The sequence below is a fragment of the Pelobates fuscus genome, chromosome 4 (genome assembly GCF_036172605.1).
Source record: "Pelobates fuscus isolate aPelFus1 chromosome 4, aPelFus1.pri, whole genome shotgun sequence".
NCBI lineage: Eukaryota > Metazoa > Chordata > Amphibia > Anura > Pelobatidae > Pelobates > Pelobates fuscus.
The window spans coordinates 112,546,078-112,618,166 of NC_086320.1; the positions used below are offsets into that span (position 1 = coordinate 112,546,078).

The 72,089-nt window shown below is 39.5% G+C and overlaps 1 protein-coding gene across 3 annotated transcripts; it reads right to left on the reverse strand.

Moving 5' to 3' along the window:
* Positions 1–11,333: 11,333 nt before the first annotated feature.
* On the reverse strand, positions 11,334–36,597 carry GATA6 (GATA binding protein 6). 3 transcript variants are annotated; one of them, XM_063451484.1, is made up of 7 exons: positions 36,576–36,597; positions 33,916–34,885; positions 24,928–25,094; positions 20,479–20,604; positions 19,074–19,167; positions 18,565–18,677; positions 11,334–13,938 (listed from the first exon to the last, which is right to left on the reverse strand). In XM_063451484.1, the coding sequence occupies exons 2-7, from the start codon at positions 34,790–34,792 to the stop codon at positions 13,771–13,773; spliced, it is 1,545 nt and encodes a 514-aa protein (XP_063307554.1). In that variant the 5' UTR covers positions 34,793–34,885; positions 36,576–36,597; the 3' UTR covers positions 11,334–13,770. The 3 variants fall into 3 exon arrangements, with proteins under 3 accessions (XP_063307554.1, XP_063307552.1, XP_063307553.1); XM_063451482.1 differs by lacking the exon at positions 36,576–36,597 and adding an exon at positions 35,843–36,151; XM_063451483.1 differs by lacking the exon at positions 36,576–36,597 and adding an exon at positions 35,438–35,657.
* Between the last annotated feature and the right edge of the window lie 35,492 nt (positions 36,598–72,089).

Below are 72,089 nucleotides of genomic sequence, written 5' to 3' on the forward strand. Positions count from 1 at the left end.
GTCTGCATCAGGTCCCGGTACGTCTCCAAAAGGCGTGATCTTTTATGCTGGGTTTCCAGTTCCGTGATTCGTCTGTAGAGGTCAGCCAACTCCCCCATCGCTGTCCTCTTCTTATACGTAGCCTAAAGGCGCTTTTATGGGCTTCCCAGAGCGATATCGGAGAGATGTCCGGAGTCGTGTTATCTTGGAAATAGTGGATCAGGGCTTGGGAAACCTGTTCCCGCATGCCTGGGTCCAAGAGCAGAGTCTCGTTGAGTCTCCATGTCCACGTGGAGGGTCGAAAGAGTGGAGACTCAAGTTCCACCACAAAGGGGCCGTGGTCTGACCATGTGGCGGGTTCTATCTTGGCTGAGATCAGTCGCGATAACCCCGCTTGTCTGATTAAAAGGTAGTCGATGCGAGAGTACCTATCGTGGATTGCGGAGTATTATGTGAAGTCCTTCACGGAGGGGTTGAGCGTTCTCCAGCAGTCAGCTAGGTCCATATCGCCCAGGGCTCTCCGGATTGCCCGTAAATGTAGTTGTGTGATACTGCTGTGTCCTGTGGAGGAATCCAAAATGGGGTCTAGTGGGACATTGAAGTCGCCCCCGAGGATCAGGATGCCCTCCGAGAAGTCATTTAGGTTTGCTAGGGTGTTTTTCAGGAACATGGCTTGTCGTTTGTTGGTAACATAAATGTTGGCAAAGGTGTAAATCTTGCCTGCCATTGCCCCTTTTAAAAAGAGGTATCTGCCTTGTGTGTCGGTGACGGTGTCCATTACCTGGAATTCCAGTTCCGCAGAGATCAATATCGCTACCCCGGCCTTCCTCGCCGTGGAGTGGTTGCAGAAGTGGTTTGTTGGGTACGATTTATTCTGAAGCTTAGGTGTGGCGCCGGATCGAAAGTGTGTTTCCTGTAGCATCGCCACCGACGTGCGTCTTTTCCTAAGCTCGCGCAAGAGGTGAGTCCTCCGTTCCGGAATGTTCAATCCCCTGCAATTAAGAGTGAGGACAGATATGGGTGCCGGCTGATAGGCCATGGTTTTTCAGTGTATGAGGGATATGTGTGGTGAGCGATGAGTACCCAGATCTCCTCCCACCTTGATACGGTTTTTGTCTCTCCGCGTGGGCGCGGGCTCCCGTGGCAGGCCAATTGGGGCGGGAAGGAAAGGGGTCTGCTTTATCTGGTAGTGAGGGCAGCGATGGGGTCGGGTGGGGCAAGGAAGGTGGCAGGGAAGAGAGAGTGACCGGGAGGAGGCGGAAGTGGGCAAAGATAGGGGCGGGTTAGAGAATAGAAGGAGAAGAAGGAAAGAAAAGTAGAGTGAAGTAAACTATCCGTTTAGTGGGTGTTTACGCCGGGGTAAGAGGTACCCCTCGTGTGCCACCCCAGGAGGTGGGGTGTCTCGTGCTGCGGCGGGTAGCACAGGGGTCACGTCCTGGTAACCAGACCTTCAGACGATGTTCCACTGTGATCCGTCGTTTGTCGTGAGCACGAGTGTGGGTGGAGGTACGTGGGTCAGTACCCGACCAGGTGATATCAGGTGGTAGTAGAGACAGAGTAGCCATCCACTGGATACCCCGTTTTTGCTGAGTACATGTATTCCATGAGGCGAGTCAGTGCATAAATGAACAAGTAAAATAAACAGATCAACAACATGAGCAGCAACGAAGCAGCATGATAATAACAACATAGCAACAATCTATCGGTTTGTTTTCCCCACCCGTCCCGTGGCCCCCGGCCAACATCCCCCCCCTGTGCAGTCGGAGTCCCTACCCCCCATATAGAGATGTCGTTTACAATATCTGTCCCGCGGTTAGGAGATTAGCCTTTGTCTTGTAAAGACGCCTGTCGTCAGCCTCTCGTCCAGCCCCCCCCCCCCCCCCCGGACGTGTGTGTATAGTGGGTCCAGTGGAGGTCGTGTGTTGATCTGGGGTCGGGTTGAGGTTGTCCCCCCTGTCCCCCATAGATGCGGCTCGCCCACCTCTAATGTGTGCAGAATGGGGCGGAGAGAGGTAGTATGTACCGTCGTGTGAAAGTGTTTCCCCCCCATGTGTGTCCCCCTCGGGCCCCATGTGGTGCACCCACCCCAAACAACAGTCGGGGAGATCACATGCATCTAGCGTGGCAAATGTCCTGTATACAGTCCAAGTAGACCCTGTAACCCCGCATCCCAGTACTAAATACACATCTATCTTAGCTATAGGGGTGTCATAATGGTGTGAATGATTGAGGTGTGAAAAAATTTAGATAGCCTCGCTAAATGTGTCGAGTAAAGCTACTGGAAACAGAGAGCGCCACGTGCATATAGATCAGCAGCCAACTTGCAGTCTAAGCTTACCAGGGACACAGGTAACTAACATCCAAAATGTTAAAGGGTCTAGAACATTGTAGTAAATCTATAGATGAAGGAAGTAGGATTGAGTCCCAAGAGATAAGAGAAAAAAAAACAAAACAAAAAAACACCTCTGTATAAAAGTCAAATTCGTTCCAGGTGTTCAGTGAGAATGCTGCAGGCAGGCAAAGAAGCGTCAGGATACCGTCCAGCCAGCACTGTTCCAGCAAGGAGGCCATGTCTGATAGGAATAGCTGTATGGCAGCACACTTTGGACAGGTGAAAAATAATAGCTGGTGTGGTAGCCATCACCATGAAGGGGGCTGGTTAGTAGGAGCATGTGAGACTGGGAGCCACTGGGGCAGATTGCATAGATAAAGTTTGTACTGCCAAGGAGGTAATAAGGGCAATTGCATGTCCACGGCCATGTCCTTTGAAACCCGTCGTGCACTCATTCACGACATGGTGAGGGGTCAAAAGGCAATCACATCGGTTGTTGTCAACTCCCAGAAAGCGGTCTTGTGGGCAACACCTTAGTGTTCACAGCTGCTCCCTTAGGTCTGGGGAGTCCATGGGGTAACGTGGGTACATATATCACCATATCGTTTTCGCTGTTGTTCCAGGCTTTGGCTGGATCCCTGCCCCAATAATTTGCAGTATGTGAGCAGCCCACCACCTCTGATTTCCTCCGGGGTGCGTGGTGCAATGACCTTGTTGCGCAGGTAGGTCATAGCCTCCCCAAAGTCTCTATCCATGTATTCACCAATCGTAGTGGGGTGAAAGCTCTGAGGTATTATGTTACCAGAGTACTGGGTGAACATTAGAGGGGAATCCGAAAGGGTTTGAGGGGGTCAGCGCTGAACTCAAACTGGTGCCTGAATGCATCCACCAATTGTGGCTCCATATTTTTGCAGTTACTATTAGATGAGCAGAAAATAGTTCACTTGTCACTCACAGCAAATACCTTAACCAGGTTTTGTACATACGCTTCCAACAGAGTCATAGGTGTGTTCCCTTGTTGGATGAGATGGTTAGGAGGCAACCGCAGGTGAGAGTGTGCGGTCTATGGTAGCCTGTATGGTGGGGGGGGGGGAGAGCCTTTCCAGGGGGAATCAGGCTTAGGTGTCAGGGTAAGCCTTTGGGTGTATGTCAGTGGGGTAGCTGGGGCCAGGGGTACGGGTATGGGATCCCCATCACTGGGGACGGTACTCACTCAGCCTGGCCTCCCGGGTCCATGCGTCGCCTGGGGAGTTGCCTTTGGGGGGATCCGTCCCTGCGCCCTTGTGGAGCTTTTTGAGGTCGCGGACCTTGAGGTTTGCGACTGGGTCTCCCAGGGTCTCCAGAAAGCGCGGTATCTCCGCTGGCCAACTCGCAGATATCCAAGTGTCGTGATGGCGGGCCAGCAGCGCAAAAGGGAAGCCCCATTTGTAGGCGATGTGGCGGTCACGCAGGGCAGCCGTAACCGGCCTTAGAGCTTTAGAGGCGTCAAGCATTAGGGGGGAAAGATCATTATAGAGAGAGACCTGAGAGTTACGGTATGTCCATTCCGGGCGTTTTCGGGCTTTCCTCATGATCGATTCCTTGACGGGAAAGGAGTGGAGACAGCAAATGAGGTCCCTAGGTCCGTCCTCAATGGAGCGCGGGCGTGCAGCTCTGTGTGCCCGTTCGAATTCAAAATGTTGGGGTGTCTCAGTCTGCAGCAGCATATTAAAAAGGCCTGTCAGAACATCCGCCGCATTTTCCTCCCCTCCTGACTCTGGGACCCCTCTAACCCGGATGTTGCACCTGCGGTCTCTATTGTCAAGGTCCTCCAGGTGTCTTCTCATATCCAGGAGCATGTCACCTTGCCGTGAGATCGCCAGGTCAGTTGCTGAGATCCTGGTGGATTGGGCCTCCACCGAGTGTTCGAGGGCCTCAATGCGGCTCCCATGCGCGGTTACTTCCTTCCTGATGCCCGCTATCTCCGCGCGCAGGGCGTCCTGTATCATGGTGGTAAGTGTGAGCAGGTCGGTTTTAGTGGCCATAGATGCCGCAATGGAGCGGAGTTCCTCGCCTATCCGGTCGAGTGTGGAGTGCTCTGTGCCCGACGATGAGGCAGGAGATGGTGGCGCCGGCCCCGGGCCCACCGGCTCCCCTCCAGAACTGGGGGTCAGCTGTAAGAAGGAGTCCATGGGACCCTGAGAGTGGCTTTGTTGGGAGCCCCTCGGTGTCTGTGAGGGCTTCGTGCGCCTGTTGCGACCCATCTGTCGTCTGCAGCAGTATTTAATCGCCGTTTAGGGGTATAGTGGAGCGGAGCACATGGATTAAGCAGCCATCTTGGTCAAGGTCATGGCCACGCGCCCTGTCATCTGAACAACTTTAGCTTAATGAAGCAGTTTTGGTGTATAAAACATGCTCCTGCAGCCTCACTGCTCAATCCTCTGCCATTTAGGAGGTAAATCCCTTTATTTATGAACCCTAGTCACACCTCTCTGCATGTGACTTGCACAGCCTTCCATAAACACTTCCTGTAAAGAGAGCCCTATTTAGGCTTTCTTTATTGCAAGTTCTGTTTAATTAAGATTTTCTTATCCCCTGCTATGTTAATAGCTTGCTAGACCCTGCAAGAGCCTCCTGTATGTGATTAAAGTTCAATTTAGAGATTGAGATACAATTATTTAAGGTAAATCACATCTGTTTGAAAGTGAAACCAGTTGTTTTTTTCATGCAGGCTCTGTCAATCATAGCCAGGGGAGGTGTGACTAGGGCTGCATAAACAGAAACAAAGTGATTTAACTCCTAAATGAAAGTGAATTGAGCAGTGAAATTGCAGGGGAATGATCTATACACTAAAATAGGAAAGCTATATATTGAATCCCGTCGTCCCTGATCCACAGACTGTTGGATTAGAGACTAGGGGAAAGAGGTCAGGATGGTGGTACCAGTTCCACCTAGAGATGGGCTTGAACCCTAATATTTATACAAGAATTGCAAAAAGATATATAGATTGGATAGCTCCCCTTTAGAAGAAAGAAAAGGGGGAAGCTCCCAATCAACCTGGTAATTGAAAAAGAACGCCAAATGATACAAGCATATACCTATAGATATGTCCAAATTGGAAAAGGTAGCTACAGGGAAAGCCTATAAAGGTATAGTGGACACTCGATAGACATGTATCCTAACATAAACAGTGATACACTGTGACTTTATTAAACATACTGTAGAGAGGATACAATGTATCAGTGTCCAAGAAATGCTTTAAACCCTGAACTCCTATGTGGATGTATCTCAATATCCAAATAACAGTTAAGGCATATTAAATGCTAAAATGTTGAGATGTATTTGTATTAAATAATCCACAGAGGAGAAAAAAGTAAATGTAATACCTTAAGATCTTATGGTAGTTAAGCAGGTGGAGCAGTGGAGACAGTATAGCATAGTATGAGAAAAGGACACCAACTGTCAGTTATTCAATTGCTTTAAAGTTGCTTATTAAATTCATAGGAGTAATAGGATAGAATATGTTCACATTAAAATAGAGAAAAAATCTAATAATCACCACTATTCTGAACTCCTATAATCTCCCCTTAACACCTTCGTGGGTGTTCTATCGTTGGTAATTGCTAGACTCTGTCCCCTTAAACTGCAGTCACTACACTAGTATAGCTCCTAAAGAAATAAACATTTAAACTAACGAAAAAAGCAAAAAATGAATATGTGTCAATAAGAGATTCCCTCGTGCATCGTGAAGTGCTCAGTGAGTGAGGGAGATCCAAAAAGAAAAACCCGAAGCGCGTTTCAGAGTGCAAGACTCCTTCGTCAGGGGCTAAATAAAACTACTTTATTTAGCTAAAGTAATTTAGGTGACTATAGTGTTACTTTAATAAAGCAGTTTTGGTGTATAGGTCATGGCCCTGCTGTCTCTCTGCTCAATGATCTGCCATTTAAACAATAAAGTTGTGATATGTTGTAGCAAATACTGGGACTGCCATTCAGATGACTTTGGTGAGTTCCTCAACATTCTGTCTGAGAAAAGTCTCAAAACTTCAACGTCTGGCACTTCTGCATTACAGTAGCAAGGAGATATCACGCTCTCCACCAATCGCATCTGTATTGCTCGTACTCAGACATTGACGTGCTGCCTACTGTCACTTTAGTGACTCTCAGCCATAATTTGCCTGAATTATGACACAGAATTATGGGAATTACAGTTTACTGCAACATAAAGGCAAGTAACCCTAACTTTAAATACATCCAACCATGAATCTCAGCACTTCTTAATTTAGGGATCTGTAACTCAGGTTACACTACGTAACTTTGACTCTGAACACTAAACCCTGACACAATGCACTCCTTAAAAAACCTTTATCTTATTTGTGCCCTAACTGTAGACCTAAAATATTAATTTAACCCCTTAAGGACCAAACTTCTGGAATAAAAGGGAATCATGACATGTCACACATGCCGTGTCCTTAAGGGGTTAATTAAAGCCAACTGCCCCGAAACACTCACTAAAGCAGCAAAGGGGTTTGTTATTTGTCAAAGTAAAGCATGGGGTGATTTACCTTGCTTTACAGACAACCTATATTCAGTGGGTTTCTAACAAACTGAAATAAATGTTCTCAGATAGATTGTTGGGGAATCCAGTGGAGCAGCTGAAGGGGGTAAAATTAACAAATACCTATTACTATGCACTACTAATGATGGTAAAGGTTTTTTGCTGCTATTTTATTATTTTCCACTAGGCTAAATACATCATTTTGCCTGTCTTACTAAATGAAACACTGACAGAGGGATAAATAGAGATGATATGTTTTATCCAGTCGTATCACCAAGAGAAAATAGAGGAAGGGATCAAAAATATTTGGGGGGTCTTTTGAAGAGCCTAACCATGACATATCTGTAAGACTTTAAAGGGACACTGTAGACACTTTAACAACTTAATTTTATTGGAAGTTGCTATAGTCCCTACAGTCCTGCCCCCCTGCCCCCTACCCTCCACCCCCCAAAAAAACCTTTAGTTAACTAACTAGAAAGTTTGGAAGAGCTGTTCCAAGCCACGCCTGGCTAAGAGAGTTGGGAATCTTACTTCCTGACTCTCATACCGCAACATAACGTGGCACAACGAACATATGCGCAATGCCGTCAAGGTTGGCCATAGAGAATCATTGCATGGCAGAATCTTAGGAGCATCGCAGTGAGCATGGCGCATGCTCCTAAGGTCCTCCTCTATGATGATGCAACCTAAGGAGTAGGTCATGGGAATGCAGAGGGAGACTCGGCACTGGAGAAAAGGTGAATAATTTCTTCTAATTTTAATTATTTGGCTTTTTAAAAAAATATATATTTTACATGGGGAGACGTAATTGATTAGGGGCATCTGGGCTGTAGTGTTAGGAATACAGATATATATTCCTAATGCTACAGTGTTCCTTTAAGCTCTCATTGCAGCTTGTGGCTGGAACTGTTCTCAGACAGAATGTTGAGGAACCCACCCAAGTCATCTGAATGGCAGCTCTAGGAGTACCTCTCATTATATGCTACAACATATCAAAACTGCTGTCTGTAATATAGAATCCATATACAGGTGGAATATTTGATTTATTACTCTGTACTTTGTAGGTATTTTGTTGTGCATCGATTTAGCAGATAAGGACACAAGATACAATAATGAGGCAGTTACTACTAAAAAGAAACTCTATAAAAGGGAAATGAAAAGGTGAAAAATGAATTTTCTTTTGCTTAATTAGAGCAAAATTCAGAAAATATTGATTCAGATAATCTAATTTAATCTGAAAATGTTGTAAATTCCCCAAATTTAGTTCCTTATAAGATATGAAAAAAGGCGGCAGTCATAAAGTTACAAAATACATGTTTATAGAGTCATCTAGTAAAGTGTTGAAAGATCAAATTAAGGAAAGTCCTTTTCTTTATTGTGATCTTTCAGTTGTTTGTTAGATTTCCTAACTTTACCAGGAGTTTCAATAATTGCTGATTACTAAATAAGAGAGCTATCTGTTAAACAGTGCCATAATTTGTTATCCTTAATTATGGCAATCCCACATAAGGATACCAAATTAGAGTGCTATGTACTAAACAGATGAAAGATCAAAACAGAGAAAAACCCTTTTCTGAATTTTGAGTTTGCAGTTGTTTAGTAGATAACTCCCTAGTTAGCTATCCTGATAAGTGAATGGTTCCGAAATAATTTGTCTGGCATCAATTCTAATTGAATCATTTTCCTTTCAGTTTCCATCCAATCGGAAATTAATTTAATCTGGGTGGAAATTACTTCTTGCAGAGCAAGAGCCTGTATCCACTGATTAAAGACCTTCCGTTTTATCATGGAAAATAAATCTCCCCCAACATCAGCTCCCCAATCAGCTGGGCAAACAGACTGGGGATTTCGTTAGCCTGCTGTTTTTGACATGCTCCTGACATGAAATCCAACAAAAATATTTTTGAGTACCCTGGCAGACTGGAGAATGTTTATTGGAAGTCTGTCTGTCATTGTCAAAATCCCCGCTGCTCTGCCTAAGGGTACTAGCAGAGCAGGAGGCACGGACGGTGGCAGTTGGTTGCCCGGAATCAGATACATCACAATTGGACGTGCTGCCCGCCCTAGTACCTTCTGTTTCTGTCTGATCCTTCCCTCTGTAGTACAGACGTGATTTCTTTGCAAAATTAATATTAGCACTAGTGGGAAGACCCTTAACTCTCCCCCTACTAACGTACTTGACATACAAATTACACTTTGCATTGGACACTTCAGGAAGCTGCGAAAGTAATGCCCACATTTTTCTTCTGCGCATTATATTAGCCTCAAGCCTGGCTCTTGTAACTGATGAAAATGTGGGTAGATTTGCATCTTTGATAGTTGTCGCAACATTATCCTCTTCACTAGCCCTTAGTTGACTAATAGGAAGGGAGGTGGTGCTGTTACTAATCTCACTGGACGAGCTACTTCTGCCATGGGTAGGAGATAATGCTCCAACTGTTTTCAGTAACTGAAGCAGTTCTACTGCAGGTAGAGATAACCTTAGGTAAACGGGAGAGTGCATAGTGGGATAGTGTATAGTAAGTGCAGAATATAATAGACTACTGCCTCTACTCTCCCGGACTCACATCTTGTAATTTTTCTGTTTCGTTGTGTATTTCCTCCTGGAACCGAGTGAAACAAATGTTTGGAGTGCAGAGGGAAAGAGCAATATCATCATCACTACTCATACTCACCACCAAGACCAGATCTTGGGAACACTACCTGGGTACTCTGCTCTACCTCTTCAGCAAAGAGTGGCACTGATGGCCCTGACAAAGCCTCTGCTAAGCTCTCCATTAGTTGATTCTTGGGGGTCTTTAAGAAATAGGGGGTAACACAGGTAATGGCAACAAGTCCAATGATTTCACCATTCCCTTGCACCATAAAAGATAAAAGTTGTAGCAATTAAGCTAGCTGTGGTGGAGAGAGCTTCAGTGCCTATGGAAGCAACAGCAGAAATTATTGTAGCATGAAAAGTCGGACATGCTGCTAATCCCACTATCGTAAGGCTGAATAAAACTAATAGTGAGGTGGAGGCAGCGGTGGAGGCAGTTTCTGCAATCCTCATGCCGAAGGAAGAGGTATTCAGACTTTCAGTGGCCAAGACATTACTATTGATGGTTGATTGAGGAATATGACTTCTTCCCCTACCATTTCTCGATTTCTTCTTGGTAATAGGAAGGAATCTTGAAGACGATGGATTTGTTTTTCTTATTACAATAAATTTGGAATTATTTGTGTATTGTGTAAACTAACACAACTTTATTCAGCAATTCAAAGTAGGTGCTTTTTTTGTAAAATGGGTTGGTGCTTGGTGGATTTACTACTGAGAGGTTATTGTGTATGACATTAAAGGGACACTGTAGGCACCTAGACCACTTCAGCTCATTGAAGTAGTCTGGGTGCCAACTCCCATCACCCTTAACCCTGCAAGTGTAATTATTGCAGATTTTATAAACTGCTATAATTACCCTGTAGGGTTAAGTCCTCCTCTAGTGGCTGGCTACCAACTTTTTTTATGTCTTTTGGACGTCGGCGGGGGAGCAGTGTGGGCGGAGCCTGACTCAGCGCTGAGGGACATCAGCACTAGATTCGGTTAAGTATCTGAAGGGGTTTTAACATGTTCAGCAACGTGAGATAGGGGGCAGGGAAGGGGGGGTCACTCCAGGATTCTACAGTGCCAGGAAAACGGGTTTGTTTTTCTGGCACTACAGAATCCCTTTAAGAAACACGGTACACTGCTCACACAGTTGCACAGCACACACTGGACTGAACAAATTCAGAAAAAATAAATAAAAGAGGATTTTCTTTCTCCAAACAGTTAACAAAAAAAACAACTTTGTATTGGTAACTTAGTTTCACACTTGGAACAATAACAAAATATCACTCTCCTTTCTTCCACTCAATGTTGTTTCAAGTGTCTCTGGTAGTAGTTATCTAGCTAGATACAGCAGTAAGCAAAACCTGGTCTCACACTAGAATCAATAATCCAGGATATCTCTAAGACAGGCACAGTAAGAGTAAATCACTATCACTGCTGGTCTGGCTCTATAAGTAACCACAGTCAAAGTATCTGAAATAATCCTGCTTGGAAGTATAGACTGTTTTGCAGTTTCTCCTTTTCCCCTTGATCTGTGCATTATAGCAATATTTAGTGTCTGTCCCCAAACCATCAATCAACAGTTTTTTGCTACCTTTTGATTGGAGCGGACATCCAACCCACATGATTGGGCAGAAGTCATGCCAACATGGGAAGATAAGCTGCTTATTTGCACCACCAAAAAAACAGCCTCTCCTCCATCCCACCCCCTTTTTCCTGGTGCCAGGAATGACATTCAGAATCAAGAACTGAGTAAGCATGAGTTGGTTCACCTGAGAATCGAGCGTGTGGTGGTTCGGAATCACCAAATCAGCCCGAAAAAAGCGACCGTGCTATTGGGATAAGTCATTCACAGCTGCTGTGATCTAATCAAGACCAAGTAGTAGAGGGAAAAAAAACATCCATTAAAAACAATAACATTTTTTTTTATTTTTTAAAGCTCTGTTAAGGCAACCTTCAAAACAACATCCCATGGAAAATGAGGAAAACAAAAATTAAAACAAAAATATAAAATAAAACTTAAACAATGTGTCAGTCACAGAACTGTGGTGCTTATCTTCATGAATATCTACAAATTTATCTTAAACATTTTTCAGATCTATTACAGTTTCTTGCCTGCTGAATTTCAACAGCAAAATAGGTAGTGGGGTCTGCTAGCTGTTTCTATAAAACACAATAAGAAAGACCATTTTCCTGAGAAGATTTGTTCTTAGAAAAAAAAAAATATACAAATTTAAATCATGTATGGGATGCCTTTGTCGCAATCTGGATAATTTGCAAGAATACCAGCTCAACATTATTATTTAAATTATTAAAAGTACCATTAAGTTAAAAAGTTTACATTCGTTACAAAAAGTTGTTAAATCGTATGTAAATGATTTAACACTGATTAATGCAATAAAAATTGCATTTTTTTTCTCTTTACAAAAATATTGTATATATGGAAGAAAAAGAATCGTTTGCTACCCTGTATGCAAATTGAGACTGAAAAAAAAACAGTCCAATAGTATAAACTCAAAAACGAAAAAAGTTGGACATGGTGATTGATGCATATTCTGAACTTAAATCAGAAATCCTAGACTCATGAGCGTGTACCACATAAAGACTTCTGTTCCTCATTCCCTGCTTTGGTAGACCATATTTGAAAGCTAAGTTCCTACTATGTTGTTCACTGATTAACAGGGGCAGGCTGGCCTCAGAGCAGTTGTCCCCTTGGGCTTGTCTCATTTGTATGATTTAGGTGAGCAGTAGCCTTTCTTCCATTCCTGAACTTCTGTACTGGGCAAAAGAAAAAGGTGTCTGTGCAATCAGAAAAATGATATAGCTTAAACACGTGATCTACTGCTATAAACTGCCAAATCAATTCTGGAAAATGTCCCTGAAAGGGTCAGTGTGTGTGTGTGCATCAGTGTGTGTTAGTGATTGCATGTGATTCTTTCGCAATTAAAAGATACAGTCAGAGGTGAACTATTATTTCGTAGGCGTGCTTGTGCTTTGTGTGCTCTAAGTAGACATGGAGGCTATGTTCGTAAATGAACAGCGAGCAGCCCAATGGCTAATGATTGATGGTTGTTCAGTGTCTGTTACGCAAATTGTGCAAATGAATGGAGCGTGTAGATGAGCAGATTTTTTTTCACGGCGAAAACATGTATAAATATTAAATTACAATTATTTTCATTTTAGGATTAAGCAGGGACTTATTTTACACTTATTATTATATTACTATAACCCAGGAGTACTTCAGAAAATCCAGGGAGAAGGGCAGTTGTCCCAAAACCAAAGCATCTCTAACGGGGTCATTCACTGAACTTAGAATTGTCAAGGTTCATATTGAATTCAATAGGAATTAAAAAAAATTAAGGGTAAAATAGCCGAACTGGAAAAAAATCTACCAGTCAGCAATACATCCAGTTTGGCTTCTCTGAACTTAAATATTAAATTCACTTTGAATTCCCGACAATTTTCACGTTAGTGTATAACCCTGTATGTGTTATTTTAGCTGGACTTGTAGAAAGAATCTTGCCCAGGACTCCGTTACATATACCTAACAAATCACCCAGATGTTTCCTTTCACTGGTATATAAACAATAGATAGGGCTTTTTATCTCATGTTTTAATGCCCTAAATAGAAATCTACCAGCCAGCCCCTGTTTTTGAAAGATGGAAGTCAGGTCTCTGTACGTTGATGAAAATGAAAACACAATGTTATAATGCATGATAAGTTCAATCTGCAACATTCTCTCTGTGTCGTTCTTTATGCATCTATCCAACAGGTGGTGGTGTATTGTTATTTAAGTAGGTAAATATCTGCACTGCCCAAAAGTCCACCCAATAGTAAAAACAGTGGAAGTTCATGGTAATTCAATGGCTTCCTTTAAGGCAGGAGTGACAATGTGCCATTGTGACCATGTGCCAGTGTTGATTTCATCTGCTATGCTGGTGGGAGCTGTAGAATGTTTATATCTTGGGCAGTCGCGAGAAATCTTGACACCTGGCGTGAAATGTCCTTCTAGAAGGCAGCATATCTCAATGCGTGCTGGAGTACGAAGGCATTGTTTAAACAATAGTTATTGCTTCCATCTGAGCAAGGAAGGCCATTCGTCTTAAAGGATAAAATTATGGAAGATTTGCTTCTCTTGGGTCTCCTTCCTCTTGCATAGATGAAGAGCTATACAACATTATTCACAAAACTCTTCCAAAAATCAAGGCACAAAACATTTTAGAAAGTCCATGGAAATGTCCAACGAGCATTTCTTTTTGAGAAGCAAAAGACAAACAAGGACGTGTGAAAATGTAAAAAAAAACAGACTTGTGCCAAGACCATTTTTACTGTGAAGATTGTCAAGCCAAAGCCAAAGCACACCAGGGATCCTGTCTGACGGAGGCGGAAACTTCAGACGCTGAGCTGAGACTGACTGCAGAATACATCCCATCTTGACCTGTGTATTTTAGTGCATTATTATCAGGGCTGTTGTTCCCACTTTGAGAAGACATCATCGATGAACCAACCTAAACCAAAACAAAGTAAATACTTGTCAGTTTTTTTTTTAGCCAACGGACTGTATCTAAAATACATACAGAGATAGTGATGCAATAACAAGTACAAATGTTAACACATTCCATACCAGTGAGTGTGGAATTCACCGAGATGTTATGTGTTACACAACATCTGATGCAAGGTATGAAAGGGGGGATGGTTAAATTCCCCCCAGTTTTACAGTTAAAGGTAACCTTACAATTTACCCAAATAGTTTGCTTTTGCAAAGCACATTATTAGCACTACAGGGACCACCACAAATATCTCTGATACTAAAGAGGTTAATTTTATACTCTGAAAACTCCATATAGAAAAAGTGCTAGTTGTGTTTTAATTTTGAATTTAGCAACTAGGTCAGGGGTAGGCAATCTTTTAGCAGCACTGCGCCGAAATAGGATTGTGATGACCCTGTAGCGTGACAGTCCTATTTTTTTTAAATTGAGGTTTGTATGTTGCCGTATCCTGCTTGTGTTATTTATACTGCAGTTGCTTTGTATCGTTGTATTTATGCATATATGAGCTTTTATATTGTATATGTTTATAAGTAGTTTGTGGTATTGTGTATGATACCTGTGTAGTGGGGCTGCTTGTGGAATTGTGTTTGTGGATGGATATGTCACATTGTGTGTTTGGTAGTGTGTGTATGTGGGATATGTCACATTTTGTGTTTGGTAGTGTGTGTATGTGTGAGGCTGTTTGGGGTATTGCATGTGAGAGACTGAATGTGGGTTTGTGTGCATGTATGTGGATTGTTAGTGTTACGTTTGTGCGGATTGTGCGTTTGTGTGTTTATGTGTGGGCTGTTCGTATTATTTGTATGACGCCTATTCTGCATTTCTGTGTATATCTAGCAGTGTGGGTGTCTTCCCTGGGGTCCAGTGGGGTCCGGGCTGGATAGGTACATGTCAAGGACAGGAGCTGCTGCAGCAGCTTCAGGCTGCTCTACTCCAGTGTTGATTCCCATTCACAAGTGCTAGAATGAAGTGATCACTTCCTCTATGCATAAATTGTCATTCACCACCTTTTCGTATAGGCAGATATCTAAAGTTTCACTGGGACTCCTGATAGGCCAGAGCCTATTTGGCTCTAGCAGGCTTAAGTGCCGTGCAAAGACACCTCCAGTGCCACTGCCATGCATGGCACACGTGCCATAGATTGTCTACCCCTGAAGTAGGTGAAGGGGAGGCAACAGAAAAAAAAATATTTTCTGCTTGTAAAATGTGATCCATGTTAAGTCTCCCTTTATGCTACTTTGGATAATAAATAATTTGCATAAAGAATACACAAATTTGGCCATGTGATAACTAATGTGTTCTAAATTTCCAAACAACTTAATACGGTATATTTTATTTTATTTTTTCGTCTTCTCTTTAATACACTTTTCCCTCGGGCTGTTAAACTTTCACTGCAGCAGTTTTATAAAATTATAATTATTTCTTACTTGGATAGAATGAAATTACTATCTAAGGAACTGTAACATTGCGGATGTTAATCTTATCTACTGTTTTTTATTTACATACAGAAAAAAAAAGTAATTTCTCTACAATATCCATAAGTTGTGAACAGGCATTGCAAACTGCACTAGAGATATGTATGTCTCCCAAAGGAATTCACTCAGCCAGACATCATGAGCAGGCCAGCAAGAATTCCACGCAGTTGTACTTAAGTTGTCAATGTAAATTATGGCATAAAGATTTGTAGGAAGGCTATAACAACTATGGAATTGCAGTAATGGGCCAATATTATAAAGTTCCAAGAGACTATTTAGCTGTCTTTGATTAATTGCAATCACAATACTTTCTCTTTTGCATCTCTTAATTTAAAAAAAGAAAAATTAAGAAAAAAAAATACTTAATGAAATAAATTTGAAATAATGAAAGAAAAAAGAAAAGAAAAAAAAATCAACTGAATAAGCATAAATTGTAAAAATTGTATTGAGAATAATATCCAAAAACAGAGGGGCAACTCTTTAATTTGCTATAGATACCCTTTACTCATTCGTAGCGTAGGCATGTATGCATATTGGCTAATAGCATATGCTCCTCTTCTGTCTGTCTGCTGACTGTGTATGGTTTCTGGGTGTCTGTACTAAATGCAATTCTTGCTGTTCCAGTGTGTATGGACTAAGTGCAATGAGAGGCAGAGTTCAATTCTTCCCTTTCTAGCCTCACAGCACATCAATGTAAGGAGAGCATTCAGAGTTTGAACAATGTTGCAGTGCTTAGCAAAGTCCACTAAGTATGGCTTCTTCCACACAATCTCCAGTGGAAGGAAAAATTAAGATGTGGCTGGAAATATGGAGAAACAGTGGATAGAGAAATGAGGAGTAACAGGTGGGGAATGATAGGTGGGATAAAGAAAAGGCGAGACAAGTTAGGGCAGAGAAAAGGAAAGAGACAGATGGGGAGAGATTGCAATGGGCAGAGACTGGTGGGGGTGATAACTAGTTGGGGGGAGGAATGGTGAGAAGCAGGATGTGTGATGGGGAATAAAGGATGGAATAAAGATGTGGAGCAGTTGAAAGATCTTAATTATGGACACCAACATACATGGGGGGCACCTGAGCACGTTGTGCTTTCGTTCCACGTGAAGGTTGCACAACAAAGTTTTTATACAATGAGGTTTGCTTCAACTAACATCCAATATGATGCAAATCACATGAACAACTCGTGGGTATGGGAGAAGAGGGTGGGTTCTAAGAATAGAGAAGGTATTTCATGACAGTATGATGAGTAACACATTACTCAACATTTCCAGGTAATTCCAAAAACCCTTTGACCTGTCACTGCTGTTTGGAGAAAACAAACAGACCCGAGGTTTAAGTGGATGGTACCTGTCAGTTATATATTAAAAGTTACAGCTCTGGGAGTGCAGAAATATGCAGCATGGATATGGGATGAGTGGAGAAGAAGGTTTGGGTGTGTCGATAGGAAACATCTGAAGTATGAGGATGAAATTGCTGACACCACTTTCTGTTTAATAAATTCACACCAGAATCTCAGATTGCTTGGAAATATTTCGCAATAAATCCATTTAGTGCCCTAAACACTGCGTGCTTTCCCACATTCTTTGCTTATGCCAAATATCCAATCCTCTAATGCTGGAACGTTCGACTCAGAATTCATTCTGATACTTGAGGTGAATCTGTGCTTTTCTAATATAGACTAAATCTAACTGCCGTACATTTCCATTCGTAAAAAGTCAAAAATCCCCGTTCTTAACAAAACAATAACATTTATAAAAACAAATAAAAAAAATAGCAACATTTACACGGTTTTCTTATCTATAATCATAAAGATGCACGTATAACCAGCAGCTAAATTAACTACGTGTTTCATTTGACTAATATTCCATTCTTTTTCAGAGTTATGTAGAGATCTACTTACATACAGCTTTTACGGGGTTTGAGTAGAATCTTACAATTAAAGGTTTATTGCACAAATAAAATGTGCAACACTCCTTACACTAACAGAGGGCAACGTTTTTTAATTTTCACTATCAGAGTACAAGGTTTCATTAAGCCTCTTTGAGCCACAAATGGTAACAGACACGGCCAATCTGTGGGCATGTTAAATGTTAACCGAATTTAACCCCTTAAGGACACACATGTCATGATTCCCTTTTATTCCAGAAGTTTGGTCCTTAAGGGGTTAAAGGATCACTAAGGTCACCCAGCCCACTTAATTTTAGTGAAGTGGTTTAGGGTGCAGTGGTCCTGTCTGGGATTTTAACCAAGCAATGTAAAACATTGCAGTTTTGGAGAAAATGGCAGCCAGAAGAGGTGCTTCCTTCTCCAGAACCAAGTAAAATCAGTCTTGGAATCAAATGCTGCTAACAGCAGCACTTGATTGGAGGTGCTCAGTAATTGGTCGCGCAGGTCTAGTTCCAATTCATTGCTTCTTTATGATAAGCATCAAATTAGAGCTGATCATGGAAGAATTTAGCAGGCATGCTGGGGTCTTCCAAGATGGAGCGGGCGGCTGCAGCGGGAAAGAGTCCGTGTGCTGGAAATTAAGCCAGTAATCTTTCCTTATATTAATTTTTGTAATCCAATGGGGAGGACAGAAGTGAGTCTAGAGTCCCGAAAATACAATTATTATTTTTGGGACTATAAATTCCCTTTAAGGAAAATACATGCAGATAATAATATTAATGATGAAGTGTTTTATATATGATGACAAATCCTGATACTTCTTGTCAGGATACACTCTGAATGGCACCAGAGCAGTGGATTATGGGACAACAAAAGAACAAAGCTATTTCACCTTCCACTTCACCACAAGGATTGAAATCGGAAGAAGCAGATAAGTGGGCGGACAGGTACATAATGATTTTTTACAAACGATAGTAAATTTGTATACACTAATTTACTATCTCTGACTTCCTAGTTAAAACTCAAAAATTCTTGCCACTCGTAGCAACGTAAAAACACACGTGCAAAATGAACTCATGTTATATTTGATCAATCTGTTATGACAGACAGTGGGACCTTTAAAGATATGTAGAGATAACATTATAGATAACCTAGATAAGATGATAATGATAAAAGATAACAAACACTTGGCATTCTGTTTACCAGCTATCAAGCAGACACATACCTCAGAAGCCGTGCTTTGATTGTTAATGGGAGAACCATTCTTACCACAGTCATCAGAGTTTGTGGATGATGTGGTGGAAGTTGGAGTCATGGGTACTTGGTGGTTGCTGGTACCTGAAAATATATATAATATATAATATATCATAAATATTTAGTGGTTAGTATGAGTAAAAACTGTAAGACAAAAACATGCCTATCCTCCACATGAACAAGAAGAACTGACTATTTGAAAGTAGTCACCATGATAGAACATAAGACATGCCTGTCATGATCTCCACACTACTCTATCATACGCACTTTAACTGGGTTATTCAATAAAACCTGAACTGTAGTGAAAGTTATTAAATAGCAGATTCAGAAAAGTTCTTCATCTCAGCTATGAATACAATTTGGCTAGTTATGCTTCAATTTTGTGATTCAGATTTTCAAAATTTAGAATTTTCTTATAATAGGCCATAGCCTAGCATCTAGCACTGCATTTTCTTAGGTAGTGTTCATTATTTTACCTACCGTTACTAGAAGAGGACTTTGATTTGTTAAGGTTCTTTGGTTTACGCTTTCTTGTCTGAATACCTTCCTTCTTCATCGCCAATGGTCGTGGGACCTGCAAGAAAATGAATGTAAATTTTACACCTTCCCAAAGTATAAACAATCATGCATATTCATTATTGGGAAATGTAGATCACGTACATTTGAAATCCTTTTTTCTACCCATCCTTTAAAGGGAATAATTACTAATGGCCAAATCTACATTAGCAAACCAAGTTAGAACAGTTTTGGTTTGATGAATCTGACTTTATTATGTGTATTAAAGTAAAACTCATAGTACATCCAAATGTATAAAGTTATTCCAATGTATACAAATGTTAAGGACAAATATTAAGGAATTGCTGATACAGTAATTTTCAAACTATTCCTAGAATAAATAAACCACACTACTAGCTGTTGACTGCATATTTGCCTGCAGGCACAGTGTTAAAAATAACTTAAATTAAAACGTACAACTCTATGCCCTAAGACTCAAGATTCAAAACATAGGAGGTATATCACATGTATATTAAAGGACATCAGTCACCTCAAAACTATTTCATATTTTAATATATTTTTTAATATAATAATCCTTTCATCAAGTTTTGAGAAGAAATGTTTTTGTTTAAATTAAGTTTATATAAAAAAAATGACAATTGACAAATATACAATTACTCATTCCTACCTTTAGTAGAAATTCCTCAGCCGTATACATGTACCTTGGGTCAGACAATCTTTGAAAACCAACTTTTAGTCTCTATGGTCTTCCGAGCATTGAGTGGTGTAGAGAGTGAAGCAGGAAAGACCATAGAGACTAATTGTTGGTTTTCGAACACTGACTTAACCTTAACTTAATCAAGGTATATGTGAAAGATCCTGCCATATACTAAAGGTAGGCATGCATTTTTCTCATTTTTTTTCAAAAACCTTATTTAAAAAAAAATATATATATATTTTCTAAATGTGATGAAAGAATTATTATATCAAACAGTTTTGAGGTGACAGTTGTCTTTTAATTGCATGCTATATTAAGATAATTATCTGTATGTAGTTAATAACGACTTCACCACGTGAGACTGGTTATCTATATAATGACATAAAGATAGTAAGATATACTATGCGTTAATATATTTCCATAACAATTTATTTGGCCTGTTTTCCAAACAGAAATGATCGGACATGGGATCAAATAGTCTTGCTATCATCTAGTGGTTATTTGTACGATTTGCTGTGACTTTCACATTGATATTTTTTCACTGCTCTGAGAATTGTGGAAATATATGCAGGTTATTTGAAATTTTGTCTAAACGTACTTTTTTTTTATATATATATATATATTTTAGTTGTATGTTGACAGATGATGGCAAAACATGAATGGCATACATACCCCATGCAGTTTCATGTATAGCCCACAAGCATTGCACACTGGTTCCCCTTCTGTGTTTCTACGCCAAAGCGTAGTCGTTGAGGTATGACAGTTGGCACAGGCCAAGCCAATCCTCCTTGAAGAAGGCTAAAGAAAAATACAATATAAACATGTAAATAATCTGCACATTGAATTCATCTTTTTCATTTCTAGATATAAAATATTATCAGAACAGAAATACTATAAAACAAAAAGGGAATTTACAGCACGGAGCAGCAATTTAAAATAGCAAATGCCCGAACAATGCGTTCCTAAGACGAGGTAAAAAAAAAAATGCAAACTAAATGCAAATATGTATATATAGCCTTATTAATTATTAAACCATGAAGTACATTTTCCACAATTACTAAGTATTACAAGTCGCTGTTGTGTTTTTTGTTTTTTTACAATGATATTTTTTTTATCAGTTTGACTATATGTCGTATTAATTATTTTAGAGTTATTGTTGTTTCAGGTTTTTTCTCCTCTTTGCATTATCAGAATACTACTATGCTGCTAATCCTATATAAATTGATTGATAGGTGAGATCCAGACCCTTACATCTAGGAGCCTGGGTAACCAATACATTTCTGAGCCCTCAAAAGATGAGCCAGGAGGTAAAATGTGGGTAATTGTTTTAAAAAAGAACCTGGCCAATTTTATACATTAAGGCCCAGAGTGAAGCATAATGTCCATAAACCACAATTCAGTTGGTGAAAAACTCATACAAGTTGTCCAGCGTCACTAAATATGATTAGAATGTTTATGGAGGTAACTCAAAGAACATTAGGCATTCCCTGCTAATAGTTTATAGAATGGAGTAGGCAACCTTCGGCACTCCAGATGTTGTGGACTTCATCCCCCATAATGCTCTTACATCCATAATGCTGGCAAAGCATCATGGGAGGTGTAGTCCAAAACATCTGGAGTGCCGAAGGTTGCCTATGCCTAAATGCACAGATTGAGTTTGTTCTCTTCTTGTAAACATTTATTCATGAAGTTTCAGCAACTCAGGTGGAACATAATACAGTCCATATCAAGACCCTAATAAACAGTCCATAGCAACACCCTAAATTACATCAATTATCTGAATAGGTGGGTCTGCAAAGTGTTAATGTCAAGGTCATTATAACCCACAGATCAGCTGAGATAAATAGGACAAAGTCATGGGAAGTCTTAGGTCTTAAAGACTCAAGTGAAGGAGGTTAAAAAAGGAAGGTGAGTGATAAAATACATGGAGAAGATGGATTATAACATCCAGATTAATGTTTATTTCAAGCCTAGGGAGGCTAAATGAAAATTAATGAAGTCATAAAGAAAGCACTTATTTCATTCACATTTAGACAAAATTCCCAGTACCCCACAGTGACATTTGATTAAAACTGAACTACCTGTATTACATACATTATATTTGAGATTTAAACAGCAGTTTTTGTTAAAATGTTAAAACTTGACTATTATGGTTTAAAGTCTGCAATATCCTTGTTATTGTTTCACAGTTCATAGTTAGTATAGTATTCATAGTGAAAATGTAATTTATTCCATTGTCTATCTATTTCATTTTATTTATACTTTTATCAGGACCTAATGATAAAAAAGAGGATTTTGTAAGATAAACAAGCCACAGTCTCATCTTTATGGCTTATTATAAATATTATTATGCTACGTAATGTATTGTAGTATATTGCACACTACACTGGAGTTCTCATGGGTATATTAACTGTGTTTGTACCCCCTCAATTAAACTATACAGCCTGCCTTGCAGGACACAGTCATAAATGGAACATGAACGATGACAATGAACCATCCCTTCTTAATCTGTTCTCAAACTAAATGTGAATTTCTGGAATCAAGGTCCATGGTTCAAATAAGCTCTTTATGACTACATCCAGCAGTCTGTATCCAAGGTACAGCAGTCATATATAGCAAAAACAACCATATAATAAACTAAATAGAGATTTATGAGGTGTGTGTGTTCCTTTCATGATAAGAGTAAGAGATGGTGTTCTAAGACATTAACCCATTCCCTACTACAGATTTAGTTATGTTATATTGCAATTCTTTCAATTAAATAGGCAATCTAAGCACCATAACCACTACATAACCACTGACACTTATTGGGCTCTGTTAGGCTCCAGAGGACTTACTGGACGGCAAGGATATGCTACAGCAGAAGTTCATACTCCCACATTAATTGTATGCAACGTTGGACAGTCTTCCTTGGCTGAGAGAGTCTGCTGATGATATGCAGTGGTTATGGTGCTTATCAATGTAAAGGTTTCTGCAGCAATCTCTAACTGACCTCTGGGTCAATGTTCTTTGTCTTTTATTTAATATATGTGTATGTTACTGTGTATTATTGTCAGTGTTATGATATGTCAATATGTTATCTTGACTTATAACAAAGCAACTTGTTACAACAGTGGTGAGAGATGTTCCATGATTTTCCACATTGGAGAAAAAGGCCTGGCCCATATGAGACATGGTGAATTATGGCTTTTACCATTTCTCTATACCCAAGTTCCTAGGCTGTGTCTGATTGCCTTTTTGACAGCTATTTGTCACAAGTGGAGGACAAGGCCCTAGATAAATTGCGCTGCCTGCAATTGTACTCAGCAGAGCACAGTGACACAGCTTTATAGACCGAACAGCATCCTCATTACAATCATAGTGCATGGTCCATTACAACCCCAATCTAAAACAATGAAAATACCGCCAGCAAGCATATGCATTCACAATGGGAAACAAACTGTTACCCTATCTAGGGGAAAAAAGTTGAGACTATTTTTGTTTTGATGTGTTTGTGGGGACTGCTGTTTGATGGTACAGTAAGATAAAAATGCATATAAATTGTCAACCTGTGTGGCTGCATGTTACAGTAAGAGCTGGTTTTATCATGGTTATGTAAATGCTGTTATTCCACGGAGGCAATGTCTTTGTGGCTATGCTGCATTAAGTACTAGAATAAAATAATAGCAGTATCATTATGATACAAGTGGTAATATTAATATACAGTGGTAGTATTCTTGTGACTGGTATATCAAGTGGTCATATTATTATACAGTGGTAGTATTATTGTGACTGGTATATCAAGTGGTCATATTATTATACAGTGGCAGTATGACTGTGACTGGTATATCAAGTGGTAATATTAATATACAGTGGCAGTATGACTGTGACTGGTATATCAAGTGGTAATATTAATATACAGTGGTAGTATTATTGTGACTGGTATATCAAGTGGTAATATTAATATACAGTGGCAGTGTCATTGTGACTGGTATATCAAGTGGTAATATTAATATACAGTGGTAGTATTATTGTGACTGGTATATCAAGTGGTAATATTAATATACAGTGGTAGTATTATTGTGACTGGTATATCAAGTGGTAATATTAATATACAGTGGTAATATTATTGTGACTGGTATATCAAGTGGTAATATTAATATACAGTGGTAATATTATTGTGACTGGTATATCAAGTGGTAATATTAATATACAGTGGTAGTATTATTGTGACTGGTATATCAAGTGGTAATATTAATCTACAGTGGTAGTATTATTGTGACTGGTATATCAAGTGGTAATATTAATATAGAGTGGTAGTATTATTGTGACTGGTATATCAAGTGGTAATATTAATATAGAGTGGTAGTATTATTGTGACTGGTATATCAAGTGGTCATATTAATAGACAGTGGCAGTATTATTGTGACTGGTATATCAAGTGGTCATATTAATAGACAGTGGCAGTATTATTGTGACTGGTATATCAAGTGGTAATATTAATATAGAGTGGTAGTATTATTGTGACTGGTATATCAAGTGGTCATATTAATAGACAGTGGCAGTATTATTGTGACTGGTATATCAAGTGGTAATATTAATATAGAGTGGTAGTATTATTGTGACTGGTATATCAAGTGGTCATATTAATATACAGTGGTAGTATTATTGTGACTGGTATATCAAGTGGTAATATTAATATACAGTGGCAGTATGACTGTGACTGGTATATCAAGTGGTCATATTAATATACAGTGGCAGCATTCTTGTGACTGGTATATCAAGTGGTAATATTATTATACAGTGGCAGTGGCATTGTGACTGGTATATCGAGTGGTTAAATTATTATATAGTGGTACAGTAAGTTCTATATAGTAGAAGTGTGTGTGTATATATATATATATTGCAATAAGTGTCAGGGCTACTTTAGTAGTCTGTCAGTATTATTCAGTCAATAAACGTTGTTATAGAATAGAATACAGGGTATTCTCATTTCTTTGCTGGGTACAATCATTGCTCAGAATGCTGTGTCTGTACTCTGCCTGTGGGAGCATGTGGTACCTGACACAGCCCAGCTATGGGAACATGTGATTTGGGGAGTGCCTCCTTGTTATTCAGGATGGCTGGCTCTGCTTTACTCACCACTCTCTTCTGGGGTTTGATAAGGGGCCGGCTCAGCCCATTCATCTTACTGTACAGCCCACAGGCATTGCACAGATAGTGGCCGGTGCCATCCCGTCTCCAAAGGGGGGTCTGCACTGAGCCGCAGTTCACACACTCCCTGCTCTCTGGCATCTCGTCCAGTACATCTGGAAGGAAAGGGCGAGACCATTAGACTCATGCGGGGTGTTGTCTTACACAAAGTTCCTGGCCTGACCTGACTTGGTGGGATTAATATACCAAAACAGATATCTGTATACATGATATACATGGCAAAAATCCATACATATAATATATATCCATGTACTTATTACCCATACATGTAATATATATTACCCATAAATGTATTATACATGTACTTATTACCCTTACATATAATATCTATGAACTTATTACCCATACATATAATAATATCTATGTACTTATTACACATGCATATAATATATATCCATGTACTTAGTACCCATACATGTAATATCCATGTACTTATTAGTATTACCCATACATATAATAATTTATATGTACCTATTACTTATACATATAATATCTCTGTACGTATTACTCATACATATAATATCTATGTACTTATTACCCTTACATGTAATATCCTTGTACTTATTACTCATACATGTAATATCCATGTACTTATTACCCATCCATATAATATCTGTGAACTAATTACCCATACATATAATATTTCCATGTACTTATTACCCATACATGTAATATCCATGCACTTATTACCCATACATATAATAATATCTATGTACCTATTACTTATACATATAATATCTCTGTACGTATTACTCATACATATAATATCTATGTACTTATTACCCTTACATGTAATATCCTTGTACTTATTACCCATACATGTAATATCCATGCACTTATTACCCATACATATAATAATATCTATGTACTTATTACACATGCATATAATATATATCCATGTACTTAGTACCCATACATGTAATATCCATGTACTTATTAGTATTACCCATACATATAATAATATATATGTACCTATTACTTATACATATAATATCTCTGTACGTATTACTCATACATATAATATCTATGTACTTATTACTCATACATGTAATATCCATGTACTTATTACCCATCCATATAATATCTGTGAACTAATTACCCATACATATAATATTTCCATGTACTTATTACCCATACATGTAATATCCATGCACTTATTACCCATACATATAATAATATCTATGTACCTATTACTTATACATATAATATCTCTGTACGTATTACTCATACATATAATATCTATGTACTTATTACCCTTACATGTAATATCCTTGTACTTATTACCCATACATGTAATATCCATGCACTTATTACCCATACATATAATAATATCTATGTACCTATTACTTATACATATAATGTCTCTGTACGTATTAATAATATCTGTGTACTTATTACCCATACATATAATATTCCATGTACTTATTACCCATACATGTAATATCCATTTACTTATTACTCATACATGTATTATCCATGTACATATTACCCATACATATAATAGTATCTATGTACCTATTACTTATATATATATATATATATATATATATATATATATATGTATATATATATAAAATCTATGTACTTATTACTCATACCTATAATAATATTTATGCACTTATTACCCATATGTGTAATATCCATGTACTTATTACTTATAAATGTATTATCCTTGTAGTTATTACTCATACATATAATAGTATCTATGCACCTATTACTTATACACATAATATCGATGTACTTATTATCCATACATGTAATATCCATGTACTTATTACACTTACATATAATATCCATATACGTATTGCTAATACATATAATATATATCTACTTGTTACCCTTACATATAATATCAATTTACTCATAGCCACACAGGCACACAAAACTCCTTCATATAATATATCCACACACAAAGTAAATATATAATAATATTCATGCACATAGTGCAATTAATACAGAAAGCAACCGAACCATAATATCTACTGAATGCTGGCAAAACTAAATACACAAGGAAGACAGAATTTAGTTACAACATAATCATAAAGAATATATGGCAGCAAATATTAGCCAGGTTCTGGTCATTCCATATTAGAGCATATAGTATAAATAGATAATAAAGTTAAAAACCAACAGGCAACATTCTTACAATACCTGATACACCCTGGCTATATATACTGTGTACAGAATAATCAAACCACAAAACATATGGTATATGGCAGATTATATTTATATTCGTTAAGGCTATAACAATAATGTTATTTCTATATAATGGTAATTGGTCCTTTGTTAGCTTTAAAGGCCATCAATGGCAATAGCATATCTAAACTTACTAAAGCATTTGTATTTCAATAAGTATAATAATACCGATGTGTTTTAAATCATATAAATAAAAAAGAATTACACCTCACCAGCAGGTGCAATGCAGCTTTCTGCTTTAAATTTGTATTTCATATTGGGATGTATTAGGAAATGTATCGAATTTAAATCCGAATGTCAAAATCACTATAGTTCGAATTCAGCGTGAATTCGAAATCAAATGCAAATTTCAGGCCAAATTAAACGAATTGGAAATATCCTCTCCTATGTATATAATACCAGATCGGACACTTCGGCCTAAAATTTGAAACGTACTTTGAATTAGCAAAATATCCCAGGACGGCTTATCTAGAACAATTCTCCAACTCAGATATAATTATATCTCAGCTGTTTTATCCCAAATTCTAGAATTGTTATCAGATCGCTGCAATTCGGGGTTTAGTGTATATCCCCTGCCTGCTGAGCTGCGTTGAACAGATCGCCGATTTCCAATACTTTGCAAATCAAATGTCTATTTTCAACTGACCATGCAGTGGATAGACCCCCATTAACTACAGGTACATTTTTCCATCACGAACTGGCTTTATAATAGAGAGAATAACCCATTTATTAATTAATTAGACAAGCATAAAATAAATAGAGGCGATATTCTGTCAGAAAAAAAACAATAATAATAATAATAATAATAAATATTAAATATAATAAATAAATAAATAATTACTGATCTCACAATATATAAATCTAATTAGTTAAGTCCATCCTGTCCCTCCTGTATCTGATATTCCATATGGCAGCATTTATTATATCATAGTAGATCGTATATCATTCATGTTATATAGTATATAATATTTCACAGTATGTAATATAATTTGCTGATTTTTGTTCTGACATTATAATCATATCTGCCTATCTAAAGGGTGAATTGTTGTGAATTCAGATTGAATAAAAAGTGAATTTCACATTACAGAATAAAATAGCTGCAATGAGGGACAAAAATCAATAAATTAGCTCTGTTTTTAGTTTCGATATTTTGATCTAAAATGTGGCATTCACTTTGAATTCCCGACAATTCTCACTTTAGTAAACAACCGTGTCGGTCATCAGCTCAGTCGTTAAACTTTCGATGCCACTCTGGCTTAATCACGAAAATGGGAATTGTTGGAAAAATTCCCAAAGTCAGGTATCGCTTTTGTCAATTTTACCTGAAATTTGAAATGCATCTTTAATTTGCAGCAACTCATATTTTGGTGAATAACCAGCACTATGGTTCACCATTTGATTTGTATGATGTTGATGTTTTGAAGATTTTGTTCATGTAATTAAAACACTAAAAGTATATATATATTTCCATGTATACAATGTATTTATTTATTATTGTGTATGTATTTATTATTATATTTATTAATTATGTAATGTTTGTTTTTTTCAGAATACTGCCCCCTTCCTTTATGACGTTGTAATTTACCTCCATTAATAAGAATTGCATAACTTCATTAAAAAAAAATAAAAAAAATAGAGAGGATATATTAATTATGTAATTGATTAATTAAAATGAAAATGAGCATGAGATCATTGTGATGAGTTCCAACCTCGAAAGGTCTGTGGGACACATAAAATATATAAAGTATATACTTTATCAATCAGTATATATATATATATATATATATATATATATATATATATATATATATATATATATATATATATATAGTAAATATTAATCTGACATTAAAATATATTACATGCTCTGAAATTAACAGAGCAGATCCCATTTCGATCAATATTGTCTGAGATTTACGTTAAAATAATTAAAGGTCATTTTAAATTAAGCCAATATAAGTATACCTACATTTTTGCTTGGCACTACGGGATTTGTATTTAATCGACGCACAGGTAATGAAAGAATAAACAAAAATGATATTTTTAGGATTTGAATCAGACTACTCCAAAATATTTATAAAAATAATACTAGGGTGAAATTAATACTTTTATTAAAATAATTGAATCGTCATGAATATAAGGAATGTCTAATAATATGACTAATTTGTCATTTAAAACATGTGAATGCATTGGTTTTCGTATACAATAAGTGATAACAATGTAACACACATATAAATCCGAATTTAAATAGTATAGAAAAAAACTATCAATCAGCTCAGAAATCAATTTGAGTAAAATTTTTAAGTATAAACAAAGGAGTCAATGAAGACTATATACTAAACAATGATTTGTGGTTTTAAGGACCAACTTGCAATATTTAAACTAAAAATAGCCGAATTATAAAAAAAAACAAATCACATATTCATCCGAATTTGGAACATGTTGGCCTATATCTTGCTAAATTGATGTCAAACTCTGACTATTCACATGTTGTTTAACTTTGACTTATTATCATTCACAACTGACATGTGTATAAACCAACCATAATATTTTTGTTTTACAAATAAATGTTAAAATCTATCAAATTACCTGGGCAGTTTACATGTATTTATTTATTTATTTTTCTTATTATTTATTTTTTATATATATATAAATAAACTACGCTTTCATTTAAATAAAAAGGAAAAATATAGTGCACAATATAGTGCACACAGTGTTTATGTACTTTGCACACACAAGCCATATACTATGCACCTGGTAACTTTTCTTTCGTCTTTATGTTAACCAAGTGCTTTTTCAATCCATAAAGTCCCTGACACTTCAAGGACAGTATAGTTAAACAGTCATCCGTCAGGCTCTGTATGAGTCTCTATTTTATTGCACAATTTAGTGTAATGACTAATGGGTATAAATAACAATTCTAAACTTTAAAAGCTTAGCAGATTTACAAGAAGTTGACCTTTCATGTCATAAAACGAAAAAAAAAAAAAAGATTTTTCACTGTACTGGCAAACATTAACGAAATATAATGCACTATGGCTATTATTGCTAAAACAAGTATCAAAACACTGTCCTGTGCCTGACTCTGGGGTGTGGGGGACCTGGAATATACATTTTAGTGAAGTATAAAATGTATCCACTATATAGTTAATAATAGTAATAATATTCATAATTATAAACATAATGTTTAAACACCCCTTGTTATTTTTTTTGAGATTACATTTATTTACCTTCCAATATATATTTTTCATGATTAGAATTGGATAAACATGTATGGATTCGAGATAATTAAATTACATTTTAGAGGCTTATTCCCTAGTTGTTTGTGGGCTGACAATCGACTTGCAAAATCCTGATCAAAATAGCTGAGTTGGTGATCCATTGTTTGGGGGGTTTGAATTGAATTAATTTAGTTATAGTAGTCCTTACTAATTTAAGGCAGTGTGATTACATTTCTGTATATTATTGGTTCATTTTAATAGTTTTTATCTAAAGCTTAGTTATAGAGTTTTTATCTATCTGTGTCAGAATACTGTATTACTCGTTTGCTTTTAAATAGCAGAAAATAACAAATAATTCGCTTAATAATAATAATAATAATAATAATAATAATAATAAATAATGATAATGGATGGACTTAAGGAGTGGATTGGATAATAGATAGACAGACAGACAGACAGATAGATAGATAGATAGATAGATAGATAGATAGATAGATAGATAGATAGATAGATAGATAGACAGACAGACAGATTAGATAGATTATATTAAGAGAGAGAGTTTATGTATCTTTGTTTGTGTTACAAGTGTCTGCATGTCTATGGCAGTGATCAATATATTACCCATCAATCTTTACCTGCACATGTTTTTTTTACAATGATGCACCAGCAGATTTGGGGCATATGAGGTCTGACAGCAGGGGGCGCTCTGTCCCCATGGGCACCTGCTGTTAGTATTTATTCAACAGTCACTCAGTCTGAGCATCGAAATACTGTGCTGTTGAAGATATTACTCGGTTTGTGTTTGTTTGGAGCAAGCTGTCAAGTCCTAAAAGACGAGCTGAGTATTACATTATTTAGACACCCCCAAACAGAAAGTGCTTTAAATCTCTCTGTACCACTGTGTGTGTGTATTAAGGATACATTCATACACCAACAGTTAGCATTCCACAGGCTAATACAATAAGCTCACATTACTTCATTGGTGAAAAAAGGGTTTGACAGTGAAAAACAAACATGCTTTGCTTCTATTTAAGAGGGCTATGTAATCTGTGCATTTACTGTCTTCAGAGTAATGGGGAAAGGGGTATAGACAGACAGACAGACAGACAGACAGATAGATAGATAGATAGATAGATAGATAGATAGATAGATAGATAGATAGATAGATAGATAGATAGATAGATAGATAGATCGATCGATCGATCGGACAGACAGACAGACCGACCATAGTAGATGTTGGATATATGACATGTGGAATTTCTGATTTGACCATAAGAGACTTGTCTATAATAGCTTAAGTCCATAAAGAGTGTAAAAAACATTAATGATCAAATTCTTCATCTGTAGATTAATGACACTCAGTAATACAATGTAGGTACATTTTAAGATAATTAACCCATAGAGCACTCGCAGACCTATATATACCACATATTGATCAATATCAGGATGCAGCATTTAAAAAACGAATTTGAGAGAACTGCAAAGCAAACTGCAACATTTAGACCACATTTTTTCGTTTGGAAAAAAATCTCTAACAACGTTTAGACACAATTTAGCTATTTCAGCCTAAATTGTGCAACAAAGAAATTAATCGAATTTTAAATCGCTACAGTTCGACGTGCAGTGTTTTTCTGAAATCTATGGATAATCTTGGAGATACTTACTGCCCAATGAAAAAAAAAATATATTTTTACATATATAAATTTTAAATACAGCATACACCAGTGCTCTCCATGTAAAACACCACAAGATACTAAACTTCATTGTATTCTCAGCTCAATTGGTTACATGTAAATCTAATAATGTGCACCTATAGAAAGCTTGAAGTTTTGCCATATGGTCTCACTGAGAGGGCCCCATAACACTGCCCACAGCCACAAACACACATAAACACTGACTGCAGAAAAACAACCCACGTAAGGGCACAAAATGAGAATTATTTCCTATCTAGCCTCTTCAATTTCCAATTCATATATGGAGTCCATTCATTACATTTTATAAAACATCTGACCACACAATATAATCTCTAAAATAAATGTCACCAATGTATCAGTCACTTATATTGTGCAAGATTCGAATTCTATATAATAATAATAATAATAATAATAATAGTAATAATAATAGTAATAATAATAGTAATAATAATGATAATAATACAATTATTATTATTATCCAACACAATATTTATTATAGGCCTCCTCACTTAATTCAAACCTCAAGCAAATATACAATGAATAAAATCACATTCTAAAAATCCCAGTGCAGTCTGACTGTGCTTGTTTGTTCATGTACCTTGTACTAAGGTAATAGGATTTACTAAAGGATTCACACTCACACTGGTGACAAATACCCCCTCTCCCCTCCCCCCCCCCCCCCCTTTCCCACACACCCCATGTGACACTCTATGAAGCCCCTGTGTTAAAATCAATTGTCAAAAACAGTTCCTCTTACACTGGCACATAGAGTGTATAGATTAGAAAGGGAACTGGAGAGAATTATATCACTAGACTAAATATCTCATAACATTTCCCACTATCAATGGTACTTCTCTATTACAACCTATATTGCCAATTGTCTTTTCCTCAGTAAATACAGGTTATAGAATAGTAGGTATTGGTAACAAATCATTATACACCTGTGTCACACACAGTTTTTATTTACTAAACAGCGAGGTTCGGCGACCTGAGAATTGATTTGGAAAATTAAAGACAAATTTAATCTGATTCTTAAGATTTTTTTTTTTCTATTTCTGCTGTTTAGTGATTAGATCACACTGTATTGCATTTGATCTTTGTATCTGATCTAAGTAAGATGAGCCCTGTACACAGAGAAACCAATTTAAAGGAATCTGATTCTCCCTTTGAAGTGTTTGTTATGTGAACTTAATATAATTATCACTATAACTGCTAAACCCTGAATCACTGTGAACTAGTCAGGATACATTGTCTAATTAACCCATGTGCAGCTGGAATGTTTGCAAAACCTTAACTGTATCGTTTAGATGGAAATTAATTATGCATTGTGTCTCATTCATATCGCGTAATGCACCCTGCAGGCTGCTGTATCTTATCTAATATAGTTGGCCAATAGGTAGGTCTCCTGCTGGTTTAGAACGTCAGCTCCCGTGGTGCTTTGCCAGACTGAAGTGTACCCTAAAAGATGTAAAAGAATCATGGGAGTTGTAGTCCTGTAACAGCAGAGGGCAAACCTAGCCGTTTGTTCTGTTAGTCCAGGGCTGAACCAATGCAGAGCATGAAATACCTTACATACCTTAAAGTCTACACAGGGTGAAATATGTCTGTTTTAGATTTCTCGCTACGAAGTATTGAGTGAACTTACAGAAATACAATCTAACGTACATAGAGGGTCTTTTTTTGTGAATATCATGTTCTTAAATACATATCCTTGTAAATCAAAATAATTATTAGTGCACATGACATATTTAGTTAACCCCTTCTCCCCAGTTTTACTGTATATTTCCCCATCCTTGTGTCCTTACCTCCAACTGCTCCTCTCATTTGGATAGGCGATGGCCTACCTTGCAGGCTGTGGAGCATGGGGCTATCGAAATGCCCTGTTGACCATGCTGAAGTCAACGGTGGGGTCATGTAAGGCGAGTAATGACTGGGATAGGATCCATTAAAAGACCGGGTCAAAGGTGTATACTGATCTCTGCCATTCACATTGAGACCATTGCTGTAGCCACCATCCCTGGTGGAACCATTGGCAATGGGAGGGCTTGGAGAATAATGGTATCTGTTGGAGGGGTGGGGGCTGCTGCTGTTGTATGAGGGGCTCTCAGAGGTTGGTTGTGACCATACAGAGTGATTGTTCACAGAGTGTGTGCCCTGAGAGGCCCCTGTCCCCTGAAGGTAGGAGATGCTGGTGAGCATGGAGCCTACCCTGGTGGTGGGGACATAAACTGGAGAGCTGGCTGAGGAGTGCATGAAGCTTGCTGGAGAACTTTCATAGCCCACTGGCCCTTGGGCAGCTGTGATGGTCAATGTCTGATACATGTCCCCTGAGGGCTCAGGTAAACCTCCAAACCTTGAGTCTCTGTTGGGTAAAATGAGCTTGTTTATGTGGTCTAAATCCCTGAAGAGTATGAGATCTTCCGGACTGGGCAAAGAGGAAAGATGAGAAAGACCAAGGTGGTGGTGGTGGTGGTGATGGTAAGAGTTCGGTGATCTGGCCTCTTGGACTTGAGCGGTCCTTTCAGTCTCAAACTGCTGGGTCTTATTACAGCTCAGGTCTCCTTGGGAACAGGAAGAGGGGGATGACGAAGAGCTGTCAGTCCCTTTAATTTTGGAAGTGAAGAAGGAGCTTCCTGGATTCAGCCTCTTGACTTCGGCCCAGGAGTCCTCATGGAGGTCCATCCAGGTTGGGGGCTGTAATGGAGAGGGCGCTGGGTGCCTTACAGGGATGGGTGCTGCCAGCCGTGTGGGAATGGCTGCTGGGCTGCTTGTACCCTTTAAAGGACATCCCATATAAACAGGATAGAAAAAGAAACAAAGACAACAAAAAAACAATGTTAGGAAAACTCTTAAAACAATAAAGTTTAAAAATAAAAACATCTTAGTTCATCTAATTAGATTCACTCAAACAATAGGGGTTAATAAGTAATCACACTGTTGGAGTGGGTAAATAAAGCCATTAACGTCTGATAACAGATATAATGTAACAGGCTCACAGCACACACAATATTAAATAAAACACACAGTAAATGACATTAACCATAATAAGGAAGCCCACGTTTGACAATACATTGTTAGTTCCAATTAGTGATTGCCCCTCTCTAGCTCCCCAGCCAACACCCAGAGAGGTACCATGTCCTGTGGCTGTGGGGACCCAGAATCCATTACCCCTCCTGTGGCTCCCTGACTCGGTTATTTGGGTGGAAGGAACCGAGTAGAAGTCAATACACCTAGCAGGAGGAAGTCCGTGCCAGTCGGCATCGTTTACTCGGGGCCTCCCAAGGTTTGCATTCGGTTACATGTTAGAACCCAGTAACTGTAACACACCTTGTAAATGGCAACTATCCACTATCAACACCAACAGCCTAAGAGCACAGACAATTCCTGGCACACCTTCAGGGGTCCATGTCTGGCAGAGACACAGGCATGGTGTATGGGGGTCCAGGGGGGTCTGCCAAGAAAGTCACAGCCAAGTTATAAGTGTGGGAAAAACCATAAAGAACAGCACGGGATTCTCCACCGGACCACAAGGGGTTAACTAGACCACAACAGAACGCAGCAACAATGTATCAACCCAAGCTGCAATACCCCCCTCCCCAAGCCCCTAATCCCAGGCAGGACCCCCAGAAACCATCCCAGCCAGGATCCAGGCAGTCAAACCGGGTGGGAGGGAGCTCTGACAAGCAGGGAAACAGACCAGCTCTTATAACAGTAGAAGGAAATAGAGCAAACCTATTGTGTGCTGCTGGTGGAGTCCATGGGTCGCACTTCAGTCCAGAGATCCAGTGTGGCAGACACAGGGCAGGTCTGGGTGGCTAGTGGTGATGGCTCCTAAACCTGATTACAGCCCAGGGAGGGAGGAGGCGCCTCTTAGAGCTCTGCCTGAAAACTGCAGCAAGTCCTGATTGGATTCATGAAGTCCTAAATAAACAGAGCTCTCCCAGGGGTGCCAGTCCCAGCACTTTACATACAGCTCACAAGCAAACAGTATGCTGGGAGCACAGCTCAGACAGCACAGCACAGGCTGACTGATGGACTCTCTGCAGGGATCTGAACCCACAAATGGGTGTGTGACTCTACCCAGCCAGGGGCTGAAACAACATGCACCTCCCTCCACTGGAACTAACCCCTTCCATGCCCCAATAGAACGGCGAGGAAGGGGTTAAAACAATAGCCAGCAGAGTTACACAAACAATGTTACAACAACGTAACAACAAAATCACAACACACATTAGAGCAGATGTAATGATACTGCAGGGGGAATAATAGTTTTATTTCAATTTAATTTTGCAATTGCATTGCTTGTTTGTTTATTCAAGAAACCCTTAGTTTTGCATTCTTAACCCCTTGTTTAGGAACTGTATATAATAAGATAAAATAATACTGCATATAATAATATATATATGATAATATAAAATAATATTGTATATAATAATATATAATATAATACTGTATATAATAATACCAGTAGAATTGTGTGGATAGCCTTTGATGAAGAGAAGAATGCCTCATTTCCTTCCCTCTGACAGTGAAAGGGTTAAACTGTGTCCAGCGCCATCGAGTATCAAATAAAATGAATGAATGTGATCCATTTGCCCTCACCATCTTCTAGTGTTAATTATATTATCTCCCTAGCCGACTCCTCCTCTGTGATTGTTTTCAGGTAAGTCAAAGGTAGGTCACATCTCCAGCTAGCCGAGAGAGAGAGAGAGAGAGAGAGAGAGAGAGAGAGAGAGAGAGAGAGAGAGAGAGAGAGAGAGAGAGAGAGAGAGAGAGAGAGAGAGAGAGAGAGAGAGAGAGAGAGAGAGAGAGAGAGAGAGAGAGAGAGAGAATCTATCTCTGTGTCTCTGTGCAGTTATCTCTCCCTGGTTATCTCAGATGTGAACATACTGATATATTACTTAGCAGAAAAGTGTCTGGAATAAAATCCCTCTGTCCCCTGGCTGAGATTATCAGCAGGAGATCTGTCACCACTGCCAGTACAGAGACTGCTTGCTCTGTGTGATGTGGGGCACATACCTGTGTCATGCTCCCAAAAAACCTACAGAAAGTGCTCCCAGCCCCCAGGACCATCTAGACTCATATCCCTAATTTGTTTATAGGTAAAGGTGAGTGCACAATGGGTCTGCTTTACATGAAACAGCTGCACATTAGGGGAACACATGCTCAGGGCATATTCACACATTCACTCAGCACACTGCACACTTACCTGTGTTATTGTATTCACTGTCACTGTATGTCTGATTAAGGGCAATTACAATTCAACCCACATGCAACATACAGATTTAACTCAATTAAACTCAATTATCAAAACCACACAACTCTATTACAGTGATTCATCAACTCTTTGTGAATCATGCTCACCTTCCAATGACTTTCATTCTCTCTCTGTACAAACAACTATCTATCTATCTATCTATCTATCTATCTATCTATCTAGAAAGTGTTGAGTTTTTATTTTTTTTAATTTTCAGTGTAACGGGATATTTTTATCTAATCGAGATTATTTTTTTAAAGCATTAATCTGGCAGTGCTTTTTTCAGTTGAAATGTTAAAATTATAAATTTTAAAAACGTAGAAAGTGTGAAGTCTGGGACATTAATAAACCAGATATAAATAATTTGTAAAAATTGGTAGAATGTATAATTTAATTATAGTAAGTGAAACTTGGTTATTTAGATGTAGAAGTATATACATTTAAATGTATTTTTCACTTTAGAACACCATACAGAAATAAATAAGAATAATGGGGGGAGGAGGGGGGGGGGGGGGGGGGGGGGACAAAGTCGAATTTTAAAAAGTTTAAATCCTTTTTTTTTTTTATCTTCTTACTACTTTTGAACTATGGTCTATGTTACTTTAGAAATATACAAAATACATTTAAATGATGTTGGTGTGTTGGTTGGTTGGTTGGTTGGTTCGTGGAGTTTTCCATTTATTATATTTGACTGTCTTTCTGTAATATGTATACTGTTTGTCCACTTTGAGAAGATTTTATTTGTAGACCTTCGGATACAATTCTATTCATGTATATTTATTCAGCCTCAAATCTGTGATTGATATTTTGTTACCACTGTCATTTTGCACGTATTTTTCTTGAGAAATGTAAGATTTATATTTGCCTAGAGTCTACCTTCTGTTGTTGTTTTTTGTTAGTTTAATTGTGTTTTGTTTTATTGATTGATTTTTGTTTGATTGTTTTTTTCTCTCTCCCATCGTAGAGGCTCTTAACTAAGTAAATCCTTTTATGAAGATACCATTCTTTGAATTAAAATATTCTGTGCTGAATCAGACGTATTTAAAAGTGTTTACGCAGCGACTGTTAGACAATCCTTGTACAATTCCTAATGTAAAATATGCTTTGTCTAAACAAAACTAATTAAGCTTAACAGTAAATAATGAAATTGTAAACACGCTAGAGATGGCAATTTACATAGATAAACTGTTCAGGTAAAGCAATCTCTTTACTCACCAGGATTTCATGTATTGGCGATAAATATACAGTATTTAGCAAGGGGGGCTTATTTACTAAAAATTTAAATAAAGCGAATAGACAAGTGGCTTGAAAAATGTAGGCCATTTAGTTGTTAGGGACAAAATATTCCAACACTAATAAATGTGACTTTTCCTACACTTGTCTATTTTATATTTAATTTGAAAAGTGTACCCTCCCCTCACAACCTCATGCTGTTTAGTGAATAAGGCCCAATGCCTCTTTATCCTGTAAGGGAAGCCCACAATGTGTAGTGGCATGGGACGATAAACGGCTGATTTATAGCCTTTTTCGTTACAAGATTTGTGATTTATGCGGTTGCTCATATTTTAAACAGCCAACAAACCTCCCCTCTAGCAAGTTACAGGTTAACCCTTTCAGATAGTTCATCATCAGTTAAGATCCCCCACATTCACCTTTCAGAATTTCCTAAATTGTTCTAAAAAATAAATTGACCAACCCTTGACTTGTGGCTCATATTTGAATGAATAAACAGACAATGGAATCACAATTTCTCTGCTTTTTAATTTTTTTTTTTAATTAAAAACGGTAATCATTTTATTTATATAAATCAGTCAACTATATATATATATATATATATATATATATATATATATATATATATATATAAAATAAAATGATTACCGTTTTTAATAATAAAAAAATACATACATGTATATATATATAATATATTTTTTTATTTATTTACTTTTTTATGTATATATATATATTTTTAAATAATTGTAAAAAATGTATACATCTATATATGTGTTACATATGTGTATATAAAATATTTTTTATTATTTTTGAAATTCATTATTTCATGAAGTGATTATTATATATATATTGATATTTTGAAATTGATATGTATATTTTAAGCAGGAGTTTTGTGGATGTGGATGCTCTCAGGGTGCTAGGACAGATAACACAGCTAATTAATGGGTCGGGGGATAAAATAAGATCAATGGGTACAGCCGATACCTCTGTCTGCTCTTAAACAAGCCCCTCTCTCCAGATGAAAGCATGTGGTGTGGAGGTACAGACTGGGACAGTAATCTGACATGGAGGTGACCTGGGATTATCTACAGACACCCAGTTGAAATCATCTCTGATTAGCTACCTATATATATATATATTTTAATAACTATTTTTAGCTCCATATCTAAGAATATACATTACATAATTACATATACCAGAATTTATCTAATTTTGTTATCTATATCAAATACGTATCTAATTTTGTTTTCAATATCAAAGTACTTTTCAATAATAAATACATAAATAAATAAATAAATAAATAAATAAATAAACAAGAACCCAGCAAGGAGGCATGACTCCCAGTGTCCCAGCTGGATTCATTTAATTTAATTGTCACCTTTACCTAGTTAGAAATTAGCTGAACACCAAACTGTGCTTCGTTAACTACATTAAAAAACAAAACCAAAAACTTTAAGCTGGTATATCTAATGTATCTTGTGATATTGACAGGTCGTACACTGTCCCCCATTAGCATTAACCAGAACACATCTTCCAGAACGAATGAGCTGCTAGAGAAATTATTGTATCAGGGGAATGTATATATCATCGCACTGCTACACTTTTCACATTTCTACTCAAATATATTTAGAGTCATTTTTATTTAGAAGTCTACAAAGAGATATGCTAGGAATTATATATTATAATAATGACATATTTTCGATGTTAAAAAGAGGTATATTCATTTTCTCTAATATTTGTTGGCTATTCTGAAGATAATTTTTACATTGTCTTTTTTACCATAAATGCCTGTGGGATGCTTACCAAAACTAAAATGAAATATTTAACAATAATTTAAATTACAATGATTCCAAGTGTGTGTCTTTTCATTCGTTTAACCACAACGTTGAACATAGGAACTGGAGCATAAAGACTTTTTTCTTTTATCATTATTAATAGCAACGTTTCGGGTTGCTATTAATAATAACGTTTCAGCACCTTCCGAAAATGTTATCTAAATTTTGCAAGCATGGTAATATTATTTGGTATAAGTAATAAATAAATAACACATAAATAAATAAATAAATGACATAACATATATTACCGTACAAGTGAATATTTGCTGATATAAAGGTTGTACTCGTTTCTAGGATTCTGTATCTGTACACAATAAATATAACTGGACACAGGAGCTAAAATGACTTAATCGCCCTGTATAGATGTTGTTATGGTATTTTATGGATTCCAGTATAATGTGCATGCAATATTAAAATATACTATATATTATAGCTGTATGTTTATGAACGTATTAACTGACCATTGTCAGTGTTCATTTCTTATTACACACTGAGTTACTGCGTTTTGATGATATTATTGAATTGATGAGTATAGTTTTTTTAGTTACAATGATGCTGAATGGCAGAAAGGGATAGTGCAATACACAGGCTGTATTTAACCCCTATAAATATATATATATATAACAATCCCCAGGGCAGTATTCTCAAGGATTGCTCTATGTTTACAAGCAGTGAAGGTTACAGTAAGAAAGGTCACCCTGGTAGCTATCTGTAGGACATAGGGTGCAAGACATTCTTTTCCTCGGTGTGTTTATGTAACTAAATGTGCTTTATACACTGCTGCCAGGCTGATAAGAGCTGTCTCCATGCTGTGCCCCCCTCCTCCCCTCCTCCCCTTTCAGTTACTTTAACATCACACATGCTATATACAGTAGGTCATACATAGGAATATCAATCAATGGATCCCCTGCCTTCCAATTCTGACAAAAAAAACAACCTAATGAGCTCTTTAAATAGTTCAAATGCATTTCCTAACTCATACACTGATTCCAAGTTTTTTTTTCCTGTGTATGAATACAGCCTGATAATGCAATGTATCTGACAGCTCACACAGTCCTAGATCAGTCAACTTACACACAATCCTACTTCAGACCAGATCACACACAGTCCTAGATCAGACCAGCTCAAACACAATGCTACATCAGACCAGCTCACACACAGTCCTAAATCAGCTCAGCTCACCACAGTCCTAGATCAGAACAACACACACAGTCACATATCAGCTCAGCTCACACACAGACCTAAATCAGCACAGCTCACAAACACAGCCCTAGATCAGCCCACCTCACATAGAGTCCTAGATTAGACCAATTTACAGCCCTAAATCAGCCATCTTGCATACTGTCATGCAGTGTGTGTCAAACAGTCCTATATTAGCCTAGCTCATACGCAGTCCTATATCACCCAGACCACAGGCAGCCATAAACCAACCAGCTCAAACACAGTCCTATATTAGCCCAGCTCACACACAGTCCTAGATCAGCCCAGCTCACACAAGTCCCAAATCAGCCCAGCTCACACACAGTCCTAGATCTGCCCAGCTCACACACAATCATAGATCAGCCCAGCTCACACACAGTCCTAGATCTGCCCAGCTCACACACAGTCCCTAATCAGCTCAGCTCACACACAGTCCTACATCAATCAAGCTCACACACAGTCACTAATCAGCCCAGCTCACACTCAATCATAGATCAGCCCAGCTCACACACAGTCATAGATCAACCCAACTCACACACAGTCCTATCTTAACCCAGCTCCCACAGTCATAGATCAACCCAACTCACACACAGTCCTATCTTAACCCAGCTCACACAGTCATAGATCAACCCAACTCACACACAGTCCTATCTTAACCCAGCTCACACAGTCATAGATCAACCCAACTCACACACAGTCCTATCTTAACCCAGCTCACACAGTCATAGATCAACCTAGCTCACACACAGTCCTAGATCAACTCAGTCCACACACAGTCCTAGATTAGCTCAGTCCACACACAGTCCCTAATCAGCCCAGCTCACACACAGTCCTAGCCCAGCTCTCACACAGTCCTAGCTCAGCTTACACATAGACCTATCTCAACCCAGCTCACACACAGTCATAGATCAGCCCAGCTCACACACAGTCCCAAATCAGCCCAGCTCAGACAAGTCCCTAATCAGCCCAACTCACACACAGTCATAGATCAAACAGCTCACACTCAGTCCTATTCCAGCTCACACACAGTCCTAGATCAGCCATCTTGCATCCCGTCCTAGATCAGCCTAGCTCACACAGACTCCTAGATTTAATAAACTCGTCACTTCACTCTTCACTGGTGTAATTATTGGGTCTTTAATATGCCTTTTATCTGTTTAAGTTTGACTGTATGATCATTCTCAGTGATCTAAACTTGGCATATCTGTACTGGGACAGTGAAACATAAATATGTCAGACCATATCTGTATAATATCATATACTGGACTAAAAAGCAAGTGGTCCCTTTAATGAAGGTAACAGCAAAATTCAGGATAAACATGTCGGTAAAAAAAATATTCGAAATGCAGACTTTTGTTTGTTTGCTTGTTTTTAAAACTGACTCTGTTTTCTTTCGCTTGCTGTTCAGTTAGTGTACCGTGATGGTTTCATTCACTAAACTGTGAGTTATGCAGCATTATATGACAAGCTATTTGGGTCATAATAGCCAAATTAACAAACAAAACAAAAAAAAAACCCTCCAGATTTCAGTTTTCATATCAGGAATAAATCATCATTGAAATATAGACAGACTTACAATAATATAGCAGTTTGTTCCATAGATACTGGATGTTTAATATTGTTACATATTGACATTGTATGTAATGTTTTCGTGGCTTATTAAACAGACACAGTCAGTGCAAGCTGTGACTATCGATTGGAAGGAACTAATGTGTTTTGTATTTTATTTGAAAATGGTCAATATTCGCCTTCTCTGTTTTATTAACGTTATATTCATTCCATGTCTCGATTTGAAAGGATTAATTAAAAAAAAAAAAAAAAAAAAAAGCAATGCTAAATTGAAAAGTTATATTCGTTTTTTTAATTATCAAAAACTAAAACAGGTTACATTATCTTCTCTTTTTATAGACAAAAAAATAAAAATATGATTTTCAGTTAATATTTAGATATTATTAAAATGAACTCCAATATTGCCAAAGGCACCGAGAGCTGTCCCAATCTCCTGCCTTTTGCTAAAATTAAAAAACACATTAAAATATTATATTATTCTAAGTCATTTAGAGTCTGAGAGGACATACAGTACATGGTCTGTATCTCTTTATTTGCCCCCTTCTAGCAGTCCAAAGCACGTGTTTATTACTACACAATACAGATCCGTGTTATTCTGCTAAAGTAAGATTATATGTTTAACATTACATTAGCCAATTAACCATGTTTTGTTTTTAAAGCTTGTGGTGTGCCAGTGCCCATACATGTCAATTTTAATTTTGATGGTAGGATATTTAATATAAGATAATATTTACCAATAACAAAAAATATATAGTTTTTAATAAATATTTACTATGTCAATGATAAAAAGAAAGGTAAAAAGATACATTCATGAGAGTTATGGCAAAATACATATATTTATGTAAAATGATATTTTAAGACATTAAGACACATTATGACAATTTATTGTTATACATTTATTACATAATGTGAAACTCACTGGCTTTTATTGCAAAGGAGCCCAACTAATCTAAAAATACATACTTTACAAGTAATGATTACATTCCTGTAGTTAATCTTCATCTTAGTCTATCGTAAATAACAAACGCTTATATATTGGTCCATAATGTATATAATATTGGTCCATAATGTTATAAATAAATGGTATTTTTTTTAACGCTGTAGGAAAACGAATGTATAACATCAAATGCTTTACATTATGACTACAGATGTTATGTATTCACTAAACCTATAAAAAGTTGTTTATTTCCTAATGTCAGCTTGTAGAATATTTAGGGTAAAAATAAAGACTAAATCAATTGAATTGGAAAACAAAAATGTAAACCTCCCATGCAGCCAAGTCAGATCATTTCTCTAACTTTGAAATTTTGGTTACTCCAAGTTAGACCTCTGATTTACATAGCAAAAGTTTAATATTTAACACAAAACTGAAGGCAGTACCCTATTCACAATATTATCTGAGATTTAGTTTGACGATAAATCCTTTTTTTTTTTTTTTTTCTTTTAAAGAGGACAATGTATATTTCCTCTTTTACAAACAGACAACTGATATACTAAGTGGCCAAAAGTTAACTATGTAGGGTCTGTTTAATAGTGACCAAGTTGTACTGAGTTGCTCAATGTAATATCAAATAGCTGACTTGGGGGAAAAATAATTCTCAGACTGCAAGTCAATTAAAAAGTCTTTAAAGTAGATTGTAATTAACCTAAACTTACCTTATGCAACCAATACTCACTGCTGGCAATTTGACCATTCATTAACTAATCCTCAAATGAACTCGCTGCTTATACTGATCTGTTTAAGTGCTTGTTAAATGTCTAAAGATTGGGAATAATATCAATAAATTCCCAATTCATAGTGACAAAGAATACCTGTAGGATAATCCTTAAAAATAAATATAACCCCATAACCAAGCCTACACATTAGGCCCCTGACACCTATAGGCCTGGGCTGTGTGCATTAACCATCCTCTAAAACTAAAATAAGGTACATCATTTATTTCACTATTCTGATCTTAAATGAGGACAATGAAGTCTCATGTTTTCTCCATAGAAATATGAATCCATTAAGAAAAATCTTTTAATTTCTGAGGCAGCTGTAAAATGTTTGGAAAGCAAACTGTAGAGACCACCATTCTTAAAAAGACCTTGGGGCATTTGCTTATTTTTTGAAAAATAATAGTTTATTTATTGTAGCAATCCTGAAATATACAATATATGATAATAGCTGTATGTGAAATAAGCATTAGCTATCAAAATTACATGTTAACGATATCCCAATATTATATTATAATATTATATTGTATGGTAACAATTTCTGACTTTTCAGAAAAAAACCCTCAAATTCTTTGGTGACCAAACACCGAAAACAATAGTATGAGTGGTGCCCTAACTTACCCCTTATTTTTCAAAGGGGTAAGTTACATTTAGTTGTTCAGTTGGGGGAGGGGGGTGAGGATTGGTCATCAAACAATTGAAGATTGTTGTGTTTGGTTTGTTGTGGCTCATAGAAGGAGTGTTCATGAGTGTTTAGAACTATTGTGTTTTCAGATTTCACAAAACATTATATTTCTGGAAATGCCACATAAGTCATAAAACTTTATCATCTTACAACCAAGCCCTTGAGGTGTCAGTCTTAACAGGCCAAAATCACAAGGTTAATAGAAAAAAACAAATAAAAAGCCCTAAAAACAGAAGGCACTTTTGTAGACTTTTCACCTACATCACAGGTTGATGGGAATAGATAGCTAAGTGCATCAATGATTCTAATAGGTGACAATTGTGTCATTAATTTATGTTTGATTTGGATTTTGCATGGTGTATGTTTCTCTAAGGTACCTCTTCACAGACGTTTCAAGTATTGTGTAGATATGTGTTTGTTACATTATTTATCGTTGTAGATTTGTTGTTGTTGTTACAGTGTTTATTTGTTCTTTAGTTCATTTTGCTCATGGTTAAATATCTAAAAATATGTTGGGGTACTGGTCAGTTGATAAAGAACAATTTTCATGTCCTTTTCAAGTTTGATGAAGTGTTTAATTCGCTAACAGATTTAGTCACTAAAGTCCGAATTTCACAAATTAAATGTGAATGGCAATACTAAGGCAAAATTATCAAACCGTTTTGAAGATGATGGCGATTGCTAACACAAATTTAAATGCATGGCCAAGATGTTATTATAAATTTCTTCAAATGTTACGGTTTTTCATGGTTTTGGAAAAATCAAATGACCTTTTATCAGTCCACATTTTTAATTCATAAAAACAATTTACTTTTTTAATTACAAAACAGTGATGTGCAGTAAGTTAAAAGAACACCCCACACACCATAACCACTACAGTTCATGTGTACTCATACTTAAATAGACACGCACTCACAAGCTCACATTCATATACAAACACACATCCATACAGACACATGCTAACATTCATAGACGCATACTCAAATTCATGTACAGACATACAAATTCTCACACACTCTCACATTCACATGCACGCACACACATATTCCCACAGACATACTCACATTTATACACTCACATTTATACACTTTTGATGTAGTGGATGTAGTGAAAATAGTGAATGCAGAGTGTGTGTTTGTGTAAGGATGTAGTGTGTGTATGGTGACTACAGTGTGTGTTTGTGTAAGAATGTAGTGTGTAGTGAATGCAAAGTGTGTGTTTGTGTAAAAATGTAGTGTGTGTATAGTGACTGCAGTGTGTGTTTGTGTAAGGATGCGATGTGTAGTGAACGCACAGTGTGTGTTTGTGTAAAATTGTAGTGCATGTATAGTGACTGCAGTGTGTGTTTGTGTAAGAATGCAATGTGTAGTGAATGCACAGTGTGTGTTCGTGTAAGAATGTAGTGTGTGCACAGTGACTGCAGTGTTTGTTTGTGTAAGTATGCAATGTGTAGTGAATGCACAGTGTGTGTTTGTGTAAGATTGTAGTGTGTGTATAGTGACTACAGTGTGTGTTAGTGTAAGGATGTAGTGTGTATGGTGACTGCAGTGTGTGTTTGTGTAAGGATGTAGTGTGTGTGTGGTGACTGCAGTGTGTGTGTGTAAGAATGTAGTGTGAGTATAGTGACTGCGGTATGTGCTTGTGTAAGGATGTAAATTAGTGTAAATGTTGTGTAAAATGTAGTGGGGGTGCATACTGTGTAGGGAAAAGCATTTTTTCCCATTAATTGTAGTAAATTGTATTTGATTCCCACCTCCCTGGGTCTTACCTGAGGTCAGGGAGGGTGGCGATCACATTCCAGGGTGTTCCAGTGGCAATTTTCCACATGACAAGTGGCTTCATAGTTTGCATTTTCAGCACTCCAAGAACAACGCAAAATAAGTATGAGCAGGAGAAATATAGTAAAACTGCCTAAAAAGTACCTTGAGACCAGTCCACCGATAGCATAATATCACAGAGAGAAGCTCCCTTCTACAAAAGCTTGGAATTTTGCAACATCGTGAACCGAATGGGCACCGAAGGAGGGATTAATCAAAAGATAACAGTCAACTAACTCCCGAGCAAGGATAGAAGTAGAGACTGGTCTGTATTGGCAAACATATGAAATGAGTAGTTGACTAGAATTAGAAGAGCTTTAAGAGCTTGCTCCTGTCTTGCTGTCGGAAGGAGTCTACGGTGGTTATGGTGTCGGCTGGAGTGCTTGGAGCCCTCAGGAAGTGCTAGGAGCATCCAATAATGGAGGTACCCAGTCGGGGTGCCAGGTGATCCGTTACAGTGGTGGCAGCGGTGGGATGGCGTTCTAGTGTGAGGAGAAGCAGTTCAGAGACACCGGTAACACTACGGATTTACAATAGAGGGATAGAGCTAGCTACCGTGCAGCGTCCCTATCTACAACAGTATGGAGTGAGCAAAACCCTGGATAGAACCCTGTGAAGAGCACCTCAACCTGATACGTCGCTACGAGGACGACGCTTACCTTGAGGAGGTAAAGAGGCGGTTGGTCTGGTATGGCACAGACCCTTCGAACGAGGTGGTCTTCCAAGTAATGCGCCAGTTGAGTGCTGAGAACCATGTGGCAATGGTCTTTGAGCAAAAACTGTGGGGGTTGAGGATATGGACACCCAATCTCCAGCGGCAGTGTGCGCCCCAGGGAGCCGAAGGTGTCGTCCTTCCTCCCCATCGGCAGTGTGAGTTCCAGGGAGCCGAAGGTGCCGTCCTTCCTCCCCAGCGGCAGTGTGAGTTACAGGGAGCCGAAGGTTTCGTCCTTCCTCCCCAGCGGCAGTGTGAGTTGCAGGGAACCAAAGGTGTCGTCCTTCCTCCCCAGTGGCAGTGTGAGTTCCAGGGAGCCGAAGGTGTCATCCTTCCTCCCAAGCGGCAGTGTGAGTTCCAGGGGGCAGAAGGTGTCATCCTTCCCCCCCCCCCCCCAGCAGCAGTGTGTCCTACAGGGAGCAGAGACAGTTGGTCTCTTTCCCCAGCAGCAGGACAATGTTACGTGAGTGGAGACAGTCGGTCACCCTCTCCAGCGACAGCCTGTGTTTCAGGGAGAGGAGCACAGCACCCTCTCTTCCCAGCGGCAGCTTACCCTAGCAAGGGGAGACAACAATCTTCCAGACAGCGCAGATGGGACCGTGGTCTCTGTGCCTGATCCACAGGGATGCTGGACAGCCTGTCCAGATCCCCAACTACCCTCGCAGGGACACCAGGAGGAGGGGGTAAGTACTATTTCTCCTCCCCAGCCAAGGCCTAACCTAGTCGCCCCAGCAGAAGCGCTGGCATCGGGGCAGAGCGCAGCTGGCCTCTGCCCCCAAAGCCTCCACAGCGTGTTGCCCAGTGACCTCAGAGGAATACCCAGATGCAGTAACTGTTTGTTGTGGGTGGGCTGCTCTTGTACTTTGCTGTTGTGGGTGGGTTGTCAGACTAACTCAGGCACCGACTGACAGAAGGTCAGGTACCTGGTTAGTCTACCCCCCAAAGAGGAGATATGTGGCAAAAGAGACCTCGCCACTGTTTTTTGGAGGGGCCTGTTTGCCAGCATCCTGCCCTGCGACTATGGCCCTGGGATGTATTGCCCTTCTAGGAACTGATTTGAGCATAATGGATTTCTAGAATGCTGTTTCTGGCCCTTTAATTCCCAAAGAAAGGATTTGTACTTTTAAACTGGCACTTCGGATGCAGTCGAAGTGCCGAAGCCGTCAAAGTGGCCGGGATTCGAAAACCGAACACGTGGCGGCGGCCATTTTAACTCATTTGTGTGCAGCCAAATCTATGGAACTGTTTTCGGCTACCCAATTGCACGAACACCGCTGACCCATACTTTCCACTCTACTTCAACACTGCGGCTGGAGACTAAGTCCCGTTCGAAGATTCGAACACTCAGTTTTCTCAGTGTAAAATAGACCGACCGCACAGCCCAAATCCATGGATCTGTTTTGGGCATAAAAATGTGCTTGCGGTCGGTCATAAAGGACTTCCAGCTAACTCTTTAACCCCTGGATGGAATTGGTTGAATTTTGGATATGTTCGTAAGTAAAGTGTGCTGAGTTAGAATATGTATGTTTTTATGAAGATTGAATGTATAGTTTTAGAGTTATGAAAGTTGGGTAAAAAGTTTTAAACTGTATGGCTAATTGTGTTACCTCTCAGGCTAAGGGGAGAAGATGTGTGGGTTGTAACCATTGTTTGATTGGCTAATGTATAATTGTCTGTGGGCATCTCCCTTGCATGGGAGAATTGCATAAAAGCAGAGTGTGTGTCATTAAACCAGAGTTCTTCTTCACCCTCAATCTAGAGTCCTGTCTCTTATTGGGGGAATTGCTATATCACTACAAGGGATTGCTATGCTCTGCATGCTCCCTTGGATAATCACTTCTAAGCTCTTTTAAGAGCTTGTTCCTGTCTTGCTCTCGGAAGGAGTCTACGGTGGTTATGGTGTCGGCTGGAGTGCTTGGAGCCCTCAGGAAGCGCTAGGAGCATCCAATAACGGAGGTACCCAGTCGGGGTGCCAGGTGATCCGTTACAACGCCCCCGGCTATTTGTCACATGAACGAACATCAAACATAAAGAAGAGGGAGGGTAGGAGGGAAGTTGTATGCTGGCCTCTCTCCCAAGAGGCACTGGGGTAGGATGATCCCTACACCACTCCCAAACACATAACCACTCCCATACACACTTACAACCAATCACAAGAATCCATCCCCACACTCATACATGTGCCCTTGTCTGCTTAGCTGGGCTATCTCCCCAGGGCCTAGACGATGGGTAGACAACCTTCAGCACTCCTGATGTTGTGGACTACATAATACTCTTAAAGCAGTAATGCTGGCAAAGCATCAAGGGAGATGTAGTCCACAACATCTGGAGTGCAAAGGTTGCCTACCCCTGACCTAGACTATAAAGCTCTTAGCAAAAGAATAGCATCAGATAGAAGTGTGAATTGGAACAGCTATTATACTTAATATTGAATATTGAATTGGATCACCTATTGCAGCCAATGTCAGGTACATCTTGCATAGGAAAACCTTTCCATGCAAAATATCGCTATAATATACACCAATGTTTGCTATTTCTGAGCCTTTCATAACCTCTCAAGTAGCAAGGTGAATTGGCTTTTCACATGAGTTACCAAAGATGTATTCAAATAATTTAAATTGCAGAAATTCTTTGGCTCAGCGTTACTAGCTTTTATCCAATACATATTTCAATACGTATGTCTGAATATTTTATGTTTTGATATGTCATTCCAATCTCAACCTTAATAAAAATAAAATGTCATTAATAACAGCTACACAAGAACCACTTGTTTCTGTGCTACTGGGGCAAGAAAGCGTTTGCAATTTCTACCACATGTGCAGCAAATTGGAATGATAAAACAATTTAAGTTCCATTTAAAAAACAAACCAAAAACATGACATATGACATGTATAACATAACCAGAAAAAGAATGACTATACTTTAAAAAGTGACAATATTGAAAAATTATGTAGGTACATTTCAGATGAGTATGACAATGTCCTGTTGTCTGGGAATATGCACTTTTTAAATAAATAAATTAAAAAAAACAACAACAAAACTTATCAAAGGGAATAGAAAACATATATTTCCCAGTAGCTTTATAAATCAAGAATGCACACATTTTTTTTTTCTCCAAAATTGAGTGTTTGTAATACAATTTGTTGGCAAGATTTATTGATCCTCTATATATAATATACACATATGATATACAACAGTGACATTGATATGAATGCATTTATACGTATCACAAAAATATACAGTCGTACAAGTATATTATGCATTTCTTGTATTATCAGCAGCACATTTACTAATACACATTGATTAGCTGAGTACTCTTCTCTTCTTGCCCTGTCTCCAAACCTTGGTTTCATAGAACTGGTACTGAAAGAAGATTGAAATACATTTTTTAATGTTCTTACAAAATGTTTAAGTGTAATTTTGATCATTATACTGCATTGCCAATATTGCTCAAATTGCTTATTTTTAATGTAACCACCTCTAGATTCCTTGAACGCTCTCTTATCTAGACTAGTTACCCTACTGTTTATTAACCAGATGTCAGGGGTATTTCAGACCACCCTAAACAGCCTAATCCATGCCATTTGACAGACACTGGAGACAGGGTAATAGTTCATCATTGCATAAAGGCAAGACTCTTGTCTAAAATCTCTTTAGACACCCTGATAACAGCTTCACATACTACATGTAAAATTCCTATATAGTGTGTGAAGAAATATTAATGTTATTTAGATAACATAATGTGTTTCTTTCCTGCTTTGTATAAACCTAACATTGATAATTCCTCTGTAAGTCTTTTTTAATTGAAAGATTATGGAGTAAAGAATCTGGACAAAATGACTCTACTTAAAATATGTTAATATATACAGCTAAATAAAAAGAAAAAATGCATAATAATTTGGGGAGTATCTATTCTTCATCACCGCATATCTCTAAAAAGAGCACATAGGAGAACTATTGTAACACTCAATATAGTACTCAAAATAAGAATCTGACTATGGCAATGAGTTTTGATGCCACTTGACGCCAGTGAGTTCAAACATTGTTCCACACTTCCCTGTTCTGTCCCTCTACATTGTGCAGAGGGGGCTTTCAATTAAGTCATAAATTCCACACTGAATTGCAGGAATGGGGAACCAAGAGTTAGGAAGGACTATGGTCAAATATAATAGCATGTCTGTAGGCCAGTTGCGTACTAAGGAGGGTTGGGGGGGGGGGGGGAGAGGGTCTGTCCTGTGTGCTACTTACTAGGGGGTGTCATTACCAGGTCACACATGCAGGTGCCAGCAGTTGCAGAACTTGAAAACTGGACGCAAGTAACTAAGTGAGGGGTGAGCTAAATCGTCAGTGGGGGCGAAGCTAAATTGGCAGCGGGGGCGTAGCTAAACACAAAGTTCCTGCTTCCCCAACTACCCTGTTTCCCTGAAAATAAGACATCCTTTTAAAATAGGCCCTAGCTTATTCTCAGGGGATGCTCATAATATAAGCCCTACCTTAAAAATAAGCCCTAGTCGCTAGTCGAACATTCACGGGATTCCATACGCGAGTAAGCTAATCTATGTAACTATCATTAAAAAAGAAAAAACACTAAGTTAATGCTATTCTAACAAACTACTTTTCTCCCCTACCCTTACCTCTTGTGTCACCACACCCCACTCCCTCTAGTATGTAAGCTAATTCAGTAATGCCCTCAATCCCTCTGTTCCTGTGCTTCCAACCTGTCTGGTCACAAATACTTGTTTGTTAGTCCACCCATTGTACAGCGCTGTGGAATTTGTTGGCGCCAGGGCCGGCGCCACCTGTAAGGCGACCTAGGCAGCCACCTAGGGCGCACCTTAGCAGGGGGCACCGGATCCCTGTGCCGGGTTCGAGTGACCAACAGGAGGGAGGCGCAATGTAGCGTGGCCGGGCGGCGCGGAATGCGGGACAGGAACCTCTGTTTTTTGTACCCGGCCGCCAGCGGAATGACAGGAAGTGCTCACTCAGTGTGCACTTCCCTTCAGTCCGCCGGCAGCCGGGTACAGGAAACAGAAGTCACTGTCCCACATTCCCCGCCGCCCGGCCACGCTACATAGGCAGGAAGGAAGAGGAGGGTAAGGACCATTAAGGTGGGGGGGGAGCAAGAACCATTAGGGGAGGGGAGGGGAGGGGGGGGGAAGCAAGGACCATTAGGGACGGGGGGGGGGAGCAAGGACCATTAGGGGAGGGGAGGGGGGGGGAGTAAGGACCATTGGGGGGAGTAAGGACCATTAGGGGAGGGGAGAGAGCAAGGACCATTAAGGGGGGGGGGAGTAAGGACCATTAGGGGAGGGGGGGAACAAGTACCATTAGGGGAGGGGAGGTGAGGTAAGGACCACTAGGGTAGGGGGGAGTAAGGACAACTAGGGGAGGGGGGGCAAAGACCATTAGGGGAGGGGGGAGCAAGGACCATTAGGGGAGGGGAGGGGGGGAGTAAGGACCAATAGGGGAGGGGAGGCTGGGTGTAAGGACCATTGGGGAGGAGTAAAGACCATTAGGGGAGGGGGGAGAGCAAGGACCATTAGGGGAGGAGGGGGGGGGTAAGGATCATTAGGGGAGGGGGGAGTAAGGACCATTAGGGGAGGGAGGGAGCAAGTACCATTAGGGGAGGGGGACCATTAGGGGAGGGGAGGTGAGGTAAGGACCACTAGGGGAGGGGGTAGTAAGGACCACTAGGGGATGGGGGTAGTAAGGACCACTAGGGGAGGGGAGGGGGTAAGGACCACTAGGGGAGGGGGGAGTAAGGACCACTGGGGGAGGTGGGGGGGAGTTAGGACCACTGGGGGAGGTGGGGGTAGTAAGGACCACTAAGGGGTTTGGGGAGGGAGGACCACTAAGGGGGGGAAGGACCACCAAAGGGGGTAAGGAGGGAGGACCACTAAGGAGAGGGGAGGAGGGTAAGGACCACTAAGGGGGGGATGGTAAGGACCACTAAGGGGGGGGATATTACCACTAAGGAGGTGGGGGGAGGAGGGGAAGGTTTACTAAAGGGTTTGGGAGAGGGAGGACCACTAAAGGGTTTGGGAGAGGGAGGACCACTAAGGGGAGGGATGGAGGACCACTAAGGGGGAGAGGGGGGAGTGAGAAGACCACCAAGGGGGGACTGCAGAGAGACAGGGGGCCAAGGGAGAGCACTAAGGGACAGAAGGGGAGAACACAGAGGGACAGGATGGAAGGGGACATCAATAATTGACAGGAGGGGAGAGCACTATGAAAATGTTTTAAAAAAATAAAGAGCTGCTCCCCTCTCAGTCCCTATCCTACCCCTCAAACCCTCTCTTTTACACTACACACACACACAGAAACATACAATGCATTCCTACTCACATTCACACAAACACTCATTCTCTTACACACAGAAACAAAATGCATCTCTTACACAATCAATGCACCCCTTACATACACACACTGCATTCAATTACATACACAGAAACACCCCTTGCACCCCTTACACAAACACATTCACACACAGAAACATACAATGCATTAATTACACGCAAACACACACTGCATCCCCTATAAACACACTACATCCCTTACACAAATTGATATCCCTATACACTACATTCTATAAGAACACACACACATTGCATCCTCTACAATAACACATAAAACATCCCCTACACACATACACTCCACTTCCTGTGAGAGAACTCATGGGTGGGCCATGTAGGTATTTATGGGTGGGCATTGTAGGCATACTCACAGTCAAGCCCTGGGGGCCCAGACCTTGAGCTGTGTAAGGGGCCCTAAAAATGGAGCTGCTTCCTGTTCGTTAATTGTTGTGAGCACTGTTAAAAACAGTCTCCAGAGAGCCACTTCTACACCAGACCTGTGGAGCCAGACTGAGCCCATCATCAGCCTCTTGTCCTCATCTGGTGGTAAGTAGGCAATCCAATATATTATTAGTGGCACTAATCTCACATTAAATGGATACTATAGTCACTAAAAGCACTACAGCATAATGTAGTGGTTCTGGTGTCTATAGCCTGTGCCTGTAGGCTTTTTAATGTAAACACACTGTCTTTTCAGATAAAAGACACTTTGTGAAGACTGGCGTTGGCCCATATGGCAGAGCATATGGGGGGGCGGCAATTTTTTTTTTGCCTACGGCGTTAAAAATTCTTGCACCGGCCCTGGTTGGCGCTTTATAAATAAGGAAGTATGATCACTTGGAAGTATGATCCAGTGAAAAATATAGGAACAAATAAACTTTCAATCAAGTCTTGTGAGCTATACCGTAAAGTTAAAAACTGCCAACAAATAAATATGTGCAAAGTGAAAAAAAAATTGTTAAAAACTTAAATATTTCTATCCCTTGGATTTGTGTAGGAGTCAATGCGATTGGCTGGATGTTTCAAACATTAAACAGCTACATTTATCTGACGTTACAGTAACAAATGGAACTCACTCAAAACAAAGGAAGATTAATTTATTTGAAATTGTAAAAAAAAGAAAAAACATACATATGAGGTTAAAATCACTGTAGAAGAAAGTATGACTCACAACTAATTATTAGCACCACACATACGGTAAGGGAGAGAAGGTGGGGGTTTTCTATCCCCTCCGCGTTTTATTAGTGTTCTATGGGATGCCTACTAGTTGTTTAGTGGCCCCTTGCACACTGTACATAGTTTAGGTAAGGGTAAAGAGTCACAATTCTAATTCTGCCCTTTGTTGAACAATAGCCCCCAAGACTGAGCTAATTTCTTTTTGATTATTTTTCACAAAATGTCCCTGACCTCTGCTCACGGAGCAAACAGAGGTGTTACTTGACAGGAACCTTTCGGTTAGAGAATACCAAAGATTCCATTATTGAAGAGCTCATCATTTAAAAAAAAAAAAAACGTCAGTATGTGTATGGATGAGTGAAAATGTTTGCAATTCCTATTAATTAGTTAATGGTCAGCTTGGATATTTCATTCTCAACTTGCTGCAACTGTTTCATGAACAGAGGCTCAAATATGTCCAATTTTCTTTTATATATTGTCTAATTATTCACAAACAAGGTTATTCAATAAACTCCAAACTCTCGTGAATGACAAAATTAAGACAAAAAACTGCTTTTACTGTACCAGGGTGAAAACAATCTGATCAGTATTTCCTAAAGCCTAAATTTTCCTATTAAGATTTAAATTTGCTGCATCTCAAAATATTTGTGAATGACTTATTCAAGTGTGAATTGTAGAAAGTTCAAATGGAATTCACAGTAAATTTTAAATATTAGGTCACAATTTTCAATTGGAAAAGTTTTCCCAGAAACATATGTTTTAGTTCAGTCGTTATGTCCTAAAATGTACAATTAACTTTAAAGTTACAACAATGCACATTTTAATGAATAACTCTGTAAGTTTTGCACAGTCTAGAAGCTTGGTAATCTATTACAGTAAAGATAGCTTTAACAGTAAAAGTTTTCACCATAGAAACAAAATCATTAAAGAAACCCTGTGGAGACCATAACAACTTCATCAGAATGAAGTTGTTATGGTGCCAGGAGTTCCCTGGCGTCAGCTTACCTTCAGGGGTTAAAGCATTAACAAACTGTTTAATCCCAAATGGTTAAATCCGGTGCCAGTGAGCTTTGCCCCTCTCCTCTTGCTTGATAAAAAATACACGTTTCTCATTCAGTTTTGTAAATGGGGAGGACTGATTGGCTTAGCACGTCAGCGGCACCCCTGTCTTAGGCTGTCCAAGGCATTCTGATTCAGGCTATGGAGAAAAGCGGAAAGAGAGGGGCAGCACTAACCAGCACTGCATTCAGTACTTTAGGCTATATCGTTTGTCAAAGGTAAGCCAACACCAGTGACCTCCTGGCACTATAACAACTTAATTCCAATTTAGAAGTGATGGTGTCTAAAGCTTCCTTTTATTTAATATATCATTGTTTAGTTACTATCTTCCCACATTTTTTAATGCCTCTTAGCAATTCATCCTCCATATTGTTCTCGTTTTAAATATTACTATCATGGAAGCATATTAACGCAGCACGTGCATAAAAAGCCTATACATGGGTTTCCAAATAACCAAAAATAACTGCAAAAATACAGTAGAAAGTGTTCTTTTGCATACCCTATAATCAACAGTGTGGTGCAGGCTGGCTGTTCTGTCAATTAACTTTATCCCATTAGGTGACATCATATCTTCAACAGGCTGCCTTCAAAACAACAAGGCTGTTGTTAAAGATGCCATTTTTTTTCTCTGGCCTGTGAAACAAGCAGAGTTTACTTTCCATACTAAGCCGGGGGCTTTACAAGCAGCCCTAACAATCCAGGTACTGTTACTATGGTACCTATTAAAATAAAGCATTTATTTGCACAATACTGAACAGGTTAAAGTCACTTTCAAGAGTCCTGTTTCTAAATTGGCATGCTTTTATTGCATGTTTTTTCAATAAATAGTTGAAGTTTGCATGTAGTTATTTGAGTGAAGTTGTAAGAAAGTTCAAGTGACATTTGGTGAAATTGTTCACCAGAAGAATAACCTTTACTTGGTTTTAACATTTGTCAAAATCTAAGAACAACTCTCATATCTAAAAGCAAAACGTAAAAGGCTATTTAAAATGTAATGAGCATGAAATAGCTAATTGTAGTGGTTTCTCTATATCTAGAACTAATGATTAAAAGTCTACACAAACGTAAATAAAAATACATTCTACAGCAAAATATATATAATTTGCAATACTGTTTTCCATCCAGCACAACACACTGTTTAGTGAATAGACTTTTATATAAACAGTAACCTAGAGAAATAATTGACACATTATTAAGGGATTACTACGAAATATTTGAGGTGAGGTACAAAATTTGTTTCAAATGTACAATTTCTATGACGCTTTGACAGCCTGCGTAATTAAACATTATAAGATTTGGAGTTGTATAACAGCTCTCCCTGGTGTATATTTGTATATGTGATGTACAACATGCAAACACAGCAATGCATTACTTACATTAATAGACATTGCTTATGCCTTTAGAACATAGTACTTACAATCATACATCCAACCTCTTGTATATGATATTGATAATTTAAATCTCTGGTTGGAAAGTTCAATACATGAGCTACATGCAACTTTAGGTAAGCAGAAATGTTTGCAATGTAATGTTTTGGAGGGTTTAAATGGGCATTGTAGGCACTTTAACTGCTAGATCTCTTTGAAGTGGTTATAGTGTCTGACGTCCCGGGCCTTGTACCATTCTTCCATTTAGAGTTAAAAATTCTAATGTTTCAAAAGGGAGTCCCCTGCAGCCCATCCTCTCTGTGCTGCTTCGGCTAGTGGGGAAGCATTAGGCTGAGCAGCAATGGGTATCTGTGATTGGCTGCGAGTGTCAGCTGACTGCTTTCAGCCTATTACAGCACCCATTGCTGGTATAAATTGGTATGGCTAGAAGGAAGTGTGTAATCTTTGCCTTAGTCATATTTCCATTCGGGGCCATCATGTGGGTGGCAGGGGACTATTGTTTAGTGTTAAACTTCTCAAAATGGTTTAACACTTAATGGAGGGATAGTGCAATTGACTCCAAGCTATAACCAATTCAATGACAAGAAATTATTGCAGTAACTATAGTGTCACTTTAAGTAAACATCTATATGCACTACACATCATGGATTCTGGCTCAAGAAAAAAAAAAAGCTCTGAAGATGATTTGAAGGAGATGGGATGGGGCAGTGTAAAGCCAATAGTAGTTACTCCTTACTAGAATTACAGTAATTAATTGTTGTATTAGAAATCCAAACACTGGACTTGTACCTGTATTAAGAGCAGTGAGAGTGATAGATAGTTACTTACTTCGAAGTTCGCATCCCACAGAAACTCATAGTCAAACCAATAAGTAATTGAGCTTTCTGCTGCTGCAGGAACCCCATTTAATTAATTATATGTTTCTGGAATCCTATTGTGGTGGAATCTCGGTAAAAATAAATTTAGTAGGCCGAGATTACCACGTGGCATGTGTACGTGCATATGCTGACGTATCGATCAGTTGGTTGCACGAGGCAAGATACGATCAGTAGTGTACGGAGCATGTGCGAGAATACAGGAAGTAGTATTCCACTCCTCCATTGTGCTGGACAAGCCATGCGGTCAAGCAGGAAGTTAATTCTTATTTGTATTGATTGGTCAAGAGAATGTGCGGGTGGAGCTTAATATGGGAGGAGTTATGTGCCTATATAAGGAGCCTGCACTATTGTCCGGGGCTCAGAACTTGCTGTATTTTGGTGACATTAGTCCCTCTGAGTCCCGATCGGTGAACCGAATAAAGAATCTCTTCCTTCCTGAAGAAACCTGTGTCCATCTCTCTGTGCTTGGCTTCCGTCAGTTTCTCCGGTATCATTTGGTGCATTGGCCGGGAAGCTCATCGTTCAACGGTAGCTGAGAAGCAGAGGCGTGAGACGGTCTATCTTTGCCCACGTTCTCTACGGCTGCACCCCTGAACTTCTGCGTGGACCTCCCTTTGTCTCGGCGCCACTGGTCTGTTGTCCAGGAGATCATCGGCCTCTACGTAAGAAGTGCTGGGGTGTCCCCGTCGATGAGTTTGAACTCCGGTTCAGGAACGAGGAGGTAAGACGACCGCTGTTTTAGACGGCGGACCCACTAGGGGTATACCGATTGTGCGGTAGGCCCATAAGGGGTTTAAATCTGTGTATGGGATCTGCCCACTCTGTCGGAGCGAAGGAGCGAAGGCGCACCGCTCAATCGAACGCTCTTTAGTAAGACCGTTTGATTTGGTTTGGAGTCAGGCGGGGTTCTGTGTAAATAGCCCTAGCCGGACACCGGTGTCTTGTCTAGACTAGCGTTCTAGGGTGTACAATTTGTTCGCTAGGTCGGAGGGACCGGGAGACTAAGCAGACTCTGATGTACATTATCGTTTGCTAGATCTCAACCTATCTTGGCTAAGTGGGAAGGCGTGTAAATTTGGAACCCACTAGACTATTGATAGAGTAGAAAGACTAAAAGGGTTCTGTTGTAAATTCCGCCCTCTAGTTCGCTATATGTGGTGCTTGGGCAGTGTGGCTAACCAAAACGGATGTAGATAGTTTTAGGTAGTCCATCAAGGTACTGGCCAATAGTTTAGTTGGGATTGTATATGTGTTAAAGATTGTTAGTAAAGTGTATATCTTGTTAGATAGCGCGAGCTTAGCCGTCTAGCGAGAGTGTTAATAGTGTGTTGCTGTATTATAGTGCACGGTACCATAACCCTGTATATTTACTGACACTGTATATAAGTACTAATCATTGTCGTTTATTGCATGTTTAACACCATAACCACTAATAATTGTATTGTGACCTTAAATTGTGCTTTGACCTATGCTAACCGTACTGTAACCGCTGTTTGTAAAAGACGATGTTAGTGGGGTGTGTTATAGACGGGTAATTCATATATAGAGAATTATAGCGTGGGTGACTGTATAGTTTCGCCAAAGGGCATAATATTGATTATTTAGTGACTGGTGTAACAGCTGTGCGTGTACGGGAATTCCCTGAGTGTTTATTGTGTTATTGTGTACGTTTCACTTGGTAACTGTACCACGTGGTGCTGTTGCCGGAAGAAACGGGTGTGACTGTTGAATAGAACGTGTGCATAGTATTCATTGTCAACGACGCTCCATTGATAAGTATGGGCGCGTCGGAGTCGACGATTTTGGATCCCTTAGGTTGTATGGTAAAGAATTTTAAAAAGGGATTTACAACATGTGACTTTGGGGTTAAAATGTCTCCTGTACGTTTGGTCACTTTGTGCACTAGGGAGTGGCCTACTTTGGTTGCGGCATGGCTGCCACGTGGCAGTTTGGATCCAACTCTGGTACAGCGTGAACACGTGGCTGTATCAGGTAGGCCTGAACTTTACGGACAGTTTCCATATATTGATTGTTGGAGACAGGCCGTAAACGACTCGCCAAGATGGATTCGGATATGCCACGAGGAGCAATGTCGCCTCATGGTGGCCAGAACTTGTTTGTCCACTAGGACTACGGTTAGGCCCATTTTGGACACGCCCCCTGAGTCCGAGATCCCTATGCCGCCCCCTTACTTCCCTGTAGAAGGAAGTGATACAAGTACAGGAAGTTCCACCCCCACTCGCCCATTGTCCCCATCCACTTCCGCTTCCTCCTCCAGTTCAGAATCCACCCCCCGCCATACTAAACCTCCCCTTCCGGATACCAAAAAAGAAAGGTGAAGCGCTACATACAATACTCAATTTAGTCCACACTTTTAGGAATATTCCCTTCCCAAAAGGTCGTAGGGTAGATGAAAATTGACACCCAAATGTTCTGAAAAACAAATTAAATCTTCATAGTGCAACTCTGTGATTCAGTATATAGATTGTAAACTTGTATATAGAGCCACTCACATTTAGTTGAGCTTATAGCCAAGCTCAGGAGTGCACGCTTTCAGGTCCGTAAAGGCGACCTTTACCCTTCTTCAGTCCTTTTTTTCGGATGTGGCTAGAGCTCAAGCGAGAAAATATATAGTACAATATCGTCTATAATCAGTATTCAGTATAAAATGAATATAGGGATTATACTCACAAGTCAAGAGCCAACTTTTAGGCTCAATTGATGCACAATGTGTAGTTAAGGACTACACTCCTTTAAGAGCAGGAACCAGTAGCCCAGATAGTTTTTTAAAAAAGTATATATTTATTATAAGTATTATATAGTATTAGGATTTAAAAATGTAATGGCCAATTACAATGTATAAGAACCAATATACTTAAACAGGTAAATAGCATAAAATAACTGTGTATACAAATACACTGGGCATAAAGGTGATACTATTTTGCAATTTCCCAGGACGCGTTTCGCCAACACAATGTCGGCTTCCTCAGCTAGGTGCAAAAGTTTTCCAAGTGTTCCTCCTACTATCAGGAGTCCTGCTCTTATACCTTTGTGTTCAATCTTCAATCCGGCGTTCAGCTGTTTTCTGGCGCGCTCCTCTTCCCGCCTCGCCGGCTGCCTCTGCATGCGTCTCAAGCCTCGTTCTCCTTTCCGTTCACTTCCGCATGTGCCGGCATGCGTCTCAAGCCTCGTTTTCATTTCCATTCATTTCCACATGTGACGCCATACCGGTCGAAAGTTGTTAATGGTACTGTTAACCCTGTGGGTACCGAGAGCTGCACACTCTCTCTTCAGATGTCCTTAATACTTATACATGGCATTTGTAACGAGAGAATGTATTTAAGTGGAAAAAAAAAAAAATTATATACACATATCGGAATCCTGATTATTATATAGGAAGCTACCATTATACATGGCATTTGTAACGAGAGAATATTTAAGTGAAAATAGAAATATATGCACATATCGGAATCCTGATTATTATATAGGAAGCTATCATTATATAAGTCCTAATAATGTAACATATACACAATGTCTTCAAGATATGTATAGTATTATAAAAATACTCTAAAAACTTTAGATCATGGAAAATCTCCCCTTCTAGAAAAGGGGGGACACAAATGTTAAAACAGTCTTATAACTATTCTAGTAAGGTAAACATATCACTTATACCTATGCATATCAGAGAAAAAACGAGAATAGCAGATACATTATATAAAATTATATAAAACCAAGGGAGTCTTTACATAAGAATAACCCCTTCCGGAACCAACCCCGTTAGATCCAATTATCCTGATTTGGCGCCACTTCAAACTTCCGGTCAGGCTTCCTCTAGCCCGGCTCGGAATATTTTATTCACTGGCCTTCCCCACAATAGAGCCTCTACATCCCCACGTCTTACTACCCCCCGACCGGAACCCATAACCGACGCCCCTCCACGTAGCCCTATACTAACCCGACAACTGACCGGTACCCAACAACCCAAACATTATCAGATGCCTCTTCGTTTAAATCCTGGGTCAGCCTATCTCGATGCCGCAGGTCAAATGGTATATGCTGACCCAGTCTTCGTATATGTCCCGTTCACGACTACCGATCTCTTGAATTGGAAGACCCACAATTCCTCGTACACTGAGAAACCACAAGCTATGACCGATCTGTTCACCTCGATAGTTCAGACACATAATCCGACATGGGCTGATTGCCAGCAGTTATTAATGACATTGTTCAATAATGAGGAAAGGACTAGGATTAACCAAGCGGCCATTAAAGCGCTAGAGGAAGAAGCCCGTACTTTAAATCAAGCCAATCCACGAGCATGGGCCGCAACGCATTATCCTAATACCGATCCCGAATGGAACGTTAATGGCGCAGACATGCGTCAACTAAAAGCCTATAGAGACGCTATAATTGCTGGCATGAAAGCCGGAGGGAAGAAAGCCATTAATATGTCGAAGACAGTTGAGGTGATTCAGAAAAGTGATGAAGCGCCCAGTGTCTTTTATGACCGATTATTGGAGGCATACCGCTTGTATACCCCCTTTAATCCGGAAGACGCTGATAATTCCCGAATGGTAAACTCTGCCTTTGTCAGCCAAGCTTACGGAGATATTAAGCGCAAGCTACAGAAGTTAGAAGGGTTTGCAGGAATGTCCATTACCCAACTAATGGAGGTAGCAAATAAGGTTTACATGAATAGGGAGTCAGAAAGTAAGAAAGAGGAAGAGCGCAAGATGCGTAAAAAGGCTGATATGCTAGCGGTAGCGATCGCAGGCGTAGATAGACGGGGCCCAGATAGAGGCAATAGTAGGTGGAATAGGGAGCCCCTGAGTAGGAATCAGTGCGCGTACTGCAGAGAAGAAGGGCATTGGAGAAGCGAGTGTCCGCAAAGAGAGCAGTACGAGAGAGACCCACCCAGGGCAGGTTATGGAAACTTTAGAGGCAGAGCGAGAGGTAGAGGAGGCCCCGGGGGGAGTAATGGTAATAGAGGAAGTAATGGAAATAGAGGAAGTGTAAGAGAAGATAGGTACTATCCCGCAGCGCAAAGGTCCCGCGATAGAGAAGGTAGGGACTTCGTAGGATTGGCTGACACGGTCATGAAGGACTATTGATACCGAAAGGGCTCCATCCCCCTTGGTCGAGCGGAGCCTATGGTCGATGTATCAATAGGGGGAAAAAGGAGTGCATTCATGATCGACACTGGTGCTGAACATTCGGTGGTGACTAACCTAGTTGCTCCTCCATGTGGAAGAACTATTACCGTAATAGGAGCAACTGGAAGAAGTGCTGCAAAACCGGTTCTTAAAAGTCGACTCTGTACATTGGGAGGCCACGTAGTAAAACATCAATTCCTTTACATGCCTGAATGTCCAGTCCAATTGTTGGCACGTGATTTGCTTTCCAAATTACAAGCGCAGATTACATTCCTACCAAAAGGAACCACATCCTTAAAGTTTAATGGACCTTCAGGTATTATGACATTATCCGTACCAAAGGAAGAAGAGTGGCGACTTTATACAGCGTTGACTAACCAAAACCCTAGGAGTGATGAATCCTTATTCAACATACCAGGAGTTTGGGCAGAGAACAACCCACCAGGACTGGCCCGCAATATTCCACCTATTAAAATCGAACTAAAACTTGGGGTTTATCCAGTAAGCCTACGACAATATCACATCCCGCAGAAGGCTAAGAAGAACATTCAATCTTATCTGGATAAGTTCATACGGTATGGTATCCTAAAATTCTGTACTTCCCACTGGAACACCCCATTGCTGCCTGTTCAAAAGCCCGGTACAGATGAGTATCGACCTGTGCAGGACTTGAGAGCAGTCAATGATGCGGTTGTTAGTATACATCCAGTTGTACCCAATCCGTATAACCTGCTTGCTTTAATTCCGGGCGGGGCAACCTATTTTACAGTCTTAGACCTCAAAGATGCCTTCTATTGCCTCCGAATTGCCGCAGAAAGCCAATGTATCTTTGCTTTCCAATGGGAAAATGCCGTAACGGGCTCGAAACGCCAAATGACTTGGACAAGACTGCCCCAAGGGTTTAAAAATTCACCTACCCTATTTGGTTCAGCTCTAAGTCAAGATCTACTGGATTTCGAGTCCATCCCAGGAGAGTGTGTATTGTTACAATATGTAGATGACTTGTTGATAGCAGCAGTTACAAAGGAAATATGTCAGCAAGCAACACACGATCTACTCCACATTCTCTGGAAGGCAGGATACAAGGTGTCTAGAAAGAAGGCTCAGTTGTGTTTGCCAACTGTCAAATATCTGGGATTCCATATCTCTGAAGGTCAAAGAATTATGGGGCCAGAGAGAAAAGAAGCTGTGTGCCAAATACCAACACCCAAGAATAGAAGACAAGTGCGAGAGTTCTTGGGGGCAGCAGGCTTCTGTAGGATATGGATCCCCAGTTACGCGATATTGGCAAAACCTCTGTATGCAGCTATTAAAGGTACAGAGCACGACCCCTTCCTATGGACTCAAGAACAGCAAACGGCATTTGAAGATGTGAAGAAGGCTTTGATGAGTGCCCCAGCATTAGGTCTGCCTGATCACACACGACCATTCTACCTGTATGTACACGAGCAAAGAAGAATGGCTGTGGGAGTATTGACACAGTACTTGGGATCATGGCAAAGACCTGTTGCCTATATGTCTAAGCAACTGGATGCAGTGGCCAGCGGACTTCCACCTTGTCTAAGAGCCGTAGCTGCAGCCGCCCTGCTGGTAGCTGAAGCCGATAAACTCACTCTGGGTCAAGAACTTTATGTACGAGTCCCACATGCAGTACAGACGTTGTTGGATTACAAAGGAAATCATTGGTTTAGTAACAGCCGTATGACCAAGTATCAAGCAATGTTGTGTGAAAACCCAAGAGTGCATTTAGAGACTGTAAATACCTTAAATCCAGCTACCCTTTTGCCACAACCTACTGAAAGTCAACATGATTGTTTGGAAGTGATGGATGAAGTATTCTCAAGTAGACCAGATCTTCGTGATTTTCCCATCCAGAACCCCGACGTTCAATATTACACCGACGGCAGTAGTTATGTGAAAGAAGGGATCCGCTATGCAGGATATGCAGTAACAACAATAGACAAGGTGATAGAAGCTCGGCCACTGGCAAAAGGAACATCAGCACAAAAAGCAGAATTGATAGCACTGACACGAGCGTTACAACTGGCTGAAGGTTTAAGAGTGAACATCTACAAGGACTCCAAGTATGCGTTTTTAACCACTCATGCCCACGGAGCTTTGTATAAAGAAAGAGGACTATTGAATTCAGAAGGCAAAGAAATCAAGTACGCAGCTGAAATCCTACAACTATTGGAAGCAGTATGGGAACCGAAAGAAGTCTGTATCATACATTGTCGGGCGCATCTGAGAGGAGATGGTGATGTAACCAAAGGAAATCGGATGGCAGATAATGCAGCTAAGCGTGCCGCTGAATATGTGGAGCATATAGCTGCTCTTATACCAACTCCACTGTCTCAATGGACTCCAGTTTATACAGCTCAAGAAGAGGAGTGGTTAAAGACTGAACCTGGAAAGTATTTGGAGAACAAATGGTATCAGTTAGAAGATGGGAGAATAGTTATTCCAGCATCACTAGCGGTAGAAATTGTCCAAAACTATCACAACGGGACACATTCTGGGAGAGACAGCACAGAAGAATCTCTCAGAAAACATTTCTACATACCAAGATTGTCCAACTTAACTCAGGCCATTATACGAAGATGTGTAACGTGTGCTAAAAATAATGCAAGGCAAGGACCAGTAAAGCCACCAGGAGTTCAGTTTATGGGGGGACTCCCCATGTCCGATCTACAGATTGACTATACAGTAATGCCTAAATCTGGTGGACATCGCTACCTACTAGTAGTTGTGTGCACCTATTCAGGCTGGGTAGAAGCATGTCCTACTCGTACAGAGAAAGCAGGAGAAGTTGTGAGATTCCTGTTACGAGAAATAATACCCCGATATGGACTACCCTGCTCTATAGGATCGGACAATGGTCCAGCTTTTGTTCATCAATGCCTACAGCAACTGACTCATATGCTTGGTATAAAGTGGAGGCTTCATACGGCATATAGACCTCAAAGTTCTGGTAAAGTAGAGAGAATGAATAGAACTATTAAGAACCAGTTGGCTAAAATGTGTCAGGAAACCCAACTTAAGTGGAACGTTCTTTTGCCCATAGCTCTATTGTGAATCCGCAGTACACCTACCAAAAGGATGGGCCTCTCTCCTTTTGAAATCATGTATGGGCGACCACCTCCCGTACTTGGTAACTTAAGGGGGGATTTGAGTCAGTTGGGAGAAGGAATTACTCGGCAGCAGGTTGTAGAGTTGGGTAAGACTATGGAGGAGGTACAGAAATGGGTACAAGATAGATTACCTGTGAATATTTATCCCCCAGTTCATAGCTACCACCCAGGAGACCAAGTGTGGATTAAAGAGTGGAATAATGTACCGTTAGGGCCCAAGTGGAGAGGTCCTTATATTGTTCTTTTGTCTACCCCTACAGCGATAAAAGTGGCCGAAGTGACTCCGTGGATACATCACTCCAGGGTTAAACCAGCAGCGGTCGATTCTTGGCAAGCTACAGTAGATCCAGAGAATCCGTGCAAGATCCGGTTAAAGCGCACGACTCAGTCGGAGTGACGAGGAACCTTGTGGATTACAAATTTTATTGTTTCAGAGATTGGTAAGTGAGTGAGAAGGCCATAATAAAGCCTATCCGCTCACCAACGTGTAGTTTAAAAGTCAGGAAAAGTCTCGAAGGGACCCCTGTGAAGACGAGCAGAACTCCATTCCCTGCAGCCCTTACATCCTGGAAGCTGAGGTGCCATCGCACGGACGAAGACTGAGGATGACGACGAAAGATGTGTTTCTGATAATGTTTTTATATGTGTATTTTTATATTCAGGAAGGTAGAGGTACCGACACTCCTAGCTGTGAGGTATGCATTAAGACTACAAGAACAGGTAACCATATTTCCCAGACCCTAATTTGGCATTCGCAATATGAATGTAAAGGAGATGTATCAAGATGTAGATACTTAAATATAGAATATAGTGTGTGCCATTTAGGAGTAGGAGAACCTAAGTGCTTCAGTCCAGAGTATCAACCTCGTACAATTTGGTTGACTCTCAGGAATGGAGATCCTCAGGGGACCCTAATTAATAAAACGGTATTAGAATCCGTACATTCTTCGGGTGTTCTGCTATTTGATGCATGTAAGGCGATATCAAGTGGTAGAAAGCCGTGGAATGTATGTGGGGATCTTAGATGGGAGAGAACGTATGGGTCTAATGATAAATATATTTGTCCCAGCAGTAAAAATAAGTATGTGAGTCCTAGATGCCCAAATAGAGAATATAACTTTTGCCCATATTGGTCTTGTGTGGGGTGGGCAACTTGGGGACAGACAGCAGACAAGGACATGATTGTGACTAAGTTGCCTACCAATCCATACTGTAAGTCTATGGAATGCAATCCGGTCCATATTCTTATAAATAACCCCGACAAGTTCTTAGATAAATATGGTAATTTATTTGGGTTTCAAATATACGGGACGGGTTTAGACCCTGGGACAATATTATTTATAGGGATAGAGACTGATACGGTAACCTCCCAGACTCATCAGGTATACCATTCCTTCTATGAAGAAATGAGTATAGATAATAAGATCCCCCATAACGCTAAAAACCTGTTCATTGATTTAGCTGAAAGTATTGCCGGTAGTCTTAATGTTACCAACTGCTATGTGTGTGGAGGTACTAACATGGGAGACCAATGGCCTTGGGAAGCAAAGGAGGTAATGTCCGGTTCTGAGGCAGTTGAACAATTCATATATTCGCAAGCCGATTATCAGATGAGTGTTAGAGGTAAATCTGAGTGGAGATTAAAGACCTCCATCATAGGTTATGTTTGTATAGCGAGGAAAGGAATGATGTATAATACTTCTGTAGGAGAGTTAACTTGTCTAGGGCAAAAAGCTTATGATGATAATACAAAGAATACAACTTGGTGGTCGGCTTCAAATGTCTCAGAACCATCTAACCCGTTTGCAAGATATGCCAATTTAAAGGACGTATGGTTTGATTTATCCATCACATCTAGTTGGAGAGCCCCAGCAAATTTGTACTGGATCTGTGGTAAGAAAGCCTATTCGGAGTTGCCACAGGACTGGGAAGGGGCATGTGTGTTGGGTATGCTCAAACCATCCTTCTTCTTGTTGCCCATTGAAACAGGTGAGACTTTGGGTGTTAAAGTGTATGATGTGAATCATAGGAAGAAAAGGGGACCCATAGAGATAGGCGCCTGGGAAGATAATGAATGGCCTCCCCAGCGTATTATAGATTATTATGGGCCAGCCACGTGGGCAGAGGATGGTACTTTCGGATATAGAACCCCAATTTATATGCTCAACCGTATTATAAGATTACAGGCGGTGGTTGAGATTATTACCAACGAGACCTCACAATCGCTCAATCTTCTAGCGAAGCACAATACTAAGATGAGGACAGCAGCATACCAAAATAGATTAGCGTTGGATTACCTATTGGCAGTAAAGGGAGGTGTATGTGGGAAGTTTAACCTGAGCAATTGCTGTCTTCAAATAGATGACGAAGGGCAAGCAATAGCTGAGCTTACTAGCCATATGGTTAAACTAGCGCATGTGCCTACTCAGGTATGGAAAGGGTATAATCCAAGTAGTTGGTTTGGTAGCTGGTATGAGCAGTTTGGAGGGCTTAAGGCATTGGTAGGTGGAGTCCTACTGATTTTAATGTTGTGTCTACTCCTGCCATGTCTTATACCCTTAGTAGTTAGGTCTGTGCAAAGCCTGATAGAAAATATAGCAGAGAGCAAGGCTGCAGCACAGATAATGGCAATTTATAAATATAAGGCTCTAGATCAGGGAGAACCAATGCAGGAAGATGAGTGTTGAGAGATTCACATCATGGACAAGTCTGGTCTGGTTCATGGTAACTTGCGGTGTATGCAAACCAAGGTTAAGTGATGCCTCAAGTAATTGCGAAATATCAAGAGGCATCAAAGGGGGGAATGTGGTGGAATCTCGGTAAAAATAAATTTAGTAGGCCGAGATTACCACGTGGCATGTGTACGTGCATATGCTGACGTATCGATCAGTTGGTTGCACGAGGCAAGATACGATCAGTAGTGTATGGAGCATGTGCGAGAATACAGGAAGTAGTATTCCCCTCCTCCATTGTGCTGGACAAGCCATGCGGTCAAGCAGGAAGTTAATTCTTATTTGTATTGATTGGTCAAGAGAATGTGCGGGTGGAGCTTAATATGGGAGGAGTTATGTGCCTATATAAGGAGCCTGCACTATTGTCCGGGGCTCAGAACTTGCTGTATTTTGGTGACATTAGTCCCTCTGAGTCCCGATCGGTGAAGCGAATAAAGAATCTCTTCCTTCTTGAAGAAACCTGTGTCCATCTCTCTGTGCTTGGCTTCCGTCAGTTTCTCCGGTATCACTATGCAAACTGTATTATGTTCCAATTCAAGAACTGATAGATCTATATTGTTTTTACTAGGGTTTATATTTCATATGATTTGCATGTTGTGACCTTAACAAAGGTAATACTTTGGATTGTTTTTGGTTCAAAGCCCTACTGGGAGTAAACTGCTGATCTGGGGTAAGTTAAATTTACAAACTTATGAGTCAAATATTTAGGATTTATAATGATAAAGTGAACTTCTTCATTATTAGGTCTCCCACAGAAGGTTTGTGCTTCGGTGGCTGGGAATATAATTTTTCTGGGAAAAAGCTTGAACATGGTTTGACAAAACGTCAAGGGCCACTCACTACCTAGAAGAACAACTTGTAGTGATTATGGTGTTTGGTTGTGTCCCTTTAATAGACGCTGATACTTTGTGCTCTTCCAGTCATCATTTATGGTAGCCATTATAATATTTTTGTCTACACTAGTTTTGCACTTTTGTTTCTATTAGTAGAATGATGAAGGCAGCACACATGGTTTAGAACTCTACAAATCTATATCCCACTAAGCAGCTGTTTTTCCAGTCTTTTATAAAGTCAGGACACATCTTTATCTTGTGTCTACCTGAGAAAGTGTATTTAACCCCTTAAGGATACATGACATGTGTGACATGTCATGATTCCCTTTTTTTTCCAGAAGTTTGGTCCTTAAGGGGTTAATGTCCAATAGTTATTTGATGTTTCATGAATCCATTGCTACATGGCGCCTTATCACTGCTTTTATATTGAAATATTAACACCCTCATCTACTCTGAAGAAGCTGTGTAAGGGGCAGAGTTAGCAGAACCTTTTCACCAAAGGATGGGGATTTTTGTGGCTTCTCACTATACCCATCCTACAAAACTATCTCTCTCTCTTCCTGGCAGCAGCCCAGCTTGAAGAGGAGTTACTCAGCAGCATTTTCAAATCCATCAGCACCAACGTGTAAATATCCAGTAACATTAACAATTAAATATTTAGGATTTGCATTTACAATTTCACCCTTTTTCTACGCTTTGAAGTTCTAGTGGATCTCACTTCCCTTGGTTGAGGTATATATTACATTTCCTCAGTCAGAGTAGCAGTCCACACATTCTTATTGTGTAACTGAGCCTTGAGTTCCATATGAAGGAACCTTCAGCATACTGTAATGTCACTTCCTGTTTATGGAACTTGTTCTTACCATGAACCTACTTCCTGTCAAAGGGAAACGCATACCCTTCATAGGGAGTCCCCTTATTTATTCCTTTTTAGAAACCTTGCACTAACAGTAGTACGTATTTTTTAAATTGAAACACAATATCACTTTCCATGAAATATGTTTATTGTTGCTGTAAACGTCCTGTATGTGTATGTACGCAAATCTTTCTTCAATTTCCAAAATGTATGCATTAACCAATATAACTGCATATCCTGCTTAACTATTAAATAAACATTCTAGCATTAACCTTCTAAGGACCAAGGATCTTTTGAAATGCAAAGTATTTGTGACACAACATGGAAATTTTGGCACTTTTGCCATATGTTCACTCTAACACAATTTCACCCTTTCTGTTTAAGAGCACCCATTAA

Excerpts from the sequence above, each read along its gene's own strand:
- GATA6 (XM_063451484.1), bottom strand. The coding sequence starts at position 34,792 with ATGGACCTCCATGAGGACTCCTGGGCCGAAGTCAAGAGGCTGAATCCA. Across the intron at positions 20,605-24,927 it reads TCAAACCCCAGAAGAGAGTG|CCTTCTTCAAGGAGGATTGG; the intron begins GTGAGTAAAGCA and ends ATTTTTCTTTAG. Across the intron at positions 19,168-20,478 it reads TATACATGAAACTGCATGGG|GTCCCACGACCATTGGCGAT; the intron begins GTATGTATGCCA and ends ATTTTCTTGCAG.